This window comes from Sminthopsis crassicaudata, chromosome 1, assembly GCF_048593235.1.
Source record: "Sminthopsis crassicaudata isolate SCR6 chromosome 1, ASM4859323v1, whole genome shotgun sequence".
In the NCBI taxonomy this organism is placed as follows: domain Eukaryota; kingdom Metazoa; phylum Chordata; class Mammalia; order Dasyuromorphia; family Dasyuridae; genus Sminthopsis; species Sminthopsis crassicaudata.
In genome coordinates, this window is record NC_133617.1 from 565431673 (window position 1) to 565503761 (window position 72089).

The 72089-nt window shown below is 34.1% G+C and overlaps 1 long non-coding RNA gene across 1 annotated transcript; it reads left to right on the plus strand.

The window, feature by feature from the left end:
- The first annotated feature begins 19232 nt into the window (after positions 1–19232).
- LOC141550968 (uncharacterized) lies at positions 19233–50431 on the plus strand. The gene is made up of 3 exons (XR_012484755.1): positions 19233–19747; positions 37341–37453; positions 42619–50431. It is a non-coding gene; the product is annotated as an uncharacterized LOC141550968 (long non-coding RNA).
- Positions 50432–72089: the final 21658 nt, after the last annotated feature.

The window sequence follows — 72089 nt, forward strand, 5'->3', positions numbered from 1 at the left end:
ATGAATCTCATTCTGTTCCTTTTTTAGAGTAATTTATCAGATGATTTATTTACAGTGCAGTCTGTATGGCAAGTAAACAAATATGTTATTTTTGCCGTCTGCAGTCTGCAAATGGATTCTAAACATGAAAAAGAGACAAAGTAAGTGTCTTTCCAGGATATGCGAGTGGCTCGATAACAGCTCTGAAAAATAAAGGAACTCCATTACCAGGCGTTTAGCAAGAACTGATTTACATACTGGAGTAGATCTTTCATGAATCCCACAGCCGCAGAGAGGAGGGGGGGGAATGGTTCCAATGGCACACTACCACTGTGCATGTTGATGAATCCCCTAGCACATGTTAATTAATGCCCTATTGTGTTTGGCAGCCTACCAGGGACTGTGATTGTACACGGACTGATCCTTTAAATGGAGAGTGGCTTACTCTATATTGAAAAGAAAAAGATTTGTATTTATACAAGCCATGACTATTCCTTAGGAATAAGCGATTTGCTTTTAGGGCAATTAAGGAAGATGAACTGCCATCTATCACAATATTTTATCATTATGCTTACAAAAAAAAAAAAAAAAAAACCCACCTTCACACCCTATAGAGGAAGTTTTAAAAAATAAAACAAAAAACCCTCACAGAAATATGATTTTTTTTCATAGGAAAAAAGAACACCCCCCTCTATCAAAACATTGCTCAAATCAAATCCATAAATGGTGATTATGGATTTGCATCTGTTATTCTTTTTTTGCCCCTGACTAATATTACTACCATGCTACCTATGAAATTACAATGAAATGCTAATGAAAAGCAAATACAATAATAAAAAAAAGTCCAACAAGGCAAATTTAGTAAAAACAGGGAAGCCAAATTGCCTAAGCTTAGAAGCCTGTGTAAAATCAGAGATATTCCTAGAACTTCAGGGTTATCATTTAAATAATGTTGCATTAATTAATCATCTCTTATTTGTTTAATTTACCACTATGTCCACTAAAAGGAACATTTTATAGATAAATATGCATATATATGAATATACAATATACATATTTGTAGCATTTATATTTACATATATGAAATATATTTATATATTTGCATGCATATATGCACAAATATGCATGTATGTGTGTATACATACCCGTATTTCAAGGTATGAGTGGGCAAGAAAAATAAATTAGCTTGTATTATTTTTCCATATGAATAAAATTGGAATATAAGAAGAACTGCTATATGAGCCTCAAAAGACATTATGGTCAAATATATTAGTTATGTGTTTTCCAACATTCAACATATTTAAATCTGACTTAGTAAAGGAACTACATATTTTCTTACTCTTTTTATCCTTCAGGACAACTGAAAGATTGGTCAGGTTTTTTTTTTTTTTTTCCCTCCTTCTGTCAGTCTGAGTTTTTATCTGTGCTCAGTATTTCCTTGAATTAGAAACCTACATGTGTAACATCCCCTCAAGATTTCCTCTAACATGCTTTGGTCTTCTTTTGACTTTAACACAGACATTTCTTTTGTAGTTTAGACTATAACAGCCTTTTAAAGAAAAAAAAAAGTACAATGAGATTTTTGTTTCTTTCCCTTTTGTTTTAATTGGATGTAACTTCTTGGTTTCCTTGCACAAATTTGTTGTTTCAGTCATTTCAGTTGTGTGCAAATCTTCATGACCTCATTTGGTATTTTCTTGGCAGAGATAGAGAAATAATTTGCCATTTAACAGCACATTTTACAGATGAGGAAACTAAGAGAGTTAAGTGACTTGTCCAGGGTTGGAAGCCAGAATTAAACTTAGGAAGATGAGCCTACCTGACTCCAAGCCTGGTATTCTATGCACTTCACCACTTAGCTGTTTCCCCCTACCATAAGTATTTTTTTTCAAGATTAGTGTTACAAAATTCCATAATATAAGGCTTTGAAGGATTACCAGACAACAAATAGGTAGCCAGGAATCTTTTCCAAAACATTATCAACTAATAAGTACTTATCCAAATTCAACTTGAAAACCTTCAATGAGGAAGAACTCATTATTCAGTAGGGCAGCACATTCCACTTTGAGATAGGCCCACTTCTTAGGATACTGTTTAACTTGTCTGTCTTTTCTAAAATAAGAACACAGGATGCAAGATGGAGTCTGACAGGGAAAGAGTATAAGAAAGCTATTATATCCCATGTTCTGGACTCTTGACTGCTCAACTTAATCTAGGCTTGTGTTGACTTTTTTGGTATCCTGTCACTCTATTAACTCATGTTGACCTAGCAATTTACTTTTTAAAAATACCACATGTTCTCTGGTCCTCTCTCCCCTATCCTGTATTTGTGAAACTAATTTTTAATTCCAGAGCTACGTAAAGCAATGGTCATTTTAGTATATGCCATCAATGTTTCCACCAAACCACCATGATTTAGTTACAAAATTTATGGGTAGCATGGCAAAGATAGTCCCTTCTAACCTAACAGGTTACCATGACTACTCCAGCCTTATTTATCACCAGAATTTCAAAAAGCTGGATGGAAAGGAAAATGCTGAGAGACTCAAAAGTTGGTTTGACCTTAGTCATAAAGAAAAGACTGGAGATTTTTTTTTACTAGAAATAGACATTTTTGCCCTATAGTGATTCCACTAGAGTAGAAAAAAATCCAATAAAATATGGTGCTATCCTCTCCTGGATCAGAATAAAGATACAATAGAAATCAAAGGGAATTTATCTCCTAAAATGATCATTGCTTTATATAGCTCTGGAATAGTTCCAAGGTAAAATGGTCTTTTTTTCTGTGCTACTATTCACTACAATCTAATAGGGTGCAATATAATCTAGTAGAAAGTTCTCTGGACCAAAGGGAGAACTAAATCTAAGCCTTAAGATTTGATACCTGATATATAAGGAAATCATAATGCAGAATTTAGCTGTCCTCAATGAGTAACACAACCAAGATAAACTTCATGCTAGGGATACTGGTTGGTGTGTTTGCTGAGTCATAATCTTTAGATATTTGAGAGATTATAGAGAACAGGAGAGGGAGGACAAGAGAAAGGCAAACACAATTTCTGATTTCTTTTAAAAAGGACATAGGGATAAGAGACTGGATTCTGAAAACTGTGGGTATAATCTGTGTCATTCCTTTAGCCACATTCCCTTAGCTATTTATTGACAAAAAAAAAAAAAAAATCTAAAATAAAATGAGAAGACTGTGAAAGATGATTTTAAGTTATTATTCTATCTATAATATCCCAAGTTCCTTGAGACTAAGGATTATTTCATTCTTTGTATTTGAATCCCCATGTCTAGTATAGTATCTGGCATACAGTAGATGTTTAATAAATACTTCTTGATTGATTTTTAAGATCATTTATACTTGACTGTCTGTGTGATCTTTGTTCACTCTGTGTGGAATTCTTCATTACCTAATTCTGGTCCTCATCCTCTAGATGATCCAATTCAAATGGCAGGCAATTCATAGGTTATAGAACCTTCCTTGATTATTGGGTAGAGTGATAGACTTGAATTCAGAAAACTTGACTTTGAGTCCAGGGCTTGCTACTTAATATTTGAGGGACCTCATTCCTTTAAGCCTCAGTTTTTCATGTTGCAAAATGAAGAGTTTGACCTAAATTCTGTGTAAAGTGTTTTCTAGCTTCAGTTTCCCTAATTGTTTGCTCAGTTGAGCTAGGGTTGATTTTTCCTTTATCTAAATTTATATATATATATATATTTTTTTTTCTTATATTATTCTAATGGCACTCTGTTTAGAATTATTATTTATGTATATCTTCTTTATTTAAGTACTATTCCAATTCCTCATTTTGTTGTTCAGTCATTTCAGTTGTCCAACTCTGTGACCTCATTTGGGATTTTCTCAACAAAAATGCTAGAATGGTTGGCCATTTCTTTCTGAACCAGGGTCTCATCTTGATGGCTGAGCTTTTGGAGACTATACAAATAGACTGCAATGTACCCAAACTTTTTCCTGAGTCTTCATTGACCCCACTGATAGGAATTTTTGTCGTTATTGTCTCATTAACACTAAAGTGTTTCATTAACACTAAAATTCCTCCAAAGTTGACAAGATTATGATTTCCTTTGCCCTATTGACATTATATTGAAAATGATAGATTGATTTAATAACACATTATATACCTAAGCCACAAGGTTGAACTGTGTCTTTAAAAGAGAAAACAGAGATATAACTATTACAGGCTGAGGAAAAAGAAGAAAAGCTAGAAAGTTGAAGAAGAATGCTCATCAAATGCCTAAAGGCTCAGCTCATTAAAAGGAAATCAGCAAAGCTATGTGGTCCATCCAGGCAACCATGTATTTCAGGGATCCATCTGCTTCAAGGAACTATGGAGCATAAGAGAAGAGGATAAAAAGTTCTATTGTAATATAGTCATAACCTTCAAAAAAATCAGTGGAATTTTCATTCTACCATAAACAGAAGTAAAGATTCAAGAGAATACAAAATTGTTGACTTATAAAATCCCTTTAAAATTGTTTTCTTTTCAAGCACAATTGTACTGACAAGTAAGTAGTTGCATCTTAACTGACAAACCATCTGGCATCTTGCAATTGGTTTGACACATTTCAATCAGACTTTTGATCTCAACATAATCCTGAAATGGCACCTTGGAGGGTGACTAATAAAATTTTATTAAATTTAGATTCTGGTAATTTGCCAGGCCTCATTCTACTTGACCAAAGAGTGAGGCTTCCTTTTATACTCTTGATCATAAAATGTAAATTCCATGGCTTGTGCTTATCACTGCAGAATGCCTGTGCTCAACTCTGACATTGTTGTTGTGTGTACACAATACTGATAAATCAGACTGAGTCATGTTTTGGTCATAGTTGAATGTCAGATAATTATCTCAGAAACAAACCAGGAGCTTATGTGGGTGGTTCCATCACTGTAGTGATCTATTCACATGCCTCCAACTTTCCCTACTAAAAGCATTAATGTCTCCTTTCTCTACCTATGATCAAAATGTGATTAGAAAGATCTTGGAACAGCATTTTCCTTTGCAAAAAAAATTGACTTGCTCTTACCCTTTAATTGTATTTCCTGATTTTAAAAACTTATCAGAATTTGTTGTGGGTCTTTTTTTTTTTTTTTTTCTTTTCAGTTTCAAAACTCTCCTGAGATCCCAGATTGATTTTCTTTTTGGAAGTAACAAGATTCTCTCAATTGTTGCTTAGAAAGGGATGGGTCAGATGATTTCAGAGAATTTATTATGAAGCAAATTACTTACTTCATGATAAAGAGATCATGGATTTAAGATTCAAAATGGAATGTACATTGTGTGGACATTGCCATTACGGGAATTTATGTTGCTGACTATGTATTTTTCTTACAAGAGCTGTGGGTTTTGCCTTTTTTTTTTTTTAATTTCTTTTTCAATGGAGGGGTGATAGGGAAAGAACACAGACTTTTGCTAATTAAAAAATGAAAAAAAGAATAGGATGTCTGGCTTCCTAATCCATTTCAATAAGATTCTCCCAATTTAAGTTTGGTTATATCTTCAACAAAAGCAAAAGCAAAAGAAATATCAGTATAAATGACTCAGTTACAAAAGGGAATTAGTAATTACTAATCAGTGGGAGTCATGAAACAGTGGATGGAAACTTGGATTAGAGGAAAATTGGACAGATTGGATTATCATTGTCATTGCTTTCTTTAACTTCAAGATCCATAATTTTATTGGCATGGATGCTCCTACCAGAAAAATTCAAATCCCTTCATACTTCTGAAGATGGTTTTACACATACCCTCTATTCATCACACATATCCTGGCTGTGTGAAAGTCAATTTTTTCTCAACTTTGGTTTCTTCATCTATAAAGATGCTATATAATGGGAGCTATTTGTTATTGTCAATCAGGCACCAGTATTTATTAAATACCCTCTATATTTCAGGTATTAGAGATATAAAAAAGGGTAAAATTCTGTATTTAATCTCAAGGAGTTTACATTCTAAAGGAAAAGACAATGTGCAAAGGTACATACATGAAAAATACAGAGTTGTAGACAATTTTTGGAGGGGAGCAATATGGATAGATCTGGAATTATGGTACCAGGAAAAGAAAAAAGTTTGAATATTACCATTTATATAATATATAATATATAGATATATAAGTTACAAAGATATATATAATTATAAAGATCCAGGACCTAGTTATCGAATGGGTAATTTGTTTGTCACTGAAAGATCTAGTTGAATTCTGAGCATCACTGAAGTAGACAACCAAAAATGAAAGGCAGAATTTTAATTAACAGAGCTAGAGTATGAGGACAAATTTAATATAAAACCAGTGACAGGTGCCCAGGATGATAGAAACCATATCTGGTGAATGTTCTTTGATCCCAACCAGAAACAGAGAAGGCTTTACTATAAGCATGTAAACATTTTAGAATCATAGAACTGGAAAGGATTTTACAAATGATCTAGTCCCACCATGCCTTTACACAACAAAGAAAACTAAAGCACAAAATGATTCAAGTTCAGGCATAGAGCTGGGACTGGTTGGGTCTACTGATTCCTAGACCATTGCTTTTACCATTACAGTATGTATGCAGATAATGCATTGTTCACCAAAAAAATCCATCAAAATTGTCATTAGTAATATAAAAACAACTATAATCCAACTAAGTAACAAGAGTTTCCACTTTAATCTCTTGTTTGAGAGGTTATTTACTTTCCTAATACATAAGCAAGGCTACTGAATACTTCCTTAGACATTAAGAGGTTTTTGGAAAAACTCACAGTTCTGACAAAGATATTGTCCATCCATCTAATTTTATGCTCTGGAGTCTTTCTCTTCTCTTCCTTTCCCCACCTTCCTAACACATAGGTACATGCTCCTCTCTCCTATATACAACTTCTCTTACCTAGAAGGTAAAGGAAAAGACTTGTCTCAATTCAATTCAATTTGAGAAACATTTATTAAATATTTGTTGTGTCCAGAAGGCTGGAAACGAAGGGGAAATCTAGTTTAGATAAAGTATGGCCTCTGCCTTCATGAAGCTATATATTCTAACTGGATTAAAGGAAGTGAACCAAGATAACTGTAATAAAGAGGGAGATATGAGAAGATTATCAAAAAAAAAAAAAAAAAAAAGAAAGAAAGAAAATGCTAAAATACTTAGAGGGTTGATGATTATAGATAGAAAATCTGAGAAGGCTTCATGGAAGACTTGACATTTGAGATGAGCTAACCTTTATCTTCATAGGCTTTAATATCTACCCTTCTTCTAATAAATGGGACTTTCAGGTTACACAATGGAGAAGTACAAGAATCTATATAACTCCCAGAGTAACTGTCAGGTAATGATCGGTCTCCTTAAGCAGACAAAAACCATATCTAGCATTATGCATCTTTGGATGGAAGAAGTCTCAGTGTTCATTTTGTTCAGTATCTTTATTCTGTGGTCAAAGAAATTGAGGGCCAAGGAGATTAAATAACTTTTCCAAAGTCATATTGGCCACAAAGCAATAAGCAAGATTTGAACTCATCTTTTGCCTTTTTTCTACTTTACTAAGCTGCTTCCTTAATACTTATTGTTAAATTATTCAATCATTTTTAACTCTTTGTGACCCACATGGGATTTTCTGGCAAAAAAAAACTTAAGTGATTTGCCATTTTCTTCTCCAATTCTGCATTGCAAAATCTGCCAAATTAAAACTTGACCATGAAATTTAGTCCATTAAATGAATTGCCATAGGTTTTGATACATCTGATCCACTAATGTCATAGAGTAAATCTTGGAACATTATATAAATGCAAATTACTCTTAGTATTCTTATTATTTTTACAGAATCATGGACCTTTAGAGTTCTGGAAGGGACTACAGAAACAATCTAGTTTAACACAAACTGAAAATTAATAGGTCTATAGTTTTCTCAATATATGAACAACATCTTTTGTATAAAGATTTCTTACTCATAGTACTTTGTAGGTCAGAATCTTTTCCAAACAATAGGCTCAGTAAGCCTCCATTAATGTGTTTACTTTTACTAGTCAGTCCAGAGATCCATAAATCAAAACATAGACATTTAAAGAAAAGACATTGTGATTAAAAAAAAAATAGAATTTACCTTCATATATTTGGATTCATGCTGTCACATATATATATATATACATATACATATATATATATATATATCTTAAGAACAGAAATCAAATAAAGTAGGAAGTATGTACACATACACATATACAGATACACACACACACACACACACACACACACAGAGAATGCATGTGCCTATATGTATACTGAGAGATAATGAATGCTATCAGTGCTGCAGAATCACTGCTTGTTTCATGGAGTTTCGTGGAGTTTCATGGAGTTCAAGTTTCTACTTAGACTCATGAACTAACATTTTTAATAAAAAAAGTTTTGTGAAAGGCACATTTAGAAAGCAAGAAAAACAATGTCCCACAAGGACCTTTTAAATGTTGAAATTATGAACTACAATTTTCAGTAAGTTAGAACACTTGGGTACAGTATTGTGGAGACCCTTGATAGGGTTCATATGGTAGAAAGTGAGTTGGCCTTTAGGAGGTATTCCATGGAACATATTCAGAGTAACCCTTTGGTTCCAGTCAATAACACTGGAATTTTGAGACCTACTTTCACCTGCATAGAGACCCATCAGTTCTGAAAGGATTTGGAATTTTATGGCAAATCCAGAGTTTCATGTTGGACCCCTCCTCATCCCATGGCAATGACAAAAGGACAGGGTGTTGCATCGGCTAAAAGAAAAGTTCTTGCTGGGTCACTTTGTTTTTACTCCCCTGTCTCACTAGCAAACAGTGAATTTTGTCTTTAGACTCCCCATGAGGAAGAGAGGAAGGAAGGTAAAATATGCTATTCTCCACTCCCCCCCACCCTTTCCCCTTCCCACATTTGCCACCATTTTTACAGGAAGTATTTGACTCAAATAAGCTTGTAACTGGCCTCATAGATACTTTCCCACTTTGTGCCTCCTTTTTCTAATAGTTAAGTGAGCTTCAATATGGTGGACAAGCCAGGGTGGGAAGTGACCTTGTGAATTTGGAAGATCCTGTAGCTCTGGGTCCATTGAGTAAAGCTGATTAGCAGGAAAAGGGAGTTTCTTCATTAAATATGACCACTAACAAGAAAATTGATCCAAGCCTAGCTCATATTACTAACAAACATATATTGGAAGTTTTGTTTTTTTGAACAGCATAGAACCAAAGTGAAATGAAAAATACCTAATCCATAATCCTGCAAAAAGTTTGTTTTGATAAGTTTTAAGCATCATCATCTCAGCAGACTGTGACAAATTACAGAAAGTTTTTTAAGGCTTAAGTTTAAGTTGGGTCTAGGATTTTTCTAAAAAAGGGAAAGATGTTCAATGCACATTATTAATCATGAATGGGGAAGTATTTTTTATCCCTACTCACACAAAAAATGCTAAACATAAAAGATGCCATAACATCGACATAACAAATTAAAACAAGAATTCTTAATTAAAATTATAATAGTAACCATAAAGTAAAATTGTAATTAGTCATAGTTTGCTGGGATGATGATGCTTAAAACTTATCAAAACAAACTTTTTTGTTTTATGGATTTGACTTTGTTGTGGGGTTTTTGTTTTGTGGATTTGGTAAAGACTAAAACCTTTAGCAATAAAGATTTTAGAAGTATTATGTTAGATCTGGAAGTGACTTTGTAAATCATGTATAGTTAAACTCCCTTGTTCTAGTGAGAAGGAATTTGTGGCCCAAAGAGGTCAAATGATGATTTTGAGGTAAAATAACTAGTTAATGAAAGAGGCAAGACTAGAACCCAGATTTTATACTGGGTTTTTTACTCTTCCAACAACAATTATCATCCTCCTCACATTTCTTTCCTTAGGAGGCCTTCCACCGCTCACTGGATTCATGCCTAAATGACTTATTCTATAAGAACTTATCACCAATGGTAACATTACAATAGCCACCATCAAAGCTCTTTCTGCCCTACTAAACCGACATCTCTCTATAACCTCACTCTCATTTTACTATTTTTAATGCTATAATGTGGGAACAGCTTTGATGCTTCAGGGAACTAAATGGCAATTCTGGTATATTTGACTGTAAAAATAAATGTAACTGCAGAAGTACAATCAGGTTTATTAGTTAAAAAAAACTCACTTTGGCTGTCAAACAATAGTATTATTTAAATTGGGCTGGATTTTTCAAGATTTAACAATATTTATTACATGTAGGATTAAAAGTAGAAAAGGGCCAACAAATATCTTCTAGGCCAGTGATAAAAGGAAAAAAGATCCAGTCCTTTATATCTGTAATTATGTCCTAATAATTAAAAAAGATTATAAAAGGTAGAAAGAGATAATAGATTGTTAAAACAATAGTAAGCATTCATTTTCATGTGCTCTTTTGTTGGCAGGGCTTTTTATCAATCTGTCTTAGGAAGACTTGTTCTGAAGGAAAAAAAAAATATCATCTCTTGCTCATATAATGATTTTTATACATATCTTATTTAGCTTATTTTTCTGGGGAGAGTGAGATTGCTATAAATACCTATACTACTTGATCTTATAACCTTAAATGCAGGCAGAACTCCCCTTGGCACTAACAAGATTTTTGTCTACGAAAGAGTACAGAATTGGGTCCGTAACGATTATGAAGCAATTTGATTCCTTCCCAAGAGATAGAAACTCTGGCACAATTTTCAGCTGGAATACACATACTAGCACCTTGTCCATATTCCTAATAATAACAAGAATATAGAAAAAAAAAAAAATCCAGGAATCCTTACAGGCTTTAGCCTGCTTGCTTCAAAAGCCTGTCAGCTAAACAAATAAAGTGAAGTAGTGGGAGGGAGAGTCAGGGAAATTAACTGCTGTGGGCTATAGTTAATGAGTGGTCTGACAAGGAGAAAGTCATGGTCATGAAAGTGTACAAATAGAATGGAAAAAAATTAACACCACAAAAAAAGTGTGAGCCTCCACATATTAGACACTTATTCAATCCAGAAGTTTATTGCTTTCTTGTGGGATCAGCCTCCAACCAACTACAGAAGATTTTCCAAACAAGATCAGTGAGATCAATCAAAACATTGAAACTTTGAAGCATAGCTAGGCTGCTGGGTAAAAGTATGCAAAATATGTTTCAGGCTTCATTAAAAAGTGCCTCACCACCTCCTCAGGAATATCTGAAGCTGCTTGGCATCCTGCCTTATGGGGGGGAGATAAAGAAGTGGTCATTCTCTAAATAATGGCACCCATTCTAAATTCTGACCAAGTCTAGGTGTGTCTCATTTATACTCAGTGTCACAATGCATAAAAATAGATATTCTCATATATTTTCATATCATTTTCTATAAAAGGCTATTGGAGTTTGGACAAAGAAGCAAGTGCAAAGGCTAAATATCCATTCTCCATAATTGAACAATAGCATCATTTGGAGATTTTATGTGATAAAGAATTGTGTTTAGAGAAACAAACATAAAAGCTTTATTCAAAACTTATGGAATAAGTCATGAAGCCCTTAACAACCAATCTATTGCCTAGACAAAGAGCTGATATTTTGTGGGAAACAACTTTTCTGGATGTGAAGTTGATCAGAATACCTTTTCTTTCTGTATGTATCTAGCAGTCATATCATTGGGCTTTCAAGCAAAAAATGCACTCTATATTGGGGGACAATGTGGAATAATTAAGAACAATTTACATAAATTTACAATTGGAATCCTAATTGATGTCCTGCTTACAAACACCTTTTATTTCCCTATGGCTATAGGCCAACTAAATACTGAAAAAGCTCTTTCAGAAAGAAATATTCTAACAGAAAAAGAAGAATTTCATCACATTGGCTATTAAAGGATTCATGCCTATTATCCCAGGTAAAATTCTGACAGTCTCATTACTAATTTTTGTGAAACGTTATGTAGTAGAGGCAAAGGGAGTATTATAAATGAGTTTTAACTTGTCTTTGTCAGAACAAATTCCTTACACAATATAATTTAGTATGAAAAGGACATCAGGAGCCCAGACCCAGAGCTCTCTGTAGAATTGGTACCTTGTATGTAACTTGATAATTTTTAATTAATGTTATTTACAATCAGTCCTGAAGCTCCCAAATTCAAGAATGTCTGTCATTTACTGTGCATCTTATTGGCCTAAGCACATGAAATTTCCAAAGCCACACTTCTGATATAGCCTTCATTTAATCCTACATATATTATGAAGAATATTATTTTTAGAGTTATTCCTCCTTTTTATTATTAATTTTAAAGGCTAATATATTAGTGGATGCTTGAATCCATAAACATATAATGAATGATCTTCTAGGTCAGACACTTTTGTCTATCCAACACAATGTTCTGCCTCTGACAGTAACAGCTAAGGACAAATTATAGAAGATCCGATTGCCTTTTCTGACATTAACCTCAAAAAGTTAGAGATGTATTCTAAACTTACTTAGCTTCCTGAAATAGCTGATTATGAATCTGTCATACATGAATTTATCTAAACCAATCTTGAAGTGATTCATATTTTTCAGACTCTATCACCTCATGGGGTAATGAGTTCCATAATTAATACCTGCTGTGCAAAATAATATGCTTAGAGTTCATACCACATAATTTAGCACTTAATTATATACTGTCTTATATTGTTCAGTACAGTTTCATTCTTATAAGTCTAGCCTCCCAATTAGATGATAAGCTCTTTGAGGATAGAGACTATGTCTTCTTCCAAATCCCCTATAGCATCCAGCAGAACACTACTCTGTATATACTATATGACCAATATTACTTGTTTAGTGATGTGTTTCAAAAACATTTTTGAGTTTTAAGAGGCACTCATTTTTGTTATTCCAAAATTTTGTATGAAAAAAAAAACTTTTTATTCCAATATATTTAGTAAGATTTTATGAATTCTGAATATTATTATAAATTTGAATCCTAAATTTCCTTGTCTGCTCTCTCTGCCCCCTCAAGATTTTGAGGTACTCCATTTCAGCCAATCTGGCAGGCAAAAGGTATTTTAACAAGTATTTATTAAGCATGTCCCAGATACCATTCTAGCTGTTAGGGATATAATGAAAAGCAAAAAATAGTTCATATTCTCAGAGAGTTTATAATCTAATGTAAACAGATGTGTACAAACAAGGTAAAAGAAATATCCCAGGGATAACTCCTTCTGATTTCATATGTATTTTCATTCATTTCCAATACCTACCCATGTGTTTGTCCATGTGTTCAGTGATTTTTAGTTGCAATGGCTCTTCATGACCCTATTTGAGGTTTTCTTGGCAAAGATACTGGAGTAGTTTGCTATTCTCTCTCTAATTTTACAGATAAGGAAATTAAGACAAATAGGATTAAATGACTTGCCTAGGGTCATACATACATCTAGTAAGTGTCTGAGGTCAGATTTTGACAGAGGAAGATGTCTTTCTGATTCCCCACCTGATATTGCCACATGTTGTTGAACAAACCATACTTTGGCTCATTGTGCTACAATAATAAAGAGGCTGATTTCTTCCAAGCACAATATCCATTACTTCTTCACTTTTTCTCAGTTATAACTAAATGATGGCTATAACCTCATCTTCTAAGAATTTTTAGCACCTCATCTTCTAAGAATAATATGGACTTTTTTTCTTTAAAGGCTTTACTTACCCACAGTATACCTTAATCCTCATTTTTCATACTGATCACTCAGTCTCCTGGGATTTTCTTGGAGTTCACACACCTCAGATTAGCATTTTACAACCCAGAAATGTTAAGTATCACCTATCTGCAAACTTGGAGATTCTATTGTACTTTCTCATTGTCTTTTTGAATACCACTGTCTATCACTGTCACCATATAGGGGCTGAGATTCCCACCATTCAGGTGGATCATAAGAAGATGAGATTCAGAGTTGGAAGAATGTCATGAAAGCAGATCTTACAAAGTCTCTAGCAAAGAAGTGTCAAGTTACCATTGTCACGTCAAATTATGAATAACAGCCAATACTGCTCAACACTTTTCCTGTGAAAATTATAAACTACATTAGAAATATTAGCCCTGATCTTGCTGGTGAGATTGGAATCAATTCCTCAGTTACAGGAAATATATTAATATTTCTAGAGTTTGGAGATATTATTTGGCATATTACTGACTCATTGGAATAGAAGAGTGCTTCTGTGAAAAGCAACAGTCAATTTACTTCCTTCACAATTACAAGATAAATAGTATCTAGTTCTTTTCAAAATTTGTTCTTGAGAATTTAGACAATTGTCCAAGGGATTGGATCTCAAGAGCCCCTCCACTCCCCAGATTCTGCCATTTATGCTACTGAGTAAGAAATCTACAAAGAGTTTAGCATTAGTATTCCAAGTAGCAAAATAGTCTCAAAATGAGAAGGAAATATGAAATGAGTGATCACAAGGGTAGATTTGATTCCTTGACATAAAAGTCATCAAAAAGGAAAGAAATTTCAAAGAAAAGAAGTGCCTGGGAAAACACCTGACACCTGTTCCCCTTCCCCATCCTAATCTGGACACATTTATTCAATCACTACAATTGAATTCACTGGCTATGTATTATGCATGAGAGTATTGTTTACTGAATTGTTTTATGCCATTGGGTTAACCTAAGATGAAATCAGAAAAATACTAAGGAGTGTAAGTAGGCAAATTAAGTCTACCTACAAAACTTTGGGCTGCTGATGATTATAAAAATTGATTTACTAGTTTATCTAATATTTCAGTCATCTTATTAAGCTGTAAATCATATCATCCACCACTGCTATATCAGTAGGTAAAATTAATGATAGAGATAAGTGTTAGAAGAAGCTACAGCATGGTTACATGACAACATGAAAAAAAACCTGATGAATAGCAGTTTAGAAGTGGTGACTCAGAGTTCAGATTTTATTTGAGTGATGAAGGACATCATCATCTGAAGTAGCCTGGATAAGGAGAAGTTCATATCAGCAAATGGTATGATGTCATCATGGGTGACATGGAACAAAGACATAATAAAAAAAGTGACATTTTGAAGAGGAGAAAAAATAAAATTTGAGCCTAATACTGGATGAAATGTGCTTTTCTTATGCTCAATAAAGAAATACCACTCAACAATTACAATATTGGAAATGTCTTGTCCCATTTTCTCTGGGCAAATAGCCTAAATTGGTAAATTTTTTTTTTTTTTTTTTTTTTTTTTTTTGATAATAGAGGAAGGGAGTTAGGGAGTTATGGTAGCTAAAGGAAGGAATTAGAGGAATTTGTGAGAGAAAATTTAATGCAGTTCAAATCTCTCTGTATAATTTGCTTAAAAGAAAAGAAACCCCCATTGTAGTAGAATTCAAGCTATATTAAGAACACTATAGCACTTGGCATATAATAAGTAGGTTATGCACTTTGCCATTTGGAAGTTTAAAATAAAAACTGGGTTACAGATAACGAACCAGTTAGGCCAGGAAAATTGAGTTCCCACTTAGGAGAAGGCCTACTCCCAACTTGTCTGTGTCATTAGCAAAAGAAATCTGCTACTAGTTCTCTAATTCTTACCTGGTAGGTTCCAAGCTAAGTGTCCCCATTCTTGATAAATCTTTGCGCTGACTGACAGCACTCCCTGCTAGTGACTTGTATGGATCATATCAGCAACCCAACACTTTTGTCCTAATCATGGAGGGAGAGGTATCAGAAAGACTTTGGGAGAGCTAAAAGTAACTCATGAGGAAAGAGCTGGAGTTCCTCTGTTTCAAAACATCCCTGACCAGAAGTTAGGATTTTCCAGATGAAAAATACTGAGACAAGCAAGGACTGAAATGTTCTAGTTCATAGCAGTTCTCCTAAGAGAAAACTGGTTTCCTTTTTCCTAGTCAGGGTTTTTCTGAGATAGATTACAACAAGCAATCAGGTCACTGTTGTGTTCTCCTGCCAGCTTGACTGTATTTTAAGTGATTCTGAGAAAACATAGAACAGATATATTTGGGGAAAGAAGAGATTCAATGTTTAAAAATATATTGTTACTTTTTAAGTTGGTGTGACAGAAAGTAAAAGGAGATACATTTAACTTGTGTTCTTAAAATAATAAATCCATGAACCAGCTAACATGGTCAAAAAAAGAGCCTATATATGCTGAAGGTTCTAAAAAAATTGGGAATGTTAATATTGGAAATTGAGTATGTGAATTAGGCTGCAAGCCTGATCTGAAATGAAAACATTTAAGGCAGAGAGAGCATATGTGGCTCTCTTAGTTTATGAGTGAGGTTGAGGCAAGTGCCCACTTGCCCAAAGAAAGTAGATCTATTCAGAATTCCCTTTCCGACCACTGAAGAATCATATTCACAGCATGAAATAATCAGGTCTTTGCTCATAAAATAATCACATTCATACTCTTCCCTTATTCCTACAGTACCAAGATTTTTTAATGTTCAGTGGTAATTTTAGGTCTTTGAGTTAGAAACAGATTTTAAAAAAAGCTTTGATTCATATCTGTTATATGTAAAAAATGCATTTATTCTCCCCACAATTATCTAAATCATGCTTATCACTATAGATCATTTGCTTATATCACTAAATATTTTATGTAAAGTAAAAAAGCATCCTAAATTCTTCAGAGTACCCCCAGGTGGTCTGGGCCATTGTTAACATATTCCTATGTCACCCACCTTTCTCCTCACCCACAGGGCTTTTCATATGTGCCAGAAACAATAATAGACATGAACAAGAGCAAGAGGAATGAGTAAAACAGGAAAAGAACAGAAGATGCAAAAGAAAAGAAGAAAAATAAAATAAAATGATAAAAAGTATAAAGAAAAAACATGTAGACTGACAATATTTATATGGTGATATGAATATTAGTATAATTAGACCCCTGGATTATTGTATTTTGCACAGATTTAAATATTTTTTCACCTTATACCATATTGCTAACACATGTTTTATAGGCAAAATAAAGACTGAACCAGATAGTGTGATGGAAAGAAGTATTACATTTGAAATCTAAAATTCTGGGTATCAATATAAGCTATGTGACTATGTGACTAACTTGAACACATTATTTTATTTCTCAGGGTCCAAGTTTTCTCATCTTAAAGATGAAAAGCATTGAACCATGGTCTCAATTATAAATTTTTTTTAATCAATAAATCAGTCCAACTTTAAGTCTTTTTATCAATAAATCAATTAATCCCAGTGTGACTATATGCTAGGCACTATGCTAGATACTGTAGAAAATATACAAAAATGAAATAGCCCTTATTCTCAAAGTATTTACAATGTCATGGTGATAACATGTAAAAATATTAAGTATACTAAAATTATACACAATTTTTTTCCTTTGACTCACACAATAGATCTTGGAATGAACAGTTTATGGAAATAAAGACAAAAGGAAACTGGCATCTACATGTTTAAGAAAGGACAGGGAGGTACTAAGCTTTTGAAATTCAGCAAGAAATAAAGTGATCAAAACTTAATGAATATAAACATAAGACAAATGATGCCAATCAAAGTTCCTTGACAAAGAAAATCTGATTGCACTGTTATTGAACAGATATCATAATGGTCACCTGACCTGAGCAGTAAAGAATGCTTTGGACCAGTTTATCCTACAGGGAATATTGCAAATAAGAAATATAATTTTCCTTATGAAACTGATTCAACAATAACCGATGTCATCTGTATGTAACCTGAGTAAATTTTGAAATTTACTTTTTAAGAAAATTGAAATAATTTTTAAAAACCCCACAAATAACTTAGAAGATCTACCTCCATACAGATTTTCCTTATTTTTTCCCCTTTCCTTCTCATTATTATTAAAGTTCTTTTCTATGGGTTAAAAACAAACAAACATAAAAACCAGATGATTCTGAATCAAATAGAATTCCTTTTATTCCTCTCTCTGGGATACATCTTAAACTTGGAGAGATATATGGGTTGATAATTATCCTGTAAATTCTGGCTACATGCATAGGAAAGAAGATGATTAAGGTAAAGAAGTTCAAAATTCTTGCTCCTAAACTCATTCTGATACAAAAATCTCACAATATATACTGTTTCTCTCACTTGCTTTTTATTTGAAGCATTTCCCAGTGTCCTTGTGGCTTAGTAATTTAAGAAATCTTTTGCTGCTAGATGTGTCTTAGGTTTGAAAAGGGCCAAGAAGAAAGTTCACAAGGTCAGAAGGACTTATCTATCAGGTTAATGAAGCTCTGCATATTGATGATAACAGAGTTCTTTCTTTCTCCAGTGTACATATCAGATTGCTATTATCAACATGGAACTGCTTACTCCTTGTCCAGAAATTGCCCAATTCTTGAATGTGTGCCCAAATATAAGTTTTAAAATTCCAGCACCTAATGAATGCATGATTCTGAACAAGCCGTATCAAAAGAGAAGATAATCACTGGGTGAGCATTTACAATTAAGTATTAAATGCCTTCAGCTGTTCTGAGGAAATGTTCAAATGGCCTATTTTGGTTTCTACTGTGCTGAATAATGTTTTGAAAGCTTATGAGGGTTTGGGGGTTTGTTTTTGGTTTTTTTGAAAAGCCCTTTACAGTGAGCACTGTTTGCTTGTGTAGAGTACAGAAATTCAGAGACCTTGAAGTTATATAGTCAGATACTAGGCCTCTAGTAAAAAAAAAAAAAAAAAAAAAAAAAAAAGCTATTTCTCCTTTCTAATCTTTTATTGTTTGCCTTATCCCACAGACACATATTGTGCAATTATATGCTTTTGAACTGTAAGATAATTAAGAATATTTATTCATTCTGTGTAGTCTATATAATGAGTAACTGCACATTAAAGGATTTTCCCAAATTAATTCTTTCAATGTTGCATTGAAAGAAAAGTAAATGGATGAATATTTTTCTCCTAAATCTCAATGCCTTTTATTAATCTGCATACATGTTATTCCAAATATATACATGCATACCCCTACATATATATGTGCATGGAATGCATAAATACATATATATATATGTATATCATACATAAATGATTTATTATAGAAATATCAGTGTTTCTAGATTACACTGCATACGAGATGAGCTGTCATTAGTGCAGAAAGGATACATAGCTTTTCAACAAAAGAAAAGAATGAGGCTGCCACAGTGTTGCAGTGGCTTGGGCGTTTTTTTTTTTTTTTCCCGGCATCCATCCCTGCCAATCTTTGCACTGCCAGTAGGGAAAACCATATCCATGGCAACCAACCGTACCATTCCTACCCACATCAATGACGCCTCCCATCTAAACTGTCAAATATTCTATGCACATCATGTAAAATAGGTCTCTTTCCCCTTATACCTCTGTGCATCTCGTTTCCGTGGCTACATGTTTATGCAAATGAGAATTGTCCTTTCTCTCTCAGGTTGATTGAACACTGAATTTGTTTTGCACCTTGGCAAGGCAAAGCCATGCTGTCTTGCCACCTGGTCTACCACATAATTGCAAAAATTACATTATAATGATAACTGTCCCAAAATTAGCCTAATAACACCATCTACCTACCTTGTGAGAGAAAGTAACAGTGTGCAATAAAGAAGGATGTTAAAACAGAGTCGAGATAGGGGAATAATGTTTAATTGGCTCTCCAGAGTCTACTAATTTTCAGAATTGGAAACCTAGTGTTTGATTTGTTCTTTTTAGTCAGTGAGAAGAAAAACATCCTTCATAAATTCTGAATGACAAATTTGCCCATCCTTTTTTGCATGTGGTTCCAGCATCCCAGGGATTCTAAAGTGTCATTTCCTCTTTGGAAGAAAGGGAGCACAAAACATACTAGGTATGTAATCTAAATTTTCACTCCGTATCAAATCCTACCTATAAATTTTTCCCTGTTCCTACTCCTCCCTCATTCCTTCTTCCTCCAACCCCCTCCACATCTTAGTTCAGTGCCTTGCTTTAGCAACAGGGTTAGGATGTAGAATTTGCATAGACTTACATAAATTTAGATGGAAAGAAGGTGGAACTCTTTAAAAGGATATCCTTCTCCCCACTCCCCCCCCCCAACCCTCGGTCTATTGCTTTCCACTAGATTACGCTGTGTGTGTGTGATTTGTTGCTGCATAGCACAGAATACAATTGGTCTCTCTTTTTGGGAGACAATATTTTTTTTTGAGTAATGAACAATTGTATTACCTTTTAATTGGGCAGTTTTAAATGGCAATATTTTAATTGATCACTATTTCAATGAAGGAAAATGTATTGTGTTAATTATTTCATCAAAAAGATAGAAAAATGGTAGGTGAATGATGGTGAATACTATCTATCCTTGCTCAGGGCTTTAACAGTAAAATAGCAGCTAAATCATAATGTTACCTAATTTATTTTTATGGCTAATGATGAATATGTTTCCCTTCTACCATAAATAAGCATCTACAGAAATGTTGATTTTTTTGTTTAATTTATACATTTTAAAGTTTTGGGGTCAATTGGGAGAATCAAACACTAATAGATGCTCCAAAGATCTCTACTCAACTCCCAATCTGCATTTTCCTATCATTTAATATGTCCTTCCTCCAAGATATCATCCAGACAGCATCAATGTCTTTTTCTAACCTCCTGTATCTATGAGTATTCCCTTTATCCATTTGATCCCATGCAGCCTTTCATTTTCCTCCAGTTATTTCATTCACAGATGGTTTGCTTCCCCAATGAAAATGTATACTCATTGAAAAGAGATAATTTCTTTTCCTTCTTACTTATTTTCCATGGTGTTTAGCACAAAGTTACCATTTGAATTGAATATAAAGCCTTAATTATGCAGAGTTTATAGAAATTTAGACAAAGAATATCTAATAGATGCTTCAGATGATGTTGTAATTGATGACTGTTAGCAATTAGAGACAGTTTTTCCATAATGGAAAGAGAGCCTGCTTTAGAAGCAGGTAGAAATGGATTCAAGTCTCATTCCTAACACATATCTTTTCTGACCTTGGGCAAGTAACTTAATCTCTTCATGGTCTAAGCAACTGTCTAAGACCTGACAAGGGGCTGACTTGCATTGCCATAGGGAATTCCCTAAATTCTTGGAATAAGTGTTCTCTAAACCAGAGGTATTGAGGCCTGTGTAAGGCCTGAACCAGATTAAAATGTAATTGGGAAATATTTAACAAAATAAATACAAATAAAATAGAATATAATGATAATGTGTGGTTTTTAAAGTAAATATTCAGCCTCTTATGAATGATTATTGCCTTTCCTCCCAATCCCCTTTTTCTATTTGAGTTTGATATCAATGCACTATACAATTGAAGTCTCAGGATCAGACCCTATTCCTATTAAATATGTTTGGTATTGGAATGGGAGGAGAAACCTAGGTATATATTGTAAGTTTAGAGCTGAAGGGGACCAAAGTGATCACATAGGTTTAGTATTTTATTATGAGGAAACTGAGTACCAAAGAAGTTACGTGACTCACCTAATGATATATAAATGGTACTTGGAAAGCCAGACTTTAACTGCAGGTCTTTGAAATGCAAATCCAACATCATTTCATTTTACCATTTCTGTTTAAACTAAGACTTATGGTAAGATAAGATTTCATCCAAGGAGAAACAACAACAAAAAATTAAATGAGAATTTTTTGTCCTTTTCTCTAGAGGTTTTATTATTAAGATGGAGTGGCCACCTAGTTGCTATATCAGAGGGCAAAAGCCACCTCTATTTCCACTTATTATAATAGTATCACAGGAACATGCAGTTGCTTTCATTGTATCATTTTTTCTTTTTAGATTTCATACAATTGCATCTTTTCTTAAAGAAAAAAAGTACTTTCAGAAAGATTGTAAAAATCAGAAATATATTCCTTATAATGGAAATAACATACTGTAAATTTTAGAAGCCCAATTGTAGTTTTGTTGAAGTTTTTTAAAAATCCCAGAAAAATAGGAACCTTTTGGATTAGGTTAGGAAACTATCTGTGGCCAAAATGAAAAGAAATAAACTGTGAGAAAGTTGTGAGACATTTTAAGTCCTATTTCAGTAGGAAGAATCTTTTAATTATTCAATTTAAAATAATTATTTTGTCATTTTTCTGATTGCCACCAGCATTTTTTTTGTTCCATCCAGGCTAATTTACTGAAAATGGTGTTTGATGAACAGAAAGAAGATAAATTTTGTCTGATTTGACCATAACATTCCAACAAAGATTGTCCATTAAGCCAAAGGTTACAAAAAAGACTATCATATCCAAACAAGAGACACTTGAAAACTTACAAAATCTTTAGGTTTTAACTTTGAGAAATAAAGAGACTCCAGGAATAAAGTTTTGATTTTATTTGGATATGGAAGGATTCCAGAATAAAGTTTACTTATGTTAATATACATGAGTTCTAGAAGGAGATTCCCAGTAATATCTATGAGACCCAGATTTTTGAAAGGTACAGAAGTCTCAAGGTGAAAATAAACTACCTTAAAATAGTAGACAATTAAACAGTGGCAGAGATCACAGTAGTGAAATGGTTTAAAGAAGCAAACTCTATGATGGAAATGCATGTAATGTTTATGTAAGTAATAAGCAATTAGAGACAGCTTTCCATAATGGAAATAGAGTCTGCCTTGTAACCAGGTAAAAACAGGTTCAAGTCTCATCCCTGACATATCATCTCTGACCTTGGACAAGTAACTTAAGCTTACTTAAATAATAAGTATTTACTTAAGTAATAAGGACAAATGTAGATTCTGAGATATCCTGATAAACATATTTTCATAAACAATTCTTCAGATATTATGCTTTGGATTAATATAGGCATTTTAATCCTTTCACCAGTGAATTGTTAACTTTTGAAGAGCATGAAAGTGAATGTTTTCATTGACTAGGAAAAGCTAAGGGAACAGTGAATATCATTATGCTACTAAGTAAGCTGAATTTGCTAATTTTTTCTACAAGAAAATGTAGTTATTTTACTTTGGGTCATATTCTTATCTTGTTATGTATTCTAATTATATAGGTATGGATCATGAACAAAAGAAACTTATCTTCATTAACATTTGTGAGATAGCAATAACCCCTAACCACAAAACAATATTTCACTCAGCATGACACTGGGCCACAAGGATTTGGGGTGGTATAGGTAGCAAAAGCATATGACAAAATCTAAAATCCAATTCCTCTTGACCTTAGAAAATTTGGAACAGAACTCCAGGTTTTGTTGAAGCAAAGGAAAACAAAGGTTTTACATGTATAATACTCAACAGAAACCTTCTTGATCTCTTTTAACTGATTTTGATCTCCCTCTACAAATTATATCCCTTTTAGTTCTTCTTGTCTACATTTTCCTATTAATCCTTCACAGAGGCTCTATCCAATACCATGAAGGCTTCCTAAATTCAATAATTATCCCACTCGAAAAAACAAAAAAACCCCAGATCTTTTCTGAAATTCCAATCTTTGCTGAAGGTGCTGTCATATTTTCAGTTAAATGGATTCACAACCTTAGAGTCATCTTTGACTCCATTCTCCTTCACCTTCTAAATCCATTTAACTGTCAAATTATCCTTATCCAATATCAACAATATTTCATTTATTGGCCTTTTCCTATTCCTTCACCCAGAAGCAGCCCTAATTCATGCCTTCATCTTCTCTTGAGAAGACTACTATAGTGGCCTTCTAATTCTTCTCCCTCAAGTTTCTCCCCTCTCCGATTCATCCTCTGCCAATCTGATATTCCCAAAGCAAAGTTCTAACCATGTCAATTCCCTCTTCAGAGACTTTTTTTTTATTGGCTCCCTATTATTTCTAGAATTACATTACATTCTGTAGCTCTTATGTGTCAATTCTTCAGCCTCATAATTCCCCAGCTCTATGTACCTTCCCATGTACATTCTTTAAGGTCAGTGACTATTTTCATGTTGTCTAGCATCCTTAATTTTTGGTAAATAACAAGTATTCAAACAATGCTTGCTTATTTGAGTTGAATTAAAGCTTTTCTCAATTTTTTAAAATATTTAAGCCTATATCAATTTATTTATTAAGCATTTGTTAAGGTTTACTATGTTTTTAGTACTGTGCTAAGGGCTGGTTCTTTACTTACCTCAAGTATGAGGAACTTACATTAATATACCTACATATATACATACATATACATACATGCATATATATATATATATATATATATATATATATATATATATATATATATATATATATATATATATATATATATATATATATAGCTATCATTTTATTGTCCCCACTCAGGCATCTTGAAAGATGGGCAACCAGGACCAAGTACTCTGGCATTTTATTACAAATACCACTCTTTGAAGACTAAGCATTATAATTCTTTTACCATCCATTATTATTACTCTAAGGCTAGCAGTCTCTGACCACTCATCAGTCTATCTCTGTTTTACCTAATCACTGGCTATTCAAGAATAATTATTCCCACTTTTTCAATTCTCTCATCCCCATCCTACTCAACGCTACCTCACTTATGAACCACTCCAACTCTATTCCCTCCTTCCAATGGATCCTTCAGAATTTCCATGCTATAACAAACAAACTTCCTTTCCTTCTGGACCTTTCTCTCATACTTTCTTTCCTCTACTTGCTCTCATTAAACAAAAAATGTTGTATTCTGATCATTCTTTAAAGCACTGGTGACAAGCTGAAATGGGAACAGGGACCACTAATCTGTACATAATGATTCCTGCAGGCCCAAATATACTGTTTTTTGTAATGTATTATCTATGTTTCTTGCATTTTATTTATGCTGTTAAATATTTCCCAATTACATTTTAATCTGGTTCAGGCACACTTGGAAATATTGTGGGTCACACTCATCCTGCAGGCCACATGTTTGACACCATTGTTCTGAAATATTATTTGTATACTCACTCTATCCCTAAACTACTTACTAATATTGGAAGGGAAGTTGGAATATTCTTTGCTCCTTTCTACCACTTCCAGATTTTCTTTTTGTTGCCATCACTCAGCAACCTCTCCTTCTTGGCAGTTCATCAATTACTTTTTTTTTTAAACTTAGACAGACCCTAGTGCTTATTATTTAACAGTCTCATGGTATTCTCCCTTCTTTCTACAGGAATTCAGCATTAAATTGATTATCTTTCTCTCCTTCACCTACCCCACTTCTGTGCCTGGCTCATTTCTCATACAGTCACACTACACTTTTTCTAACTTCTCCATTATGTCCCAGGAAGTTCATTATTGGGATAGCTTCACCATCCTGTAAGATCTCTTCAACCTTGGTACCATACCAATCTCTCTGATTGGAGGGTGGGACCATGAACTCCAAACTGCCATTTGAGGAGAAAGCATAGCTCAGATATCTCCCCTAAGTCTCACTTAAGTGTACCACCCTGGGATTTTTCTGAATGATTTCCCCACTATGTCCCATATAAATTTAAATACCTCCTTTAATCTCTTGCTTTTCAGCTTTCTTTTGTATTAGATGATAAACTCCTTAAGGGCAGGAATTGTTTCATGTTTGTATCCCCAGCACTAATTATGATGCCTAGCACATAGCAGGTCCTTAATAAATGTTTATTGACCATTGTCTATTACAGTAAGGATCTTCAATTTCATATTGATGCTTCTTTATATATCCAAACTTTCCAGTTTTTCTATGTCCTCATATCCTGTTACTTAATCCTCTACTCCAACTCAATTGCACCATATACTCATTTTTCCTCTTTCCCCAATACTAATTCTACATTTAAACAATTTAATTCCACACTGTCCTATATTTTTTAATATATCTTCATCTTTTCCTTTTTCAAATCCTAGTCCTGAAATACTCCAACTTCCATCTATTCCATTCTTACTCAATTTGGTGCTTCACAGAGGTGGTGGAAGTCACAAAACAGCATAGAATATATATACTACAAATATATCTTATTGAACATCAACTGGATCTCACTTCAGCAAGACAAACCTTTTATTTTTGTCTAACTAATTCCCAACTTACTTCCCAGAGAAGTTATTCTGAACCTTCTTTTCTCTACTCAAGCCTCCCACCTTATTCTCGGCTATACCTATCCCTTCACTGCTACTCCTACCTGGGAACCCAACCAGGTAAAGACCTTGCTTCTTTCTTAGTGAGACTACTTAAATCATTTGATTAGAACTCTCTATTATTCTTACTTCAAAACTCTTCCATTTTTTCTCCCTTGCTACCTTCTAATATTCTCTTATCTTTCCTATCCTTTAAATAAGAGACTATCATCCTTACAAATCATATTATCCACTCTCTATTTTCTAAGCCATGCACCTTGAAAAAGTTATCTATACTTACTCCCTGTATTTCTTTTCCTTTCAGTCAGCCTTTCACAATTTGTCTTCCTACCTCAACCAAAACTGACATTAATTCTTCAAAGTTACCAATGGTGCCAAATCTGATGGTCTTTTCTGAATCTTCATATTTCCTGATTTCCCTGAGCTATTTGAAATTTCTGAGCATCCTCTTCTCTTAGATACTGTCTCATCTCTGAATTTTCATGACACTACTCTCTGTCTAACTTCCTCTATTTGTCTAATCAATTATTTATCAAGGTAGTAAAGCAGTTAGCTCATGAAATAGATAAAACACTGGATGTGGAGTCAGAAAGATCATAATTCAAATCTAGCCTCAGATGATTAATTGTGTGACTTTAGGCAAATCATTTAACCTCTTTTTTTTTGTTTGTTTCATCTATAAAATAGGGATAATAATAATCCTTCCATGATTATTGTAAAGATCAGATAGGATAATTGTAAAGCACTTAGCACAGTGCCTGAAATATAGTAAGTGCTTAAAAAACATTTATTATTATCAACACCATCACCCTCATTATAATCAGGCACTCAGTCTCCTTTGCCTGGTTCACCATCCTTATCCCTTCCCTAAATTGTTTATGTTTCCCAAGATTCTATCTAGGTTCCTCTTTTTTTCCCTCTTTATTGTCTCTGTGAATTCATTAGCCTACCTGAATTTAATTATCAATCTCTATGCATATGATTCACAGATATATACATATATACATATGTATATATACACAGCCATACTGTCTCTCCTCATATCACCAACTGTTTATTGGACATTTTAAACTGGTTGCCCTAGTGATGTGTCAAATTCATTATGTCAAAACCAGAAATCTAAATCTGTCAAAGTTACCATCATTCTAGTCTTACAAGTTTACAAACTTGATATTACCCTTAATTCCATACTCTGCCTCACCTTACACCTTCAATCAGTTACAAGTCTCATCAACCTTATCTTTACAACTCTTCTTGAATCCAAATTTCCATTCACATAAACACCATCTTAGTACAGGCCCTCACTGCCTCTCATCTAGATTATTGCAATGGTTTCCTAATTGACCTCAATACATCTCCTCTCTCCAATTCATTTCTCATATAACTGACAAAGTGATTATTTTTAAGCACAGATCAGACCATGTCAACTCCCCCACTCAAAAGATTTCAGTGATTATTGCCTCTAGGATAAAGTATAACCTAATCAATTTGTCTTTTAGTGTCCTCTGCAACCTGGACCCAACCTGTCTTTCCAGCCTCATAAACACTTTATTCTCCTTATATACAATAGCTTAGATAAACTAATCTCACTGTTCCTCACATAACTTTCTATCTGCCATTTGTGTGAAGGAATACATTTCTTCCTTACCTCCATCTAATGCAATTCCCCTCTTACCTTTGAGACTCATCCAACTTCTTTGTGAACCTTTCTTTACTACTATCCTCTCTCCATAAATACATTGTGTTTAACTATCTTATGTGTATTTATCTATTCTCTATATGTTTGTGTATGCATGTATATCTTTGAGAAAAAGTAATCTCTCTGAGGTCAGAAATTGTTTCATTTTTGCCTTCTTCAAAATCTAGCATAGTGGCTGATTGAAATAAAATCTTAAATGATTAATGGAGTATCCCCACCTTTGTTGTAGTTTGCCAGTACCTACTAATACGTTTTAAACTATTTATTGTTTCAGACTTTGAATACTTCCTGACGCATAATAAACACTTCAAATGCTTTTTCATTACTTACTGAGTGATTTTCATAATCTCTCTCTAAGCAAAGTTTCTAGCTCTCTCTGTTTCTTCATATATGCTATACTCTACCTAAGCTTATCCATTTCTTACCCACCACTCTCATTCTACCTTTTTTCATCTTTTTACTTTTGCTCATGCCATCTCTAAATCTCAAAGTGCTTTCCCCCAAACTATTAAAACATTATCTTTTTAAGGTCCATATTAGATGTCACCTCATCCATGACATTTTCCTTGATGTACATATCCATGTCCACTCCTACTTCCAGTGAAAGTGATTTTTCTTTTGGGAAGTATATTAGGGTACTTTGTCTGCATCAGCCTTTAGCTTTACCACAGATTGCCCCATATTACATTTACTGTGTACATGTCTTATTTCCAGTACTATTCTATCTTTATCTTCCTTTCAACAGAAATCCTGACCTCTATTCTCCAGTTTAGAACTGGTCAATAAAGTGGATTTCATGGAAGAAAAAGACACAAAACCAGAATCTGTCACTTTGAACAGTTTCATGCTTTTCTTATGGACATGATGGAGAGGCATAAAGCTCTGCTAGATGAACAAATAGGTGGATTTGTGTTTTTAATGAGTGGCTTGAGTGAAAATCTATACTGTATGATTGTCACATTTTCATATGCCACAAATCGAGGAAGGAAAGTTAACATGTTGGATGGGTCAGGATCTAAAATTATCTCAGCAAGTTAGATTTGTGAACAAATCTAATGAGATTCTTTTTGTCCATACCTGTGATTTCATTACTAGAGGGAACTCTGTGTAAAAATTTCCTCAGTCAGTAAAGTCCTGCAACTTATTTATAAATCACACTTATAGTTGCAAAAAAAAAATCAACTTCAAAAATATATATAAAAAAGAAACTATGTCCAGAAGGAAAATCCTCTGAAGTTTGGAAGATTTTGTAAATAGTAAGGTCATTGTTCGTCACCATTGTAATATGGCAGTCTCTCAAAAAAATATCTGTAATTCAATCATAGGATGAATTAAATATAGAGGTATAATGTCCAGAATGAAGAATGTGATAGTCTCATCATTTTTTATCTAGTTTAGACTACATTTAATATGTAGTGCTATGTTTTGGGTCAGAAATTCTCAGTCATATCCAACTCCTCATGATGCCATTTAGAATTTTTTTTTTTGGCAAAGAGACTGGAGTAGTTACCATTTCTTTCTCCAGCTCATTTTCCAGATAAGGAAACTAAGGCAAACAGGATTAAGTGATTAGCCCAGAATCAAACAGCTAATAAGTATCTGAGGAAGACTCAGGAAAACTCATCTTCCTTTTTCCAAGTCTGGTGCTCTATCTACTATCCATCTAGTGGCATTTAAAGTTAAAGGTATAGCATTTTAGGAATGTCTTCAATGAGATAGAGAGAATTTAGAGGGCAATCAGAATGCTAAAGAGTCTTAAGATCTTTTTAAAGAATTAGGAGTATTCAGCTTAAAAAAAAAAAAGAAAGAAAGAAAGAGTACTCAGATGAGTGAAGAGAAGGTATAGAGAAGGAATTATTTCTATCTTCAAAAATTTGGAGGGCTTTCCTGTATTTAGACCTATATGCCTTCATTTTCAATTAACATTTCCATATAGATGATTCAGAGATTTCTCTAGGTGTTCTCTTCTTCACTGAATTTCTCATATTTTCAACTGCTTTCTTCAAATCTCCAGCTGCATATCCTGCCAGAACTTCAAATTCACCACTAAAACTATCATAACCTATCATTTTTCTCCCAAAGTTTATCAATTTGACTCCTACAGGGTCAAATATTCAAATTAATCATTGAATCTTTACTCCTCTTAATGGCCACATCCCAATTAGTTATTAAGTCAATTATATCTGCAAAATGTCATTTATAGCAAATATATATCTAATTGTTATAAAAACCTACCAATTGATTTTTTTGCCTCCAGATTCTTACATTTTGACATCTTTCATGAAATTCATCTTCCTAAAAGACAGTTCTGGTCACATCAATTTCTTATTCAGAAGACTTCCATGTCTTCTGAATAAAATACATATAAACTCCTTTTCAGGCATTCGATTTCTCTACTAAGGAATATTAATCCACTTTAGTACTTTTATTTCATAGCATATAACTCTTGCTTCTAGTTGTTTCCTGATTTTGTCCGTTGCTTTTGTTTAGTGTGTTACTCTGAACTGGATAAATCAAGAAATTCCTCTCCTTGTAGGCCCATTTTAGGTGTCATCTATGTAATGACCCCCTTTCCCAGCTAGAAGTAAATGTTGACTCCTTGCATTTCTCAAGCTACTCTGATTTAGGGCAATCAATCATTCTCTAACTTGTATTATGCTTATTTCTAAATATACTTAATCTTTCTACTAGACTACAAGTTCCTTCTCAACAGGGACTGTTTCATTTTTCATTTCTGTAGCCATTGTGATTAGCACAGTACCTTGAAAAAGTAAGCACTCAATAAATGGCTATTGAATTTAATTGTTTCCTCCTGTATTATTACTTCTTGCAAGACAATGTGACCTGGTCCAATTTTTGTGAAGATATTGTCATTCTGTTGATATTTCTTGGCTGAGACTAAAGAAGAAATAATCATTCTGCTCTGGGCAATTGGACACTTAATGCCCTAATGTACTATTCAGGAAACTTTTGTTAATCTGTTTTAATGGGACTGTTAGATTTCTAGTTTCTTTATCCCATGTATGTAACAATGCACATATGCTTTAAGCAACTTTCAAGCCTCCATAAATTAGTCTTTATCATCAGAGCTTTGAATTAAATGATTACTTCAAAAAAGATATACTTTCATGTCTTTGATTTAGATTTTTATACTCTTTTTGGAAAGGAGACAGACAGATGAAAAGAGAATAGGAAGAAAAAGGACTAATAAAGATACTTTAGAACTCTCCAAACAGGCAATATTTTTCTGAAAGCTACTTGTTGCCCAGGAAGATTTTTTCAATTACTGAGCAAATAAAACCAGAATGAATATACTGTGAAATCCCCTGATTTACATGGATTACAGATGGTGTATTAGAGAGAAAACACTAAATTAGAGGAAATTTATGTGATACAATGCCACAAAGTGTACCACTCATCTAGCATTCTTTCAAATATAATAGAAATTGTAATTATATTTTTTAAAGTGATAATATGGCCTCGATTTGTAAAAGATGGATGGAAAGTGGCAATGGCTGACTAAAATATCTATAAATCAATGATTTCCAGTCGTACCTTTAATAAAAGTATCATTCTGTGTCAGATTTTTCTAATTCTGAATGAGGCTGAGAGGATGTTAATAGTTGAGCTGGTAGCAATGTCACGCTCTTATGAACATCATCAAAGTTTCCAATCAATTTGGTCCCTTTGTGGATCATGCCCTATTTTTGTTGGTCTTTAGCACATCAACATTCAGCTAATGCAACAGAAAATCAGTGTTCCATATGTCAATCTGAAGTCTCTGCATATCTGGGGAGCCATGAGGGCCAGAAATGATATAGTTGAGCAAGATGTCACATTGGTCAGTCTCCTTCATGCTTGAAAACTAACATCCGCGCCATCTGGTTCATTGCCAGATACAGATTTTTCTACTAGGGAATACATTTTTCTATTACTAATTGGATATGGCATGTGCTCATGCAAATAGCCAAATTTCTTGATTGGGTGTTATTGGTCCTTAAATTAGTTATCAATGCAAGGTCAGTAGTGGCAAAGAAAGAAGTCAATCTTTTCTCCTTTAACTGTGAGATTCCGTCACAGTGTATGGTGGGATGCTAATCAATCTTAGATGATTCCATTACATTTTTTCATGGATATGAAAATTCATTAACCTACAGACCCATGGTTCTGGATGTTGCTATATTTTGATCCTAGTAGTCATTAAATGTCCAACTACTTCCAAGAATTCAGTAGCATCTCCAAGATTTAGAATCTAGTACTTTTTATTTGCTAACTTCTGTTGATGGACAATGGGGTAAATAAAATGAATAATGCAACACTAGCTTACTGGCAGTCAAAGGGAACCAGACACTGGGTTTTTATTCACTGAAATTCTCATCAAAATCTACTTCCATTGTGCATTTTTTTTTCCTTTGTAATGTCAACTGACATTTCTATATCTGATCCTCACTCTTTTATAAGGTGGAAATTATTATCTCTTATTTATGGTAAAAGAAAATAAGATTTAGAAAAGTTAAATGCTTTGTTCATGGTCACACAACCAGGAAGTACCAAAGACAGAATTTTAATCCAGGTTTTTCTTGACTTGCAAGTACTATAATGCCTTTCCTTAATATCCATTGGATCTATATAACAATTTTGTGAGAATGAAGTAGTGCAAAAAATTGTTGGATTTGTTATTTATAACTATGTTAAAGTCATTTAAAACTTTCTGAGTCTCAGTGTTTTCATCTGCAGCTCTAAATGATTCAAAGTTGACCCTCAGAAAAATTGAATGATAAGCCCCAGCTCATATAGCTAGTTGAGAATAGTGGCAGGACTGTACAAGTCTCTTTTACCTCCAGGGCAGTGCTATTGATATAGTTACTATATTTTCCAAGATCCTCATAAATTGGCCAAATCCAAATCAGGCACATCAAAACATTTTTGTACTTCAAGTAATATTTCCTTATTTTCGTCCTTAGTTCTCAAAGAGGAACATAACATCAGGAGGGTGATATCTTGACTTGCAAGTGAATTGAATTTAAGTGAATTTAAGGTCACCTGCCTCACTTTCCCCTCCAGAGTTTCTAGATAACAGTAGCCAGATATAAATGAGATGACTGGAGATAGCCCTTGGTTTTTCAGCTAAGGTCTTTGACTGAAAAAGCTGCATCCATTCAGTGATTAAGGTTAGTATCTCTGAATTCCCATAGCACAGGAACACATTCTAGTACTTGATTAGAAATGCTTACTAGCTTCTCAATGCATGTTCATCTTTTCCCTACTAGAGTGTCCATTCCTTAGATGACAACCTTTTGAAGTTATCTTGACACTATATCTGTTTTTTTGTGCCTGCTCCATAGTATCTAGAACAATGCTTAGCATCATGTGACTTGACTTGATATAGCACCCTTTACTCTGTTCCCAACACAAAATATTTTTAAATCATAAACTGTCTCAAGAAAGCTTATAATAATCAATGGATACCACAATTCTCCACAGGCTCCCATCTTAATGCCAACAAATTATCATGGAAATCTATCTAAGTATTTGACTTTATGGGGTTTATTGTTGCAAGGAACATGTCATACATGTATACATTTTCCTGTATACACCAAGACTAATCTTTTGAGTTGTGCTAAATGAGCAAACTTGACCAGTGATCATGTTTTGTTTCAGAATTCCATTTGTTGAGAGAGAAGACTCATCAGTGCAGTTTATCATATTGCTGCTTTCATTTCAATTACGACTACCACAGACAACAATTGTTGTTCAGCGCTCCATTCATTACATACAAAGGAAACACATATTGAACACTTGTTCTTGATGACTCAAGTCAGTGATTTTATCCATCATGACTGTGAAGTTCCCACCCTTTTTCTCCATGCCAGCAATCTGCATCTGAATTGCCTGATGATTACTCCTATCATTTCATTTTGCCCACTAAGTTATAAACACTTGCCAGTCTTGAGGCGTGGAGCAAAAATAGATGCCTGAAGGGTCACATTGTGTGTCCAAACATTGAACAAGTTTGTAAAATAGATCTGCATTTTCCCTATTGCTGCATTCTTCATGGCCTCTAAATGGAATGTTTACCTCACCCCTATTTTTTGTCTAATCTAACAGTTTGCCCATAGACAAGCTATTCTGTTTCTCCGTTTTTCTCACTGCTAGAGCAATTTTTTAGCTATAGAAAGTTGAATTTCTACAGATTTATCAGATAACAGACTCTGTGGCCCTGCACCTCAGTAACTGAACTATGACAGGCACCATTAAAATTGTGGGAAAAGCCTTTTGGTGTATTAAATGCATCTTTTTTCCCCAGCACAATAATACCTTTTGCTATAGATATTCTATGCATTTCCAGGAATGTGGGATGATTTTAACCTCTGAGGAAAGTGGAAGCAGAGCTCTTTGAGCCACTCTACTCAATAGAAGGGTACTCGGCACCACAGCACATAATGCCTTCGTTCAAGGATTTCAAGATGCTTCACAAACAAGTGCTATGCTATTCGGCAGACATCAACACTGATGCATAGAAAGCTAAAGTAACTTACCTGGGGCAAAACAGGTTGTCATTGGCCAATCTTGGTAAAGAACCTTGGACTTTTAACCTTCAGGTTTTTTTTTTTCCTCTAGCCATGTGGAGAAATCATTTTCTCCTTAGCTAGACAAAGCTTTTTAGCAGACACAAAACAAATGGTTAGCTGGTAGAAATAAAATTTTAAAAAAGATCCACTTTGGTTACATCTATTCATCAAGGGAAATGAGAAGTTAAGCTGCTAACTCTTCCTCAACCCTTCTCTCATAAACAGAATGTCCAATTTTCCTAAAGTTATTTATAGGCAGCTTTCAATTTATGAACTGAGTATGCTCCAAAAGTCTATCTCTACATTAATTGCCTGGAACTCAGCATTCATTTTTTTTTCTCAGAACCTAAATTACAAAGGTTCCCAGACTAGCTCACAAAAATTACTTATTAAATGACTATTGCTGATGTTAATTGTAACATATGCAACAATTTTTTTAAATCACAAAATATTTTACATACATCATTTCATTCTTCCTCAGAAGATGTCTATAAAGAATATATTGCAAGTTTTAAAAATCTTCATTTTACAGAACATACTTGAAGTATAGAGTTAATAGTATCCCTTACAACCATTCAGAACACTATTTCTCATAGAAATGCATTCCAGGTTTTGAGATGTCAAGAACATATCATTTTCTGTTTTTCCTATGGTTGTGGAGGGAAGGATTTAAAAGGCATCAGATGGTCTTCCTACAGTAATAAAGACCTCAATGGGGAATGGGGCACTAAGGGACAAGGATCTGGGAGCTAAGACATTAAGGGAGGAGAGGGGAGATTAAATAAATATTCCTAGAAATGGTAAGTTGTTAGCTTTCGTGTCTGCACTTCTGTTTTTGCACAAGAGGATATCAATTGTTAGATTGATTATTCCCAAGTACTCTGCATTAGGGAATAAAAGGCAACCATCCCCATAAGGAAAAGGCATGTGGGGGGCATTATAAGCTTCCTTATTTTCATTGGTATAAGTAAGCTATTCATAAATTATAGTAATTGTCTGTATAACTCAAGCCAAAATATGCTGGGATTTTCTTGGGATTATTTATACATAGTCTTCTTTCTTAAGTATGACTAGAGAAGACACAGTTTTAGTTTCAGAGGGTTACGCCACCATAATATAGTGAAGTGGGGGAAAGAGATGTCACTTTAAGAGGTGAGGGAAACTCCATTGGAATATGGTACCTATGGGATAAATGAAGGACAGTTCAGCTGGGCAGATAATCCATGCTATATTATTCAGTCTAGTAAAGGAAAATGAAGTTTTTTGTTGTTTTTTTTTTCATTTTGTAATAACTAAATGGAGCCAATTTCCCACCCATTCTTGATTCAAGCCTCCACAATTTTCACCAGCTTTTTCCCCAAGTAGAACAATGGGCTCAACCTTTATATTTACCATCCCCACATACAAGAAAGCCTGTATAATAAAAGGAAAAAAAAAAACTTCCTGAGAAGATTAGTGGCCCTCAGATCACTGGCTGGGAAGGGGAACAGTATAAGGCCAGTGAAATCATTTAGTCTGGCCCTGCCATGGCAACCACAAGCAAACAACAACCTCTTACTGCTTGAGTTGTATAAGTTGATAATTTTGCATTCCCTGTGAATGATGTTACAAAAATCCAAATATTCCCTGGCTAAAAAATGATTCCCCACGCCTGCCTCAGAGGAAAGAATCAGGTTTGATGGAGTAAGGATTCTGTTCAGGAGGATTGTGAGGTTCAAATAAGTAAAGAGATAAAAAGTACTTTGTGAACCTTACAGCATTGTTTTTGTTGCTCAGTCATTCAATCATGTATGACTCTCTTCATAGCCCTGTGGACTGTAACATGCGAATACTGATCATGAGCTTTTCTTGACAAAAACTACTGTTTTTGCCATTACCTTTTCCTAAGGCAAGCATGCGACTAGAGGTTAACTAAATTGGCTTAAGGCAACTAGAGGTTAACTAATTTGCCCAGGATCACATAACTAGTAAGTAAGATCTGGGGATGAATTTGAATTTAGGCCTTCCTAACTCCCAGGTTCTATACACTGAATAGCCTGGCTGCCTCCCAAGTATTGTAAAATGCCACTTATTTGTTCATTTATTTTGCTTCATTCTTTGAGTCTTCTACTGTACTCCTGCCAACTTTATAGAGCAATAGAGGAGTATTCTTGTTCTGAATAAATGCACACACACATTTTAAGTTTAATATACATTAACATCTTAAATCTAGACAATCAACAAAACAGTAATTCAATCCTGATTTATATCAGTTGGCAGTTTCTAAGGTCTAAATGTTCACACTGAAAATTTAACAATCGGCTTAGCCTCAGGTTAGAGCTTGTACCATTATTCCCCGGGCTGTCCCAGGTGGCACTTACCCCTAGAGGCTTTGAAGATGAAATAGTAACCCTTCAGCAGAATGGAGTTATCATGGGCAGCACATAGAAAGCCTCAATAAAGCACTGGGGTTATCATGAACTAATCAGCTATCCCTGGTCAGGTAACTTCACAGGATTCAGCCTCCTTCCTTGCTATCTAGCTCCAGGACTCCTATCAATCTTTGCCCAATTTAGCCTTCCTTTCAAGTCTGCTGAGTGTCTGTCTGCATGACTCTGGCTTGATTGCTTAGTAAGGCTGCTATTTGCAAGTGCGTATTAATCATCTGTTGGCTTCTTCCTTTCAATGGGCTGCTTAGTCTCTCACACCTGCCATAACTCTGCAGCATTACTTTCTAGTCCCTCTCTAAGAGGCTGGCAAACTGTCTTCTCCCCTTAGAGAAAGAAGCAGTTAACATCTATATAATATGATCCCAAAGAAAATAAAAAGATCTCTTCCCTAGACTTTAAACCTTATTTGAGGATGAAGTAGATTTTCCCATTGAAGTTGGGTTTGGTGAACTTCAGTTAAGTGCCAAAAAGTTGCCATCAGAACATCAGAAAATAGTAATGTCTGTGCTTTGAGCATAGACCCATTCTTTGAAAACCCCTTGTAAACAGGTAAAGACTCTAAATACTTCAACAGCATTTCAAAAAAAATTATTAAATTTGAATATGACAATAGCAGTTCCCACATGTGCCTGGAGAAAGAACACAATACAGGTAAATGAAAATGCTTTGCTAAATTTTTGACTCTTTTCCCCAATTAGGTATTGGGACTTCTGAGGAATGTGAACCTTTGGTGTGATAGTTTCAAAGAGAAGGAGAAAAAGAAAAGGAATCATCAAATGAGACTCAATTTTGAGACTGCCATAATCTAGAGGTCAATGCAGGAGAATTGCAAATTAAAAAGCAGCCATTCTTAAATACAAAGCATGCACCAAACAGCAACTTGAGTTTGAACTTTTAGTGTAGCATGGGAACAAGAAAATAACTGTCTTCAAGTACTGGGTCCACAGGTATAACCAATCATGTCATATAACAGATGAATCTTGGAGAAGCCTGCTTTTAGCTGTAAACACTTTATGACTTGACAAGCATACAGAAAATATAAATTTGAAGACTGTAAATTACTAAGAAGAATTTCATTTGTTTCTTGTGCTTTTGGACTGAGACCAGCACTGTGTCATGCACACATGGGTGCTTAATAAGCATAGCCCCTTGATAGTAGTGAGATCAACTTTGTGTTTAAGGGATAAGTGAATTCAAGAACTAGAGTGGTTGCAAACATGTCAACTAAAAGTATTGCTAAAGAAAAAGAAGATATCTGAACATTTAGGTTTTGTGTTAGAAGTCTGGAAAAGAACCTAGGCTTTCTGTCTCCAAATTCAGTGCATTTTCCACTATGCTTGAATCATGGAGTACAGAAGAGATGCCCTAGTTTATTTCTAATATGTCCCATCCTAAAACCTGAAACATGAAAAGTTAGAAATGAAGTTTTACTTGTTTTTATTTTTTCTTAGAAGCTCTATTATATCTATTTGACAAATGTTCTTGCCACAAGTTAGTGATAGCTTCAACATATGCCTAACTCTGCCTCAGATACTTGTTAGCTGTAGAATTCTGGGAAAATCACCTAGCCTCTGTCTTAATTTCTTTATCTATAAATAAAGATTAATAATAATAACTACTTCCCAGGATTGTTCTGAGAATAAAATATGATGAAATTTGCAAGGTTTAAGGTGTTATACAAATACTATTATTGTTATTATTATTATAATAGAGAGTAGCTTATTGTACTGTGTAAATAAAATAATAGGATATGAAAGCACTTTGGAAAGTTAAGACACTATACAAACATAAGGTATTATTATTTGCTTTTCTCAAACAGGAAGAGAGAAGAAATGGGAGGTGCAAATGTTTAACTATTGTAAATTCTGAAAAAAGTTCAAAATTCATGTTGAGAAAGAAACTCTGATATTTAAGGTTTTCTAAGTGAAAGATATTAAAAAATATATACATATATATATATATATATCTGAGTTCTCTAGAATACTATATTCTATAGACAAAAACAAATAGCCTAAAGGGAAATGCAGTCTCATTCCTGTTCTACTTATAATGTGCATTCACTTTAACAGCTTATGATCATTGAATTCTGTATTTTGTTAGTTTTTTTCCTTTGTTTTCAATTCCTTCCTTCAGTTTATTTACATGTAATTGGAATAAAACGTAAAAGAGTCAAAGAAGGAAGCAGAGCAAGGCAATAGTAGAGGGGTTTGGGTCATGTTCTATATCCTGTTTCAATTTAAATGTAGAAAATGAATATGACTGATAATTTTATCTACACTTAATGATCTCCCCTTTTTTATGGATTCAATTATAACTGCAGCATAAATGACTCACAAATTCATCTCTTCAGTTCTCATCCCTCTTTTGGACTCCAGTTCCACATCACCAACTAATGGTTGTATATCTCCCCCTGTTGTACCACAATTCCCTTTTATTATCCTTCCTCAGTTTCCCTAATTGTCCTGCCTTAGTTTCCCTGAATTGTTCTGCCTCTGTTTCTTTGATTGTTCTGCCTAAATCCCGCTGGTTGTAACACCTCCTCCTTCTGGTCATTAGGACTGAGATAATTAAGGCTGTGGACACTCTGGCATTCCAAAAGATAAAACTCCAGATGTCCTATCTCAGTTACCTAGTTGGCATCGTTTACCTCTATCTCTTCAGACTTCCTGGCTCTAGTTTGACTATCTCCTTTACTCCTAATTTGTAAGAATTTATGGTCCTACTCCCCACCATGTCACAACCAGCTTGATGGCCTGTTCCTGTTCTCAGTGCTCGAACTCCGCCCCTGCCTCCATCTACCCAGGTGGCTTAGAGCCATGTGTATATATATTTCATGGGAACCTCACATTCTGCTGCTGGATGCTTTGAGACATCAGCCCTGGAGGCAACATACCCCCAGCATAGTCTCTCCCTTCAAATAAAATATTAAAAACTCTCTAATCTCTATCTTTCCTTGGTTTCTCTGGTATTACACCTCTGGATGTCTAATAATTGCCTTGTTTAACATGCCTCAAATGGAACTTATCATATTGTACAATAAACCTACTCCTTAGACAAAATTCCCTGATTTGTGTACATACACATGCATGTATCCACACATGCACATAAGTGTATATGCCCAAATACATGTGCTCATATGCAAATTTGTTTGTACCTATGCACAAACTATGTACATACATATATGTAAATACATGTATATGTATGTGTAATGCATAAATATATATGGAGAGAGAGAGAGAGAGAGAGAGAGAGAGAGAGAGAGAGAGAGAGAGAGAGAGAGAGAGAGTAAAAGTAATGCTTTTAGTTGAGTTGTTTGCAGCCATTCCATTTATTCCTTGAGTAAAAAAGGTGATCTTGCCTCTGCCAAGGGAATATGGTTTTAAGTAGTCATATGTGTTTTCCAGTTACTCTTGGATTCATTCTTGACTATTCCTCCATATTCATACTAATTCTTGTCCACTCTTATTTTATATCTCTCACACTCTTGCTCCTTTTTCTAGTCATCTTAGTTAATTATCACTTCTTACCTGATAATTGCCTTGCAATGCATTTTATAGCTTCTAATCTCTCACTTTTTCCATCCATCCTCCATATAGCTGCCAACATTATCTTTTCAAAATACAGGGCTGATCATGGCAAAAACTGACTACTGAGTCTTTAGTAGATTCTTAGATGAAATATAAATTTCTTAGCATCTCATTTAAGTCTTTTCATAAGCCGATTCTAACATAACTTTTCAGATTTACTCTATGCTACTCCCATTCACAAACTTGATATTCTAGTTACTGAATCACAAGTTATTCTTTGAATTTGACACATCATCCACCCACATAAAGCATAAGGTGTCATTTATTGTTTTTGAAGGAAGTTTTCATGCCAGGAGTTCCCTACACTATCATACATGAACCAAAATCAAAACAAAACCTAACAGCAGCAACAAAAACAAATAAAAAAAAATGTAAAATAAAATACAACTCCTTTTTTATTTATAGTTATCTAACTTTATCAAATTTTGCATGCTTTACTGTTGTCTAAATTGAATATTCTTGCCTTATAGCCCAACAAAATTGCCATTACTAACTTCTTTTAATGTGCCAGTTCTAGTTCTTTCTTGTGATTGTCAAGTCATTAAGAATTTAAATGTTTTCAGTGCACCAGATACTATGCTGTCATATAACAAGTGAAAAGAAAGATAGTCTCTGCCCTCAAAGAATTTGCATTATAATGGGGAGGAGATGGGGGGGGGGGCAGGGAGACAACACACAAAAAAAGAGAACTTAAAAATAAGATGGGCATGGGGGAAATACTCTCTCATGGGTGTGATGGCAAAGTCTGGATAATGAAGGATGATTGATCAGGACCTTTCCTCAAAAAGGTGATTCTAGGGAAAACTAACCAGTGGGAAGTGTCTTTAGGAAAGGAGAAAAAGGGCAGTTGAAGCATGATGATTTTTCTACACTTTATGATTGGGAAGAGCATATAAGGCACAATCTTTTCCATAAATGTTGGGTTTAAGATTGCTTAAAAAAGATTGGAGATGTCAAGACATCCTTTTCTTTTTAATTGTGAGAATGTCATCAAGACAATTTAGCTCTTGATTATTGGATCACATCCTTCCTGATTTTCCTTTTTTTCCCTTTTTATACTCTAACTAAAATGGGACCTCTCATTTCTCCTCAAATGTGCCCTGCTTTTTTCTTGCTTTTACGTGAAATGCTTTTAATCCTAGTTTTCTACATTGGTAAATATATGCCAGAACCATAGATAGATGTCAAATGTTGGTATTCATTTACCACACACATCTCTTGAAAATCATACCATAATTTTCTAGAAATACTTATGATAATCAAATTAACAACAGCATTCCTGAAATGGTTATATCAATCAACTGCCCTATGATTCCATTCATTATTTCTATCCTTTGCCAGTTCAAAACATTCTTTCCTAGCACCCCTGCCCTATAAATGTAGTCTTCCTTTATTAGATTATAAGCACTTTGGGTAAGAGAATGGAAGGACTGTTTTTCTATTGATATTTGTATATCCAATGCTCAACATAATGCCTGGAATATATTAAGCATTTAATCAATGCTTTTTCATTCATTTATTTAACTATTGCTTGACAAAGATGACAGTCTCAATTCCTATCATAATTCAAGGTTCTATTTAAATAATTTTTCTCATCTTCCCTGGGGAGTACAGATCTTTTATTTCTCTGAACTAATGTGAAACTTTGCTGTTGTTATACTTCTGCCTTGTAATATAATTATTTGTGTACGTATCTTATCTCCAATGTTGGACTACAGGGCAGGAATGATTTCTTTTTTTTTCCTTTTTTTTTTTTTTTGGGGGGGGGGTAAACCTGCAATAAAATCTGATCATTTCTGAACAATTTTAATATCTGTCATATATCTCTTCTTTGCTCACCATAGTTCAGACCCTCACCTGTTATGTCTCCTAATTAGTCTCCCTGACTTGACTCTTCCTTCTACAATCTATCTCACAGTTGCCAAACTGATTTTCCTAAAGTACAAATTTGATCATATTATGCCCTATTCAGTAACCACCAGTGGTTCCTTATGACATCCAAATAAATGCTAAATATTGAAATCTTCTTTTTTGTCACATAAATCCTTCAAAGACTAGTCCTGACTTTATTAAGTATTACTCCCCTATGCACTGCAGTTCAGTCATGAATGGAACTCCATCTCCCATTTCTGTCTTTTCTACTGGCTGTTCTCCTATCTGTGAAATGTACTCCCTCCTCACTGCTGTGTCTCAAAATTCTTAGTTCCCTAATGGACTCAATCCAAGTCCCACTTACGCATACACAGAAAAATACCTTGCATATATTTTGCATCATTTTTCATGTATTTTATTTACATGTTGACATATATTATATTTATATATTTTATATAATACATTATTTATATGTTATATTTATACATATACTTATATATTGTTTATATTATATAAGAGAGACACAGAGAGAAGTTGAAAGAAGGAAGAAGAAAGAAAAAGAATAAAAGGAGGAAGGAAGAATAAGAAAGAAAGAAGAAAGAAAGCAAGAAAGAAAGAATGAAAGAAAGGAGCTGACTTTTCAACTTGCTCCACTCTGCATCTGCTTCTCTGACTGGTTTTGACTCTACTGAATAAGGGCCCCAGGTCACCCCCTACTCTGTTTTACTGTTTTTTATGTATTCTCTTCTCCCTATCCTACCCCATCCCTATTAGATTATACTTGAGAACAAGAATTATCTTTTTTTTTTATTATATTCCTAGAACTCAACATGGTGCCTGACATATTTTTTCAGTCATTAAATCACATCTGTCTCTTTATGACACTGTTGACCATAGTATGCCAATATTGTCCATGGAGTTTTCTTAGCAAAGATAGATGAGTGGTTTGCTATTTCCTTTTCCAGTTGATTTAAAGCAAGATTTGAACTCAGGTTTTCTTGACTGCAGGTCATTCTATGAGCCGCCAAATTGCTTCCAAGGCAAACATGTTAAATGACTTGCTCAATGTCACACGACTATTAAGTGACTGAATTCAAATTTGAACTCAGATCTTCCTGACTCCAGATTCAACTCCATCCACTTAGCCATCTAGCTGCTTTGTCTGGCAAATAACAAGCATTTATTAAATGTTTATTGTATTGGATTAACAATGTGTATCTATACATGTGTTATTTCCCAGATATATTGTAAGCTCATTAAGAATATGGAATGTTTTCACTTTTACTTTTCTTTTCTTTTTATATATTTCCAGAGGCACATAGTAAGTTCTTAATAAATGTTTATCAGTGCATGGACTTATACAGTGTCTTGGTCATTGTAGTCATTTGAATATAAAGTTACAGCTAAAAAATTTTGGCAACCCAAAGAGGGCCAGATTGAGAACAAATTTGCCTAATGTGTGGTCACAGTAGGGAAAACCCATATGCCAGCTGGTGGCTTCCTTTTTTATGTATTATTCTTGTTAGGTACTAAGCTCAGTTGTTTGTTTCTAAGCTTCAAAATGAGTTCAAATACTATAAACAACAAATGTCTAGTTGCCCTGTCCTCCTCATGGCTCTGCTCAGATTTTTGTTGAATAGATAGTTGTCTTTTCCCTAAAAAACCATAATTCTGTGTCCTTGATTCATCAAGTAGATATGAATTTCACATTCACACAAGAAGGGAATTCAACAGCAGGCAACAATTTAAAATTGGGCATGAACTTCAGGCAGTAGGAGAACTGAAATCTTTTTTACAGCCTTGGAATGGGGTCACTGAGAAATGTGTGTCTGATAACTAATCATTCACAGTCTGTGTACTCTTTTTAGTATACTATGATACCAAGAAAGGCCTTTTGGAAAGGATAGAATTGTGAATTTGAGAAATTGCTGCAGAGGTCAAGGTTTATTAATTAATTATTCTAGTCAATGTATTTGAGAAAAGAAGTTCTTAGCAGTTCATGTGTTTCTGGCAGGGTGATGAAGCTTAATGACAAATAGCAAGATCTTTTAAACAATCTTTTCAATGAAAAGAAACCAACTTTAAAAAAAAAAAGTAGCTATGAAATACATGTTTTCTGTCTTTAGTGTTTAGAAATGAAAGCAGAGAAACATTTTGTGTTGCTACTGAGAGATGATCACATTGGCTTAGAGATGCACTGTCTTTGGAGAAAATTTGGTTACTCATCTTATCAGATGAAAAAAGGATCTATAATCCAAAAAGGTTCATAGAAGAGAGGTAAAATTTGAAGATTCTTTTGATGTCACCTTTTACACTTTTTCTCATTTGTAGGCAAAGATAAGTTATCTCTTCTTTCATGAAAGGGAGTTTTCACATGATTCTTAGAGCAGAACCAATTGGTATTTTGACTCGCTTATATACATTTCCTGCCTTTATAGTTTAATAGGATTATGTCCAGAATCAGACAAAATTGTTGCTCACAACAAAAAAATGAAACCTGTCTTACCTCTCTGCAACCCTCAGTTTGTATGGATATTGTTTGTAACAGTCTTCAGGCCTGAGGACTGAGGTCTTGGTACATTTTCAAAATGAAAAAAAAGGGCTTGACCTCAGTATTTTGGGCACAATACAAGAGTGTCTTACGTTCTCCACCTCCCCCTACACAAAATTTTTAAAAATGTATCAGATGTAAGACAAGACAAGGAGAAAAAGAAATATAGCTAGCAGATTTACAGGAAGGTAGAGATACCAATTTTGTTGGATTCTGGACCAGGAATATTCAATTTAGGCAGCAGTCAAGGATGCAAAATTTGGATTTGAAATTCATCCTGAATGATTCACTTTGACAACCACAAAGAGAAATATAGTATCTAGCTAATGCTTTACTAGTATTTTTAAACATGTCTTATTCCTTAGTTTAACACTATTTCATTTCCGTTTGGAAGATCTAAATTATCTCCTCCTTCCAGACAATTTGACATAAGACTAAATCAGTGCAATGTCTCCATTTAATCTGGGAGACACACTTAGAAGAATTGATGAATGCAATGAAGTATATATTCACTCTCTCTCTCTCTCTCTCTCTCTCTCTCTCTCTCTCTCTCTCTTTGTCTCTCTGTCTCTAAAAGAAAGAAGTGAATCATGAGTGAGGTTATAGAGCTGCAGTCTCCACTAATTGACATTAATTCCTCAAGTTATTAAATCCTATTTTTTAAAAAAAATTACCTGAATCAATTTTTAGCAATTCAATATTATTGTATAACATTTCTACTTTACTTAAGTAAAGCCCAAAGTGGCTTTACTCAAGCCATTATTTATTATTTATCTGTAAAATGCATTTGTTATAATTTCTCAATAATGGATGTTAGAAAATATTTCTCCACCATGATTCCAAATGACAGATAACTCTCCAAAAATGAAACATCAAATGAGATTTTAAAGGTCTCATGATAAATAACTTTTATTTTGTTTGTTAAAAGTCAGGTGTCATGCTGCAGATTACCAATACCAGTGTCTTCCTTATGATCTATTAAGTTATTCAGCAATGTCAGACATGTTGAAGTGTTTAAAGGACTGTCATGTGAAAGAGAGATTGGAATTGTTCTAACTGACTGAAGAAGAGTCAACCAGGAACAATGAATAGAAACTGCAAAGAGCCAAATTTAGTTTTAATGTTAGGAATAACTTCCTAAGAATTAAGGTATACAACAAAGTGTAATTGCTTGTGTTGAGAGGAAATGGGATGGTCCCTCATTCTTGAACATCTTCAAGCAGAAACTGGAGGAACACTTGCCAGCTTTGTTAGATGGGAGATTCTTTTGTGGATGAGTTGACACTGAGACTACTTCCAACTCACCAATTATGTGATCCTATGACATTGAGATAGAAGTGATACACAAATAGTGGCAAACTTCTGTTTCCTGAACATAATTTCTGTATCAATGGACAAATAATCATCTTGGGGTCTGGACTTTTTATCTCCTTTGGATGCAAAACTTCTGTTAAGGAAACTCTTTCCATCCATGCAGATCTGCATCTGTATTGTAACATATTTGAAAAATTTATCTTTGTAGAATGTTGCCTAAGAAACCAAAAGGTTAAATGACTTCTTCAGGATACTACATTCGGGTATCAGAGGCAAGGCTTGAACCCAGATCTTCTTGAGTCAGAGGTCTGCCTTTATACTTCTGGAAGGTTCCTTCCTCTGGAAGCAACCAGTAGGAATTTTAAATGCAATCAGACATCAGGGAAGAAGCAAGGAAGTTATGAAAGGAAAAGAAAGAGGAAAGTATTCTGAAAAGAGTCCTCCAAAATAAATCTTAAAAAATAACCCATTCATCCACCTATTTTTGATTGTTAGCCATCTTTTTTTTTGGGGGGGGGTGAGAGAGAAGAAGAAAAAAGAAATTTTGTTATATATTTAAAAGGAATAGCAAGTTGTACATAGCAAATTTACAGTTTCATGTACAATCATATTTTTAATTATATTTCATGGAAATTCTTATTTTATCACATAAGTTAAAAATTACAATAAAAAATTGAGGGCCAGTCTAGACAATTGTCCCACTCCACTTAAAAGTAATTGACAATCTGCTATGCTCTGATATTACTTGTAGTCATGTAGACACTTCCTGTTGGTTTGCTAGTTTGTGAACAAGGCTTGAACTACTCTGTTGAATCAATTATTCATAAACTTTAGACTAGGTGTGAAAAGTCCTTGTTGGATTTGGACTGTCTTTGAAAGCCATTGGATGAACTGGAGTGATATTGCACAAGAATTCTGTTTGAATTGGTCGAAGGACTTGGGCATGCCCTGTAGGCTTGTATAAAACCTAAGGTAATTGGAAAATAAGGGATTTGAATGAGTAGCTAGCCAGGAGAAAGCCTTTAGCCAAATCCTTGAGAAAGAATAGTTTAAGGGGGGGAAGAGACTACTCTGATTTTTGTTTCAGTCTTGATTTTCCCCCTTTCCCAATCCCTTCTACCTGATCCCTAACTTTACCAGAAGAAAATCTTGTAAAATTTGCAGAACAGAAGAGTTGGACTTCCATTACTGTGCTACTCAGGACAGATAGCAATTGGAGTCAATGTCTATATTGGAAGTTAAAGGCAACCTCAACAAACTGAGTAAGGGCAAGTTCAGAATTCCACTAGGAACTCAACAGAAAGGCTTCCTTATGCCTATGGGATAACTTCATAAGTACCCCTGCTCCAACAAAGGCTGGGAGGAAAAAAAGTTCCTGGAAATCTGAAGCTATGGGTTATCCCTTTGCCATGTCATATCCTGTAAGCCTGTGTATTCTTTCCTCTGGACTCTGTATGTACTGATGAAAGAGTGAATCACAGATTTTTGGGGTTTTTTTTTTTGCTAATTGTTTTTACTGTATCCCCTTAATAAATGCTTCTTTCTAAAAACTAAGTCCAATTAACTTACTGTTATCAACTGATAATCATGGGGATGATGCATACCAGACCTGCAGAATTTATGAGCTATGGCTTTAGAAAACCATCCTAACTCCCTCAGGGCTACCTTCAGCATCCTAATGGATATAGAAGCTATACCTTAGGGACACAGCCTGCCAGTGGGAGTAGGAGTTGGAAGATGGGTCCAGAGTATGTGCTATGTTATTTTGTGTTGATCAGTGTTAGATACTAAGAGGAATTCAAAGATGAAAAATGCAAAGTCCCTACCCTCAGGAAACATGATCTGGTAAGGGAGAAATAAAAAATTACTATAATAAAAATTAGACTAAGATATGCATATAAGAAATTCACCTAATTTATATCATATATAAATTATATTATAAATAAATTTATAGATTTATTTGCATATAAGAAAAGCATTATGAGATGTCAAAGGAAGAGTAATTCACTCCTAACTTGGGTTGAGGAGGAGCACGAATCAGGGAAGACTTCAAGAAAGAAGTGGTTATTTGAAGCTAGACTTCAAGGGATGACTAGAAAGACTAGATTTAAATTCCATGAATACATGGTGCCCAATAGCATTTAAAATTACATGTACATTTTACATCTTCTAATGGAAGGAATAAATTAAAATTTTAAGACAGACTTTCAATCCTTCATGCTATCTCTTGGACAGTTAAAAAATTTGGGGCTGACTTTCACTGGTGAGAGTGGAGACACAGACTAGCATTCAGTTAGTTTTGCAAAAAGATTAAAACCTTCTGGCTGTCCACCACATTTATTTCATTATTTATTTTTAAACAGATCCCTTCACTTGCCATCCCTCAGGCTGCAAAAAATAAAAGTCATTCATGAAAACCTTTCCTGATTTCCAACTCAGAAGCTAGAAGTTGAAGCAGCCAGTTGTGTTTTGCCTAAGGCAGTCAGCTAGCAATTTGGGCACTTAACCAGAAGATTGGCTTGGTTGGATTGCCCTTTGGTTGGGCTGCTACTCACAATAAACAGAATCAATTCATAACCTGAATCAATGAGCATGCTCTGAAATAATAGGAGGAAATGAAGAAATGACAGCCAGCACTTTTTTACACATACTAAATAAAAACAGTTTTTTGTTTTTTTTTTAAGATTGAAAACCTTTGTGGTTTGGGAATAATTTACCAAATTAACAAACAATTGCTAGCCAAATTGCCATATGCTAGATCATTTTACCACTTATGCAAGAAAAGACTTGGGATACTAATACTAAGTTTAATGTTTAATAATATAATAATTAGGATGTGTAGCCTAAATGGCATAAAGTGCTTAAATTAAATAAAACAAAGAGAAGTGTATATGAAATCTATTTAAAATGTACAGTGAATTTTTAAAAATCATTTACAAATATTGGACCTCCTTTTATATGGAAATGCACTTCTCTTGCTGATGTTTATGGTAATTCTCTCTACAACAGCATATACTGTACACACATAACGGTAATTTTAGAGTAGAAACATATCAATCACAATTTGTACATATAATTTTGGAAGACATAGCATGCTGTACCGTGTCTCTAAGGAATGTGTTTGTTCTGCAAAGAAATGAAATGCAGTGCTACAATAAATGTTACTGAATAGAATGTCACTGTGTTCTGCCATCTACCACACACTGAAGTTTGACTAGTATAAATCAGACACCATTGAACCATTTGGTGTAATAGGACCATATTGCAAAGGCTTCTTTTGCTTCAGAAGAACCAGTTTCTCAGTATCTTAGGATAATAGTCTTCCTAACCATGTCCAAATTTATCTTTGTGTCATGTCAGACCAAACTGTTCTGTTTGTACGTGCTTTATTTTGAACTATGGATTTGATACACATCGAAGCTTCATTATAATACTGTCATCAGGGCCCATGCCATGGAACTAAATGTCTGGGGCAGATGGAAGGGAGTTGGGTCTGTAGTATAAGATTCTCTAAGGAACTAAAATCTCTTGGATAGAATCTAAAATTGACCTGTGATATTACTTTTCACTTAATGGCAGAAATTCTTAGAGCAAATTTCAAGCATATAAACTTCCTATTTCAATGGATAAGAAGTTTTGAATTGCACAATTGCTTAGTCTCCTAGTATTTAGAGGTTAAAAAAAAGCAGGATATGATTCAGATAAAGTGCTATGAGAGAATTGAGGAGAAACATTGGGTATTTGTCCCCTTGAAGATTATGGCTGAAAGTTTTCATTCCATCTTATTCGAAGATTGTAATTAGGTAACATTAGTCATAAACTTTCTAAAATTTTTATGAATCAATATTATATTTAGGCAATTATAAGTAATAAACTATGATAATAGTCCAGTTTTATTAGTGTTTATTGGTTGGGTTACCCAAGCCATTCTAAGATCTGGATAAGGATTTATCATCTATCAATGGATTTCTGAAGTATAATTCTAGTTAAGCATTTGGCAAATATTGGATGTTTACATCTCTATCATTCTAGCTACTTCTTCAATCATATACATTGAATAATGTACTATCATCCATGCTATTGATGTTGAATTATTTCAGTCATGTACAACTCTTTGTGAGCCTATTTGGAGTTATATCAGCAACAATTACTGAAGTGGTTTGCCATTTCCTTCTCGAGATCATTTTACAAGAAGCAAATAGAATTAAATGACTTCCCCAGAGTTGCAGTGAGTTAAGGGTTTAAGGCAAGATTTGAACTCATAAAGATGCATTCTTCTGACTCCATGCTCAGCACTCTATCCACTGCACCACCTAGTTGCTCCTGAGGAAACTGAGGCACAGACATTAAGTATCTTGACCAGGGATACAGACCTAATGTATGTGCAAGGATTGAAATTCAGGTTTTTCCAACTGTTCTGACTTCTATTCACTATGCTACCTTGCTGCCCAGCTAAGGAAGCTATGTCTTGACATATATATATGTATATATATATCTAATATTATAATATATATAGAGAGAAAATATATAGAAAAACCCTATTTATTGAACTCTTGAATGGGCTAATACAGAAAAAATAAAAAGAATCAAAAGAACAGTTTTATACACTGACCACAATAAAATCTATAAAGGAAAGTAATGGCAAGACTTAACAGAATTCAGGTTATTGTAATGACTGATCTTGATACCAAAAGAATAATAATAATAAAATAATTTTCTTCTCTCTCAGAAAGAGGTGGTAGAAGACTGGTACAGAATACTATCTGTTGGTTTATTTTGTTTAAATGTTTTTCTCTGTCACAATGCAAAATTCTACAGAGGAGACAAGGTTATGTAGAAGTACTGTATTATAATGTTTAATAAAACATAAAAAAGACAGATAATCAAACAGATAAACTGCCTATTCCCTTCTCATATCTTTATCCAATATATATATATAAATTATTCTCATAAAGTTTTTGTAGAGATAGTAAAATAGACATATGATTCAATAGTTAATGTTATTTTCTCTCTTTTTAGAAATAACATTTAAAAAGATATATTATTACCAGCTTTGCCATTGCACCCTAAAGATCACTGAGGCTATTTGGTTTGAAGTTGAAATCTCTAAGTATTATTCCACTTTATTAGAATGTGGGCTCTTTGAGAACAAGGATTGTGTTGCTTTTCTAGTTGCATCCCAGCATTTAGCAACACTGTTTTGTAGATAGTAAGCACTTAATAAATGCCTAATCTTTCCTTCATTTTTTTTTTTTTTTTTTTTTTTTTTTTTTGCTGAGGCCACATTTGAACTCAGATCCTCCTGACTTAAGGGCTGGTGCTCTATCCACTGGGCCACCTAATTGCCCCCTTTCCTTCATATATAATAAAGACAAAAGATTTTCCTAACCTTTGGTATCACTCCCATGCTAAAACCTCAATTCCCTCAAGACTATCTCATGGACAAAAGAGAATCCCTTTCTGTATGAACACTAAGTCTAATCCAATTTATTTTTCTCTTTTTAAAAATCATTTATTTTTCTTAACACAGCACACTGGAGATTGTGATCATAAAATCTAAACCTGATGACCCATTGATAGAGAAAAGGATTTATTATAGAAGTGTTTACAGATCTTTTCTTTTTTGTCTGTTGAATGACTTCCTTCCAGTTTCAGCCTTAAATGCTCTTGGAATGATTCAACTTAGGTAGGTCTCTTGTCAAGCTTTCTCTTAGCTTAGCATTTTTTATTAGGCATCACTCTCATAATCTTCCACTCTATAAAAAATATATTCTCAAACAATATTGTCCTAGTCTACTATAGTTTCTCAGTTTGAAAAAGAGATCAGGTATTTGCTAAGATAATTTCTAAGATCTTTTGGCCTTCTCATTTTGACACAACTTATATTGGTTAAAATTTCTTTAGAAAACTTTCCTAATCTCTACCAATAGCAGTTTTTTTTGACATTTCCAAATAGCCTTTGATCCCTCACTTTTTGCAGAGGGCCAGGAGGTAAGAATCCATTCCAGGTTTTGAATCTTACAGTAACTTGGCTCACCAAAACTCTGTTTTCTGACTTTAATAGCAGAGAAATACTAGTTAATATGTGATTAGAAATCTAGAGACCTAAGCAAAATGTAAAACTATTATACAATGGATCAAAGGCTTAACTTTGATCTTAGGACAGGAAAAGCAGCTCACAATGGAGACTAAAGGCATTTGGGAGAAAGGTACTTGAGGACATTGGTGTGATAATTATTATCTTAATTATTTATCTTTCTTATTTATTTATCTTAATTATTTATATTTCTGTCTAAGTAACCAAGATTAGGGCTTAATCATTTACATCTCAATAGATCTTGTTTGTCAGGGGAAAAAAAAAACTATAGGAACTTCAAAGAATGTACTTTATATTAAGTCTATAAGCATTTGATATATATATATATATATATATATATATATATATGTATATGCATATATATATATATATATACTTGTCTCTCTGATCAATAATCTTTGAAGAGTTCATATTCAAAACTCTCTCCACCAGGTCCCTGTATCTCCATGCCCTTCATTTCACTATAGGAACTGGACTCCAACAGTTTTTTATTCCTGAATTATATTTTCCAATTTTTTTTTGCTATCTTTTCCTATCCCTAGCTTTTTATTGATATCATCAAGAGTTAAAGTATATGTATATTTGTATATTTTATTCAGAGGCTCTTACCAAATTCCCCATAGAATTTCTCCACTCTATCATCTTCTGCAATGTAGATGATAGTGCATTATGCTGTAATTAGGACCACAATTATTGTGGACTTTGAGCTTATTCTCTTCCCAACTATTAATGCTCTAAGTGGGAAATCCTTGTCTAAGAAGCAGAGAATTAACCCATCAGAGCAAATGAATCATATCAATCATGGAGATTTCTCTTAAAGTGGCAAAGTTAGTTTTATTTTATCTCCAAAAGCAACAAGAAACACCTTCAGGGGATATGTGACTTTCTCTTGTTGTAGTTTTCCTAATAAATATTTTTACTCACACATATACACAATTACTGTGATGAGGTCAGGGTAGCAATTCCTAGTTTGAAATAAACATGTGACAATAAAGTAGTGCAGAATAGACAGTTGAGCAACCCATGTTGAAATAAAATACGTAGCTAGATCATCGAAATATTGAGGCGGGACCGTAGAATATAATCTGAATGAAACTTCAAAATCAACTAGACCCAACTCTTTGATTTATACATAAGAAAAAGAAAGCTCAGAGAAGGAAAAAGATTGACCCAAAAATGCAAAGTAGGTTGAGTATATAATGAGAATTTCAACCCAAATCTATTAAATCTTAAACTGATGTGATTAAGAGGCAAGAAATTATAATCTATCAATTACTAAGTACTTGCTAAGGACCTACTATACCCTGAGCACTGAAGCAGGCACTAGGGATTCAAGGACAAAGATGAAGCATTTTTTTTTTTTTTTTTTTTTTTTTTGCCTTCAGAGAGCTTATTTTCTATCAGGGGAAATCATATGCACAATAAATGTATATGCATACACATACACAATGTAATGAATCCAAACATGTCAATTGGGGGAGAGGAGCACACTATCAGCTAGAAAGGCTTTAGGTAAAAGATGGTGCTTAATTGACCTATTAAGGAAACCAGAGATAAAAAGCTATAGGGAGGAGGGAGTGCATTCCAGACATGGTGAACAGCTGATGCAAAAGGATGTATACTGGAAACAGAGTGGTGAAGAACAAGAAGTCTGATTGTACTACTGAGTATGGGAAAGGGAATAACTTATAATAAGGCTGAAAAGGTAGATTAGGCACCAGGCTGTAAAAGCCTTTAAAAGATGAGAGCAGTTTATATTTTATCCTAAATGTAATAGGGAGCCATAGGAGTTTATTGAGTGACATAGTTAAATATGTTTTTTAGGAAAATAATTTTACCATTGGTCATTCAATGTGCTTTAAGAAAATAATTTTGCTATTAGTCACTCAATTCTTCCTTTCTACCTCTCATAACAATATTTATCTTCCCAGTGCCATTCAGTAAGCATAAATCTTAATGGAAAACAATACACCCAAATTCAGACAACCTGGGAGTTTTTGTACAGATAGGAGCTATCTTATTAATTTTACCTCTGTTACATAAAGATGACAAAATGTTAGAAGGGCAATCATTGTCTGGAGATGTTATACTCTCAGGACACTATGAAAATAATCTAAATCCAAATACTAGATAGAGCTGTAACAATTGTTCTTTTCATCATGGTCTATTAGCAAAAATATTACTGTATCTGATTGGAGTTGTATGTGTATATTACTTTATGATACTTAGATGACAAAAAATATTAAAAATATAAACTAAAGAAATGGCAACTTCTTTGAATTAAAAGAGAAGTACTATAGCATTGAAGTTCCTTGGAGAAGAGAATATTATTACTGAACACAAAGCTCTTTTGCACTGTAAGCCCATGGTAGTGAGGAGCATTAAATGAAGTCATTTTCTAGAGCAGAGTTTGATTATTTCTGGAGGGAAGTTATAACTGAAAAGACTATTATTATCACTTACATGATTGGAGCTTATGCAACATTTCATTGTTAACAGCAACTACAGAGAGTAGCACATTCAGAGTTCATTACAAGGAGGGTTATTTTCCATTATGGAAATTCATATTGACTTTGTGGTGGAGTTGGAACCAAATTGAAACCAAAGCTAGTTCAGGCATGACTTCCATCATAAACAGGACCAGAGGTTTGAATACAAATACTTTCTTGTTTTCCATAGCTCAGAAATGCCAAAGCTTTAGACCTTTGATGAATTCTATAACTGAGGCAGTATTCTCAGGGAAGAGAGAACACAGTTAGTCAAAGTCTTACTTTCGAAATGCAGGGTTCAAATTTTGGATCTCTTTTATTTTGTTTGCCATTCTGATTTATATCAGTTGGGACTTCCTCTCTGCCCCCCCCCCCTTTATTTTGACAGCTTGATGATTTTATTGGTATAACTACTTCTTCCACAAGTGTAAATTCCCATATCTTCTCATCATGTGTGATTCCTATTTAGTTATTCATTCCTTCATGGGCTTGCATAAATTCTCCAAAGAAAGTCCATCCAACATCCAGTGTTGAAGTGAATAGGACACTGCTTCTGGCTTTAAAAAGATTGTAGAGGGTTTCAGACACTTACTAACTGTGGGCAAATCACTTAACTGCTGTCTGCCTCAGTATCCCATCTTTAAAATGAGGGTAATAATAGCACCTACCTCATAGAGTTATTGTGAGGATCAAATTAGATAATATTTATAAATCATTTAGCATAGTGCCTGGCACTGAGTAGGTGCTTAGTAATTGTTTGTTTTCTTTCTTCCTTTTCATTCTCACTATATGATCAGTTTCTTTTTTTTCCAGTCATACATGTTCTCAATACCATATTGTACATTTTTTTCATGGAAGTTATTACTGGTATCAAGCCAAAACTTATCTTTTAAAAAAACGTCTTTCAATTTGCCTTCTGAGTAAATTACTGTGATCCATAGCTATTTAAAAACACTGAGAGAACATCGGTATTGAAAAGATAAGCTTCTATAGCAACAAGCAGTTTGAGATTTAAAAGCATGTCATAATGTGGTCAGTTTTTTTTCTTTCTATTTAACTGGGGGCTCAGTTCATTATTCATCTATAGTACTTATCTAAGATAGACTTGAATTATTGAAGTATCAGACAGTTTTTTGAAATTGCAAGTCTTAGCTTGAAATATAAGGATTTTTTCATCCACATTGTTTTTACTGTATAAACAGTGAGATCAACATCTTTTTCATTATTTTGAATTATATATAATATTCTGGTGCTCAATACATCTTGTATAAAGTTATATGCAAATAGCAACATTTGAAAACATCACAACCTATGTAAAATCTTTTTTTATTGCTATGTATCAAATAATGTTTCCCATAGTACTTGATGAATATGTTTCATCATTGTATACCATCACTTACTATCAATATTCAGTTTATCAAGAACCAATATTATCTCCAAAGTCAATCTGTTTTAGGTTGTACAATTTTAATGTGTTTATGGAAACCACCTCTGATACTTTAAAAATATGTATTTGATAGAATTTGAGAGATCTTATCTCTACCATATACCTCACTTATATAATCACAGAGATGTGGTCAAGTGGAGAGATCATCTATAAAAACTCATGTTTTTATTTTTTACCTAATAAAATATTTGATTAAAAATATAGACATTCTCAAAGGTTTAATGGAAAGAAAGTTACTGATTTCTTCTTGGAAGCTTTGCTTTGTGTGTGTGTGTGGTAGGAAGGGGGAGAGGACAAGAGGACAAGGAAATAAAAAGTGCCTTTAGAACTGTCTCTTCCTGTACAGATTTCTTTTCTTATTTTTGGTTAAATTCATCTACTTATTTCAAATTCTTTTTCTCAAACATCATTGTCATTTGAAACATGTAGTAGTCCTATTTTCTCAAAGCAAACAACACAGATTTTTTTTATTTTTTATTACTTATTTATTTATTTATTTTTGCTGAGGCAATTGGGGTTAAGTGATTTGCCCAGGGTCACACAGCAAGGAAGTGTTAAGTGTTAAGTGTCTGAGGTCACATTTGAACTCAGGTCCTCCTGACTTTAGGGCAGGTGCTCTATACACTGCAGTCACCTCGCTGCCCCCTCAGATCTTTATAAAAATACTGGATAGTTTATTTTAGGGCAGGTGCTCTATACACTGCAGTCACCTAGCTGCCCCCTCAGATCTTTATAAAAATACTGGATAGTTTATTTTACAATCTATTTTACATTTGTTTGTTGTCCTGCTTTCTACAGTTAGTTCTGTGAGGTAATATTTTCCCATTGTCCTATATCCTATACATCATCTTCAATATTTTTAAAATAAATTTGTACTTTAAAGTAATATTGACTCTGATTGTCATGTTCTTGCATTTCACAAGAGAGATAAAGTATTCCTTGGAAGATCTAGTTTCTACTCAGTTTTAACATTGTCATTGTAGCAATTGTTTGTTTTGCTTAATATTCTCATTCAGTTCTATTTTTTCATTCTTTATAATCTATTTTGTTATTTCTTAGTTTCTTCTAATTCTTACTGAATTTCCCTTGCCCAGTTTTAATTTTCAAAGAATTATTTTCATCTTTGAGACTTTGTATCTCTTTTTCTAGTTGGTTAACTTTTTTTTCATAAACTTGTTTTTCTTGAATAGTTTATTATTATTATTATTATTATATTTATTATTTAGGTCTTCCTCAATGTATCTTATTTGATTTTTAAATTCTTTTTTGAGTTCTTCTATAAATTCTTTCTGAGCAGGGAATCACTGTCATTCTTTGGGTTAGAAGCTTTTTTTACTTCAATGTCCTCCTCAGAAGATGAACCCTGGTCTCCTCTGTTCCCATAGTAAATTTCTATGGTAAGGTTCTTTCTTGTTTTTTGGTTCATTTTTTTAAAAGAGAGGTATTAGTGTAAGCACCTTTAATCCTGGGGTGGAGGATTAATGCCTCAAGCTTCCCTTCAACTCTCTCTTCTGACCCAGAACCCCAAACAAGAACTCCCCCCTCCAGCAAGTGCCCACAGCCAGCAGCCATCCCTGCCCAGACACTTCTGCACACATAGTACTAGTTCCTTCTTTGCCCAGGGCCACATCTTTGTAGCATAGCTTTGCCTATCAGTTTTAATCAGTTTAGGTTCCCTCTATCTTCTGGGACTCTAATCCCAACACCATAAACAATCCAGAAGGTGAAAGTTTCTGCAGTTCCTATTTAGGCTCCAACCACACCCAACTAGTCCAAGGGATCCCCACTTGATGTTTTTGCAAATCTAGCCTGGAGATGTTTGCACTTCCCAAGGATTAATCCCCTGTCCTAGACCTTTCTTCAGATTTTCTCTGCTTGTACCCAGAAGATCTTAGTTCTGCCCCAAGTCTTCTTGATCTTTCACTAGTCTTTGTCTGCCCTGAGGCACAAATTTGTTCAATTTGTGAGAGAAATCTGGAAAGCTTGAAATTTACCAACCTACTCTGCCATTTTCCCAGAATCCTCCCCTTAATATTCTCTTTTTTAAAAAAGCAGTGTCTTTTTTTTCTTCCATTTTTATGAGTATTAAATTTATTTAAAAGTTTAATTTGGAATTGCTACAACCCAATGTGATTTTACCACCTCATTTTTCTTTCTTCCTTTCTTCTCAGGTGATATTTGCTCTAAATATTAACAATGATTCATTTTTACATAGTGCTTTAAAGTTTATATACCACTTTACATATATTATCTCATTGAATTTGGTCCTCACAATAACCCAATGAATTAGGTACTTTCATTAGTCCTAATAACAGATGAAAAAATAGAGTATGAGTGAGGATGGACTTGCCAGAGTCTTATAACTAGCTGGTATCAAATCATGGATTTGAACTCAGATCTTTTTTATTTCAGATCCAGAACTCTATCTACTTTATCTTTAGATGACCTAATTGTACACTGATGGATGATTCTAATATGTCCGATACAGTGATAATAGTAATTATCTATCAAGATATGATTTTCCTTTTTATAATATCATTTCATGATCATTGTAGATAACACTTGAAAACTGAACATTACCAAATGTAGTAGGCACTGAATGTAAAATATCAATCTAGATATATTTGTGAACTTCTAGCAATGTCTCTTTTTAAAATTATTATTTCAATTAACAAGTTTGTGGTTTTTTCTTCCTTTCATTTCTTCCCTCCATCAATGAAAAAAAATAAATATTTTAACAAATAATCATAATTTATCAAAACAAAGCCTCAAATTTCCTTTGTCCAATATATATGTATCATATCCCCTCTTTAATACATCTAACATAATATTTGTTAAGATGTGGGTAGTACTCTCCATCATCAATCCTTTGGTATTAAAATTGGCAGCTTTTAAAAAAAAATTCATTAGCTATCAGACAGGGCAGCAACTGTACAATTAATGTTCATAAATTATACTAATATTTAGTAGCTTCAATATGAAAGTGGTCATAGGAGAGAGGCTTCCAAAACTTATAGGGAGACAGTGAGAGATGCTGAAGTAGGAATGGCAAGAATTTACAATTATTTAGATTTATGGGAGGGGGAGTGATGAGTGGAGGATGATAACAGGTTTGTGAACCCTCAACAGAAACAGGGAAGTTTTGAAGAAGAGTAGGTTGGGAGATGAGTAGATATAATGTAATCTGAGATAGAAATAATAATAACATATAAATTGTTATTTAGTATCCACATTATCCCATCAAAATGAATGGAATATGGTGAGACTCATTCACTAATCTGTAACCTGTAGTACAGAGCCTTCTCTTTGAGTTATGTTGGATGTAGCCATGAAGTGATCTGAAAGAATCATAGAATGGATATGCTGCTTATGTGTATGGAACTTTCCCGATGGTATCCATGTAAGCTGTTACTGTGGATGCTGAGATAGTGATTAATTACAATAGTCCTAAAGGGTCTAAGCAAAGAACTACAAAGTAAAGAGAAAAGATAGAGTGGAAAAATATAGGGGGAACAAGGATTGATACAGTTATGTTGGAGATAAGATACTTTCATCAAGGAAATCAAGATGCAACCCAAGTTCCTACTTCCTAATTTGTAGGAACTCTAACCCTTAGATACAGGCTTGGACCCTTCAGCAAGACTAGGACCTATTTGGAATCACTACTTTGATATAACCCAAAATAAATATACTCCCCAAAAAGACTTAGTCAAGAATTTGAAACTCCAAAAACATCATTACATAAACAGGCAAATCAGAAGTTCTGTGAAAGATTTAAGCAGGATATTTTCATAGAATCAGGAGAAAAAATGCTATCAGGTTTGTCTGATACAATATTCCTTGAGGCTATGTCTTGCTCTGACTCATTGATTTGGTCAAAATAAAATGGGGGTGGAGGATTTGGCAACTTATATGATGTATTGTGTGCCCCCTCTTGCCTTTTATGTTCTATAAGGTTGAAAAGAGGAAAAAAGTAGGAAAAAAGAGAAAAAATAGAAGGGAAGAAGGTGGTGGTAAAAGTAGAAAAGAAGACACATTTTAGCTTTGCTTCTACTTTTAAAGGAGGGAAATGATAACAAAAACAGACATATATTGCTTTCTTGAAAACTGTCAAAAATGAGCATCTGGGCCATTGACCTGGGAGAAAGAAATAAGGAAGGAGTAGCAGGCAGAAGAGCAAGAAAGAGGGAAAATGCAAATACAATAAAGCAGATGGCATGTTAGGTATGAAGAAGTTGGGCAGGAGTCTCAGAGAAGGCTGCTACTGGATTGGTAGTCTTCCATCATTACTCTGCCTATGCAGGGGTTCTCAAACTCCAGCGGCCCACTGAGGGGCGGAGACAGAGTGTGAGTTTTTGTTTTTACTATAGTCTGAGGGACGGTGAACTGACCCCCTATTTAAAAAGTTTGAGAACCATTGATTAGCAAAGTCCCTCCCTCTGATAAGGAAATAAATCTTGTGGAGGCCTGACAAAATGGCATTGTTCTAAATTCTGTTTTAACATTGCTCTAAACATCTGCTAGTCTTCTGGATTTGAATTTCTGCCAAAAGAACATGGGAAAACAATTTTCTCCTGTTGCACTGAATTCCTGATGTGCTTCATCCAATCTTACCATTTTAAGGAGAAGAGGAATTACAAGCTATTTTTCCTTCCAAAATGTTACCCATATTCTCATCATCCCCTTTCCTTCAAGATTCACTCCAACCTGGCTTACTTATCATGATTATTCCCTTTGAAATACTTTCTGTACTCTCAGCAAACACCCTTATACTCTTGATATTTTTATCCAATATTCTTTCCAACTTATTTCTGTAACTGAGATCTTGATCTCCCTAAGAATATCATATCCTTTGTAATATTCTTCACATATAACTCCTACTTAAGATGCTCATTCTTAATCACAGGACCAGAAGAATGGATGGGGTGTATTTCTTGCACCTCCCTGCTACTGCCAAAGTAATCCTTTCACTGACCAATAGGAATTCCTGAAAGAATTCCTCATTCCTCAGCCAATCCTTTTATCCTTCAAGCCATCATTTTGCAGTAACCTTTACTGGCATATGATTGCACAGTGGTCTAGCCATTCAGTAAAGTTGTCTGGAACTATGCCTAAAAAGTTACTAACACTCTTTAAACTAGAGATATCACTACTATGCCTATACTTGAACTTTATAGAAATAGAAGAAATTGCTATCACTTATACAGTACTTAATGGTTTGCAAAGTACTTTACAAATATTAACTTATTTTATCCTCACAACAACCTCTAGGAGGTAACTACAATTATTATTAATATTTTATAGATGAAGAAACTGAGGCAGCCAATAAATGACTTTCCTAGGATCATACAGCTAGTGAATAACTGAGGTAGAATTGGACTCAAGCATGATTGAATTTAGTTCTTTAGGTCCTCTATTCATTGCATCACCTATCTGCCTCTAGGCGAAGACAGAGGAAAACATGAACAAAAACATTTATAGGAATACTTTTTGTAGAAGCAAAGAAGAAAAAAACAAGAAGTATATCAATTAGAAAATGACTGTACAAATATGGTATGTAAACATAATGAATACTTTTATTCTGTAAAAAATGATAAAAGGAATAGTTTCAGAGAAAACTAAGAAGACATGCAAATAATGCAAAGTGAAGCAAACAAGACCAGAACTATTTAAACAACAACAACAACAACAACAACAACAATAATAATAAATAATAATACAATAATAATAACATTGTAAAAATGAGCAATTTTGAAAGATTTAAGTGTTATTGACACAGTTACCAATTATAAATTTCAGAGGACTAATGATGAAGAACGTCGCCCACCTTCTGACATAGAAAGGATCCCTAAAGAGAAAAAATGGACATACTTTTTTTTTTTTAGCATGGTTAATGGAGAGAATTTGTTTTTCTAGACTGCAGTTTTTCCTTTTTTCTTTTTCCAGTGAAGAAATAAGGGGAAGACAAAAAGGAAAGAATAAATTCTCGTATAGTTTTTAAGATATAACTTAAAAAAAGCTTTTCTTGCTTTGAGGTCTATAAATTCTATTTATAGTATTCTCTCTCCATCCTTATTGTTATCACTTATTGATTCCCAGATCATTTCCTCAACTTTTCCCAATACTTTACTATTTGGATACTAATGACCTAGATTCTATCTCACCTTCCAATCTATCTTCTACCATTATATCCATTGATGTCATTATTCTTGTTGATGACTCCTCCGAGAATTTGACCATTTTACCACTTAACTCTTCAACCACTTCAACTCAACAATCTTCTTCTACATCCTTCTTTAGCTAAACAATACAATAGCTGTCACTATCACAGAAAATTGTACCACCTCCAACATCTAGAATTTTGAAATGTCATCCTCTGGCCATATCTCCTTTTCTTTTATCTCTGTCACTTTTCTCACTCAGAACAAAAATGATTTTTTGCTGTTAATGTAGCATATATTCCTCTCACCTATCCCTATCTTCCCAATCATCTCTGTGAATTTTGCTTCATTCTTTTTTCTGACACTTCAGTTCACACTAGTTGCTACTCAGAGTCCTATGCTTCCTTCACCTTTGAATATGAACACCTCTATACTATTAGTTTTTTTCTGTTTATATTCTAGGGATACTGAGTTTTCCTGAGGAAATTTCTCCCCTAGCTCTTTTTGGAGGGATGGAGGGGAAATGATTATTTTTCCTTAGAAATTAGTTATTTTCTTTGTCTCAGAATAGTTGTTTAAAGAGTTTTGTAATCTATTCAAAGATTTAATAGTGATCCTGTTAATTTTTTAATCCTCTCTGTTTCCATATCTAACTATGCTCTGGATTTTTATTGGGTTTTTAAACATAGTGAAATCTTTCGCATCTTCAGTTTGTTTTTCTTTTTTGATTATATTCTCCTAATACTCATTTTATGACACCACTCTCTCTCTTTACTGGTGGACATGTTCCCAAGAATCGATGGCAAAGTTGTCTTAGCCTCCTTCCATAATAAGTGATTAAACTTCACCCTCCCAGATTCTTTTCCTGGACAGCTTGTTTGGAGGCAGGGAGGGGCAGAGATAGAGAAAAGAGTTACCCTTTTTCATTCATTTAGTCTAGTTGTAGCCATAAATGATGAGTCTTTTCTCCCTAGTTCCTTATTGGTTCTTTTTTGTTCCTTTCTCTAGTTGTGATGTTTGTATATGTTTCTTTTTTGAATAATGGGAGGATGAGAAGAATATTCCAGGGAGAGCCTCTACAGCTTAGGAGGTCTCTAAGTTAGGCAGAAGTCAGCATATTCCAATCTCCTTCTTCAATTAGATATGCTTAATAGGTATCTATTATTTGTTTTAGAGGTTGTGATGTAGGGAGTGAGGTGTTCTTACAGTTGTAGATTGTAATATCAGTGCTAAATATAAGCCAGCCTGTGGTATAGATCAGTTTGTCAGTTTGAATATCCCTACCAGTAGTATGGAGGCTATTTAAGTAATACTGAGTGGACATTTTAAGAATTGACATTCTCTAGAGTTCTTTCATAAGAATTTTGCCTTGTAAAAATTCTTTCTTATTTTTTTCACTTATGGATTCAGATATAATCAAAGTTCTCATATAAATAGGGTACATAATGAGTATCTCAGTGATGCTGTGTGATTATGAATTATAGAATATCACTGTCTCAGAAGAATCAAAGTTTCTGATGATCGAAGTGGCAATTGAAAGAAGTATGGTGTTTGAAGGTTGTATCATATGTATAAAGAAGCATAAGAAGTGGTATAGGAAAATATATCTAGTGTTTAAAAAAAAAAAAACAAATGTAGTATGTTGATCTGGTATCCATAACATAGCAAATAACCTAAAGGAAGACTTCCGGTCCACTGGATTGGCTCCTCATGGGAAAATCTGTAAAAGAGTATGGACAAGATTCATATATGATAAGAAGGTATCAATGAGTTCATTACTAAGAGCTAAGAAATCAAATTCACAAATGCATGATGGAGGAAGTAGGTTTAAGGTTCAATTTTCACTTTTTTCCATCCTAATTGGCTTTCTTTATTTTCTTCACATTCAATCCTCAATTTTCTATTTCCATGACTTTGCACTGGTCATTCCCCTTGCCTGACATACCCACCTTTCTCAACTCTACCTCATAGAATTCTTTCTACCTTCAAGACCAAGCTCAAGGACCATCTTTAGCAAGAAAATTTCCCTAATTCTTCCAAATGATATGATTTCTCCTCAAATTATCTTGTATTTAAGTATTTTATATTTATTTGAATTTTTATTTTATTTATATTTATTCTGTATGTGTTCTTGTTATCTCCACCCTTGAACAACTCTTTGTGAATAAAGATTATTTCATCTATTTTATTTGGCCCTGAGTACTAACCCAGTGAAAAAAGTAGTCAGAGAATATCTTTTGACTGTTTTGCTTAATCACCAACACTTAACACAGTGCAAGACACATGGGAGATATTTAATAAATGTTTATTGATTGAATGATAATTCTGTTACATTCTAATCTGGTTAGACCATATCTTGAATATTATGTTCAGTTTTGGGTATTGCATATTAGGAAAGACATTTCTAACATACGGACAGAAATGGGCAACCAGAATGGGGAATATGCTCAAATCTTTATTTTATTAAAATTGGTAGAAAAATCTGTTGTTTTAGCCCAGATTAGAGAAAATTTGCGAGGTTTTCTTCAAGCACTTACAAGGATGACTAGTTCCATTTGGCTTCAGAGGGCAAAACTACAAGGAATTAGTGGAAATTTCAAAACAGAGATATATAGTATTATTTAAAAGTACTTCCGAATGATTAACACTATCCAAAAATAAAATGGGCTTCTTTGAGAAATGATGGGTTCTTCTTGAAGCCTTTCAATCAAAGACTAGATGGTCAATTATTGGTTTTCATAGGGAAAACAATGGTTAGGAATTAGACCTTTAATATTGTAAACTCTTGGATATGGAAATTCTCTTTCTCCATTCAGGTTGACATCCTTTCCATAATTTACATTCTTAGAGAATTGCCTAGATTAATAGGGGGTTAAATGATGTGCCATGGTGACTCAGAGAGTATGTGTCAGAGGGAAGATTTAAAATCAGGTTTTTCTTACTTCAAGGTCAATCTCCTACACCACACCCACTCTCTTGTGTTATAGTAGATATATCTTATTGTCTTGTCTCTAGGTTGCTGAACATGATATAACTGTGTTACCTATTCCAGTTCACTGAAAATGACTCTGAAAGATTCATTGACGGGGAATCTACAGCTTCAGCCCGAGGAGGGCAAAAGCCTTGAGACTGGCCGGCCTCAGAGGGAGGCGGAAGGGATTGGGTTGAGGAGAAAGGCAACCCACTTCGTGTATGAGAAGGACTAAGAAGTGGGGGTTGGGCATTTCCAGAACTCGACTCCGATGGAGAGGGGAGTCCTATATCTTTGGACCCTGGGTCCTGTTTCTGATAAGGAAGTGGTCCTGGAGTGCAAGGGTTCTGCTGAGAGCCAGAGGGCGGAGCAGACGCTTCTTGTGCCCTTGAAGGAGTGGAGAAAAGAGAATCGTCTAAAAGGTCAATTTCTTCCTCTCCATTAGATTTGGCAAGTAATGCTTTGCAATTTGGCCTTGGTTTAGCGTCCTGCGCTAGAGCCATGAAGGCCTGAACATGAGGGACTTCAAACCACTTCCCTTGTCTCCTCCAATATAAACCGAACTCCTTAATAATTTTATAATTTGTTGAGCCAAATATGGGCCATCTTTGCTGGCCGCCTAAAAGGTACTTTGGCCAGGTATTTTTGGAAAAATGAATTAGCTTTTTTGTTTTGAGATCTCTTATGCCAAATTTATCTTTGTTTTTTAAGAGACACCCTAGAGGTGAGTCTTTAGGAATGGATGAGATAAACTGACCCATTCTTGCCTTAAGCCTCAAAAAATTACACAAAAGCCTTAAGAGCCATAAAGCACCCCAAATTTTTCCCAATAGCTCCTTCGTTCTCCAAGGCGTCCCTTGAGAGAGAGAAAAAAGAAATCGCAGAAATCCTTATCGCAAGTGTCCCCACGAGGAAGGATTTTGCTCTAGCGGAAAAATGCCCCGGCAGACAAAGTTGATCCGGATCTTTGGCTGCTCACAGCTATGGGGGTTCAGAGAAAGAGGGGGCTTACCTACAGCTGGCTCTGTCGATTCCCCATACGGGCCACCAGGTTTGTTGGGGATGGGCAGGCTTTTGATGAGACAAGGCATGGGTGAAGTAAAAGAATTTACTAAATTAGAAGTTTAAGTTTATTATAAATCATGGAGAGATCTTGGTGGAGCAGAACTCTGAGATGGAATTAGAGTTCTGTCCATTCTGCTCACCTGCCCATTCTTCCCACCCTGTAATATATGATTTGAGACAATACAGAGCTTTTGGGTTTGAATAGGCTTCAGTAAGGCTATAGAAAGTTTGATTAGTGATAGTTCAAATTATATAGAGCTTAAGTGGAGGTACTTAACGTGAATTCAGTTCTATTGAAAGTTAAATAGGGGTACTTAGCTTTAGTTCAGCTCTATGGAAAACTTGGGTAGTGGCAGCAGAACTCTATAGAAAGGTAAATTAGTGGTACTTAACAGAGGTGGGGTTGGGCTAACTTCTGGGTCAGGATAAGGTGGAAAGTTGGTTTTTTGTAGGGTCTCCAGCCTCAGTTTCCCTCATCAGATTCCCCGTCATCATCATGATCAAGAATAGATTGGCCAAGCTGCTGTTGACTCTGTTTTCATCTGGAACATTCATCTCTAGCTTCAGAAAAAAGATGAGTATATACAAAAGTTTTCCTGAGAGTAGTTTCCACAATTACTTCCACTGAACACAGCATTTCAGAAAACATTTCTGATTCTGAGAAATCATTGCATTTTCTTTAAATTCCACTGTCTTCTTTTTTTCTTCTTTAGTGGTTAATGGCTATAGCAATACATGCCTGATTTGCTTCTGAATTTAAAAATGAATTGTATGAGAAAATCATATGGTCATCTCCCAAATATCCTATTTCAGCAGCATTAATATTTGCACATCTTTTAAATCCTTTAAAGGATGTGGGAGGCCTATTGACCCTTAGGCATAATGATACTCCCACATGTTTTCAAATAATTGAAAATTCCTCACTCACAATTTTTAAAGCAATAGCAATAGAGTAATTCTACTATAGTAATCTGGAGCAATAGTCCCTAAAGTACCTTTCAAGATAGCCAATTACAGTCTTGTTTATTGCCATTCAATTAGCAAGAATTTATTAAGTACCTACTGTATGCTAACTTCTGAGAATATAAAGAAAGGCAAAACAACTTCTATCATGATGGAGTTCACATTCTAATGAAGATAGCATGCAGTGTGCATTTGTGTGCGTGCGTGCCTGTGTGTGCACAAGCACTATTTATGGAGCTGGGAGTGGGGACAAAATGAAATTTGGAAAGGCTTCTTCCAAAAGATAAGATTTAACTTGAATCTTTCCAACACAATTATAGCATTATCGTTATAGTGTAACCCCCCCTGACTCTGCCAGGATCCTACTTCTGCTCTCCTATTGCTTTTGGCTGTTTACCCTGAGATTATAACCAGTCCTCAATTTAGCAACCACAGGAGCTGTGCAGAAAATATTCCCCAAACCAACTTTCCAGACTGTGCTCCACAGATAACATACTGGCTGCCACAGGCATCTATTAGTTGGTGAACTTCAGGGCAGTGGTCAGTGAGTAAGATATACTTCACTTATGTTGTTTTTTTTCCCCAAGGGGAAAGAATGAGTAAAAAAGAATGAAGAGGCATGAATGGCTTACATTCTGCATTGCAGATCTTATTCTATCATCTTTCTCCTCAAACATCTTTCAAACTTCCTATTTTTGTCAAGGTATCATCATCTCCCAGGTTTTCATCCTCATTATCCTTGCCTTCTGATGCAACTGAAATTGCTTTCTTGCAAGTTACCAGTGATCTATCTCTTGATATCCAGATTTGATGGTCTTTTCTCAATCCTCATTCTTATGCCTTGGGCACTGATGGCCACTTTCTCCTTCTGGATTCTTGTGCTAAAAATGATGTAAATGTATCACCTATAAAGCCTCTAGTTTCTGCACTCCTTAAAAATTGGAAACATAATTTTTAACCTGATCAAAAGCCTTCCAAACAAAAATTTTCAATGTAATTTGAACTAGTTTTGGGGAAAAAAAATAAGCAGTAGCTTTTAATTTATTTATAAGAACAAGCAATTGACTTTAGGAAAGATGGAAATATAATATCCAAATTTCACCAAAACTCTTCACATAATGAATGGATGAGACTGAAAAATTGTTGTCATGATTTAGTACATACAACCAGATTGAATTTCTTTCATGGAGATTTCTCTATCTTTGCAAGTTATCTTTTTCAGTTAAGTCAGTTATTAAAACTAAGTTTTGACACAAATTGAGTTTAGAACTAGACCTTCAAATTGCTCTGTCATAATTTGTTCAAGTTAAGATGTTAAAAAAAATAGAACATTTGATTTCATGGCTCTCAATAAAATATCATTATTAATAAATTTGCATATTTATATAAATATAAATATTTTACTGGGAATAAAAATTTTATACTATTAATAAATATTTTGAAAATACGATTTCAGACTTGTCTTATCCTTTATATTTTCTATTTTGTTTATATTTAAAATTGCATGGTTATTGTGATTGTTAATATATTATTAAATATTAATATATTATTGATAATAATATTAATATTATGTTCATATATATGTGTTTTTAATAAAATACATATATAGAGGAGATCTGTGCTCCAAACTTTTTTTTTTTAACAATACAGTGTAATGTTAAAAAAAATTTTGAGACTACCAGAAATTTCAAGGATTATAAGATCTACCTTTGTTTCACAATTTTGAATTGTTTATGTGTATCTATCTCACTCTGTCTCTTTCTGAATTTACATAAAGTAGGTGTATCTTAATTCCTTTGTCATGATTTTTCAGACTTCAGTGTTTTTACTTTATTCTACAAAGTTTGATCCTGATCAAGCCATTCTTTGGAGTTGTAGAACTATTTGTGCTGATTCTTGCTACTAATTATATTAAAAGCCTGCAGTCAAATTCACTGTCTAAGCCATCTCGATTAAGGTGATCAGTCTCAGGTAGAGCCTAAGCGTCTGTGAGCTGGGGAATGTCCTGAGAACATCTGTCCCTCTAACAGGATTCCTGAATCCTGGGGCCTGGGGAAATCCATGTGACATATGAAACACATGTTCTTGTATTTATGCTAACCTGCTTGGGTTTAATATGGGAATATCTTTCATTATTCAATTCTAACTCTTGAAAGGAATGTTGGTAGTACTGAAAATATATGATGTACAACTAAAGTTTGGATCCAGAGTTTATTGGTATTCTGAGTAACCCCTATGTGACCCTTAGGCAAATCACTTTATTCTCTTATTCCTTTTTTATCCTTAATCTGTAAATCTGAGAGGATTGCTTAAATCCCCATCCCTGAATGTCTTAAAGCAAAAACTAATTGACCATTTGCCAGGATGTTATAGAGATTTGTACTTCTAGAAGAAAGTTGTATTAGATGACTTTTGAATGACCTTCCTGCTCCAAAATACTTAGGGTTCTATGAATAAAAAGATGAATGAATTGGATAGTAAGCTAAACTATTAGGTGACTAAACTATGAGGTGACCTCCAAAATCCCTTAAAAACTGAGATTCTACTAAAACAGCAATAAATTCTTTTGTGGTACAGCATGTTAACTATTTTCATCCTTGATTTAATTGCACTTTAAGGGGCATTTATTTATTTAAATTATGAATTGGTTCTAATTTTGCCTATTTCCCTTTTGTTCTGTAAATCAAATGAGCCAAATTCTGAAGCACTTAGTTAAATATGCCTCAAGCACTTTTAAATCCCAATCTTGTTGACTGTGGGATAAGTGGGGCAAAATTCGTCAAACCCAATGAGGAAATTGGTTGACTATGTGTTTATCTGTCTGGTGCAGTAATGTCTGTATGTGAAATACCCCAGTTCTCAGAGCATGCCTGCTGTCAGAATCTATTGACAACACTCTTAATCACTGAGTTCTCTGAATTTCGGTGCTTCATTCCTTCTCTCTGGTATTTTTAATATATCTTGCTCCTGCTTTCAACTCATCCACAAAGCTGTCAATTTTCTGATATGCACCTCTTTCTCTGTATGTCTACATTTCTGATGGTAAGCTGATAACTCAAATGAAATATAGCTAGCATCCTAGTCTAAGAGATTTCAACTTAACCAGCCCAGTTTTATAAATTTTTTACTTGTCAAAAATTTTTTGGTTTCTGTACTATAATTAACATTGCCAGTTGCTAGAGGACAAAGTGAACGACTTTTGGAGGGGCAAAAAAAAATAAAAAACTTAGAATTTATGATTTATGAACTAGATAATTTAGACTTCATCATTAAATAACACTGTGCTTACAAGTTATCTTTTTTTTATCTTCTTTTGGTTAGTTACCTGGACACCCATAAGAAAGACTTTACTTCTCTACTTCTCCTTTATCATGTCATCTAATTCCAAAGGCCACCTCTTTTAAGCTCTATCACTTTTCTCCCATAGAAAAAAGAATCTTTATCTTATTGATATAATTGTCAAAGGCTACTACTAATTTGAATTTTATCTAGTTTATATAGAGAACTTCCCACCTCCCTCTGCCTCCTCTCCCTTTTGATTAGAAGGTTGGAAGTGGAGTATTTAATTCTTTCTAAAGCTTTACTTTAAATAGAGTGGTGGGACAAGTAGGATAGCATGGGAACAGAGTTGAAACCAAGCAGACTGCAGATGGGGAGTTAGTTGGAGAATTCAGTTCCAGTTCTTTTTTTCCTTTGTGATATGAAGACGTTGGTCTAAATGATCTCTGGAGTTCCTTCCTGTTCTCAAGTTTTATGATCCTTTACCCAGGAAGACTGTGACTATTGGAACTTCTTCAAAAGTAAACACATAACTGATCTGAAGCTTTGTTCATGAATCATGCACAAATGTTTTAAGGAAGTATACAGGAAAGTAATATTTCTAATATTATTCAATTATGATGCTGGTCTTAAAATTTACTTATGAAAATCTCTAATTTCAATAAATAATTAAGAAGGGAAGGAGAGAGAGACAGAGAGAGAAAGAGAAAAGGAGAGAATATGAAAGATACAAATAATGACTGCCTCTTGGCAAAAATTCTAGAACATATTAATAGTGTAATTATTAGTAATTATCTAGTAAAAGAATTTATAGTCAAAAAGAGGTACCAAGACTTAACTGAGGATGTGTGGAAATAGTCAATATCAGAGGGGTTGTAGGAAGACAAATATGTTGTTGGTGAAGCTGTGAATTAATATAATTATTCTGGAAAGCAATTTTGAATTATGAAAAATGCCAGACTTTTTCATTTAGAGATCCCATTGCAAGTATATACTCAAAAAAAAAAAAAAAAGCCTCTATATAAATCAAACTATAGCAGCATTTTTTTTGTGGTAGAAAAGAATAAGAAACAAAGTAGATGGCTAACAAATTGTGTTATAAAAATGTAATACAATATTACTATACTGTGAAAAAAAGAAGAGTATGATGAATACAGAGAATCATGGAAAGTCTTACATGAACTTGTGGTGCAAAGTGAAGTAAACAGGGAAAAATGTGTACCACAATTATAATGTAAATAAGTCACAAAATATATGAAATTAAGTTTTTATTAATATTATAAAGAACAAGCTTGACCCCAAAGAATAGATAATGAAAAGACACATCCCTTGCTCTTTTGCAGAGTTTGGAGTCCACAAATATGAGGTGATAAAGTTCTTTGCCCATATCTGGAACATTATATTAATTCTATAACTTACATTTTAAGAAGGATATTGAAGCTGGAGAGAAACCAGGGGAAGATAATCAGAATGGCAAAGGACCTTAAATAATAATTGACTGAAGGAATAGGAGATGCTTTACAGTAGCTGTGTTCAAGTATGTGAAGGACTATCAAATGGAAATGAGTTTAAGTTTATTCTGTTCAATCCCAGAGAGAAAAACCAAGATACTGGGTAAATTTCAGAAAGGCAAATTTCAACAATATTAGGG